General features: G+C 42.3%; 2 protein-coding genes across 2 annotated transcripts in view; both read left to right on the top strand.

The window, feature by feature from the left end:
- Positions 1-40,084: 40,084 nt before the first annotated feature.
- On the top strand, positions 40,085-63,709 carry LOC311492788 (sialoadhesin-like; the record flags this gene model as incomplete). The annotated part of the gene is made up of 7 exons (XM_084551198.1): positions 40,085-40,139; positions 44,926-45,136; positions 46,726-46,796; positions 46,876-47,121; positions 47,207-47,377; positions 47,479-47,565; positions 63,666-63,709. The coding sequence occupies 7 exons, from the start codon at positions 40,085-40,087 to the stop codon at positions 63,707-63,709; spliced, it is 885 nt and encodes a 294-aa protein (XP_084407324.1).
- Positions 63,710-71,372: 7,663 nt separating this feature from the next.
- The window catches only part of LOC311487359 (high affinity immunoglobulin gamma Fc receptor I-like), a gene marked incomplete at its 5' end in the record, with an annotated part of 1,891 nt that continues 1,174 nt past the window's right edge, over positions 71,373-72,089 (top strand). Inside the window, 3 exons of the mRNA XM_084543614.1 lie at positions 71,373-71,403; positions 71,842-71,877; positions 72,072-72,089. The exon at positions 72,072-72,089 is cut by the window's right edge and continues 243 nt beyond it. Of these exons, the coding sequence (XP_084399740.1) occupies positions 71,373-71,403; positions 71,842-71,877; positions 72,072-72,089 (85 nt within the window). The remainder of the gene's footprint in view (positions 71,404-71,841; positions 71,878-72,071) is intronic.

Below are 72,089 nucleotides of genomic sequence, written 5' to 3'. Positions count from 1 at the left end.
TTGAATTTTTTGAGGTTGAATTTTTTTTTTTTTTTTTTTTAGGTTGAATTGATTTTTAAGTTTGAATTTTTTGAGGTTGATTTTTTTTTTTGGTTGAATTTTTTGAGGTTGAATTTTTTTTAACATTGAAAAAAAAACTCAGGGCTACAAATTTGACGATTTTTTATTATTTTCATGCTGAAAAAATTCAACCTCAGAAATTTATGTTCAACCTCAGATGGCACAGAAATACTTCCATGTATTTGGAGGATTACACAGCAGAGATTCCAAGGACTACCAAGTACAGATGGAAAGTAAAAGTAAGTAACAGATAATGAATTAAGACTGTTATGATTTCATAATGTCTAAGATCAGAACACACACACCTAGGCTTTTGGATACACAATGACACAGTTTGTCCAAGTTATTACAGACATCCAATCTTGAAATATGTCAGCCCTTAGCAAAAAGAAGTTTATTCAAGTGTACTAGAAGTATACTTATTTTATACTAAAATTGAGGTAGTATACTTGAAGTTTACTTTTTATATACTTTATTTCATATACTTAAGAATAGTATACTGAAGTATACTTGGCTTATATTGAAAAGTATAAAGAAAAGTGTAAGACTAAGTATATATATACTAAGACTTACACTTATACTTTAAGACTAAAGCTTATACTTGTACTTTGGTATACTTTTTACTACTTTCTGCTACAAAGTACTAATACTTACTATATCTTAGTCCAAGTACAGAATAAGATCAAGTCATTGACTTGTGCATATATTTAATTTAGCAGAATAAAAATGTTTTTCCACTACACAATTTATTTGTGGTATTACCCCTTTTAGAAACTTACATGTTTAAGATCATACAGTGCTGGACTTCAGAAGTTTACAGTAAATGGTATGTGTGTTCACTAACATTATCTTTATGTACCTTAAACACATACACAACAACAGAAACATTGACTTGACTTTGGCAATGGTGTTAAGTACACAGCATCATCCGTTTCAACAAGAACACATTTAGTTTTAATCATGTCAGGCCACACAGCATTAACAGTTTTGTTTTGTTTTATTCTCATATATAAAGTACTTTGTTCTGTGAATCTTTACATACACAGGCCTGTCTGATTCAGTAAGTACCTCAACTAAAACACAACATAGTTTGCCACATGAACAAAAAGCAGAAATTTGATGTTAACACATGTGTTTAAAAATAACCAAGTCATTAATTAAACTTAATGTATCATCTTTCAAGCATAAGGTACTGTTGTATCTCTTCTTTAGTCTGAAATGTCCACATCCAGTTTGCTTGTGGTAGGGTTCTCAGTGTTGACTTCATCATCATCATCTTCTTCACTGTTGGAAGTGTTACTCCAGTGTTCTTCTGTGTTGATTTGGTTATCTTTATCATTCTACATGTGAACCAAGCAAAGAGAATGAAAAATGTAGTTAATAAAACGATTAACTGAAATTGTGCAGGTGGTTTACTGTAGCCTTTGCTTTGTACTGACAATGTTGTCATTCGTCTACACTTAGACCAGAGGATAGGTCAAAATGTACCACAATTAAGATAAACTGTCTGTTAGATGGTATAAATGCACTCAACTATTACAGCAAACCTCTAACTACATGTACAGTAAACTACATGTGTGCACTGCTGACACTTTTTGAGGGTGTCACTGGAAGCCCTCTGATGAATATTATATAAATCAGTGACGTGGCATATGACATGTGGTAATGATTATAGCTACTTGGGGAGCTGACAGCACAGTTTAGGGAAGATTCTTAAAATTCAATCAAGCAGGATAAGAAAGTTACCCAGATACATGGGGGAATGTATCCTGGCAACAGAAGATGTCCTGACATATTTCAAGATTGGATGTGTGTAATAACTAGGACAAACTGTGTCATTGTGTATTTACCTGTTGAAAGGCAGTATCCAAAAGCCTAGGTGTGGAGGAGCTCCTACTGTTGAACCATCTCTAACTTCTCTGTGGGAAACAATAGGTCGACTCATGTCATCTTGTGTGTTGTCCTGTAGTTCTGTCCTGCCCTGGAAAGGTGGGGTGTTCAAATATGAATGTCAATTATTACTCATGTCATTTCATTCCCCATGGGTATACTGAGTTCATTTTTAACATAAAATAATCCCAACATTTTTTGGGAAGATGCCTCCAAATGAGACTGTACATAGTGCATGGGTAGCAATTACCTTTGAAAATAAAACCAGATTCAACATTTCGCCTTAAATTGTAAATATTTGTACAATATATATATATTTTCAAAACTAGGCTACAAATTGATGAATTCAATCAAAGTTGCTCAACTAAATGTATTACAAATTAATGCAACTAGTAATTTATATACAGTAGTCCCCAAATAAACTAAAATAAAACATTACATTTTAGTCTGACCTTTTCAACTGATGATGATTTTTCTTACATATCAAACCAGTTCAACATATGCAACTGGAAAGCCTCTTTTCCCTTCTCGCCTCCGAGACCTGTTGGTAAGAGCCGGCTCTAGGTAAGAGCTTGTTTATTCGATCCACTTAACGTAATTCGTTACCTGCGTGGTACGGGTGCATTTTTGCCCCCGAGGATTGGAGTGGATAGCGTGTGTCATAAGCTAAGCTAACTTTTGTTTGCAGCTTAGGTTTATTCTTGTTACATTTGCGCTAGATCCAAATTGTTTTGTGATTGATTACAGTGCCTTTACGGCTGTTCGCAGCCGTGGGCTTCGTGTGAGCCCACTAGGTGCGTTCGCGCGCTGGTGTGGGCCGCCGTGCTGTCTTCTGTGTGTTACTGTTGCAGCCGAAGTTTTTTTCGTAAGTCTGCCGGCTATCTTTTGTGTTTACTGCATTGTGCAGCCGGACATTTTGTTAGCCTGTCAGTCTGTTACTGCAGGCCATCTAGCGCTGGTGGTGTAGTGGTTAGGATTCGGCGCTCTCACCGCCGCAGCCCGGGTTCGACTCCCGATCGGGAATTACCTTCTAAAAAAAAAAAAAAAAAAAAAATATATATTATTTCCGTTGTTGAAATCTGTTGTGTTCCTCTAACCTGCTTGTAGCAGTGAGCGATTTATTGTTTGTTATATTGTTACACGGTAAGTACTTCCATTACTGACATTTTTGTGTTTCTCTAGCCTGCTTGTGGCAGTGAGAGATTTATTGTTTGTTATATTGTTACACGGTAAGTACTTCCGTTACTGACATTTTTTGTGTTTCTCTAGCCTGCTTGTGGCAGTGAGAGATTTATTGTATTATTGCAAGGTAAGTAATTCCATTACTGTAATCCTTTGTGTTTCTCTAGCCTGCTGTGGCAGTGAGAGATTTATTGTTTGGTTGTTACTTGGTTTCATTTCTGAAGTGCATTCGTGCTGTTGTAGGTGCTGTGGTGCTCCTCTGTGTCGCCTCCCCCGCCACGCCCTATACCCCTGTCCGCAGCTGGTGGGGCTAGTGTGCGCCTGCTAGGTGCATTCGTGCGCTGGTGCGGGCCACCTCCGTGGATCTGTGGCACCCTAGACCGCTGTTCGCAGTCGGTGGGGCTAGTGTGCGCCTGCTAGGTGCATTCGTGCGCTGGTGCGGGCCACCGTAATACCTTGGTGGACAAGTCGAGGAGGGCTCCAGGCCTCAGCGCCACCTAGGCTTCTTGGGCCTGTGATGGCTTCCCACTACTGCAGGATCTGCAGCGCCTCCATGAGTGCCAGTGATGGGCACAGAGAGTGCCCCATGTGTCTTGGGGCTGCACACGTCCTGGAGGACGTCGACAACCCCTGCAGCGCTGCCTGTGACCTCTCCAGGGGTGAAAGACAACACCGGGCCGCCCTGATACGCGGCCGCGAGGGCCGGAGAGAGAGGCGACATTCCCCTGTCGAGCCACCCCCCTCCTGTGAGCATGGCCGTAAGCGGAGTCACAAGCGGGGCCGGCAACGTGGGTCCCCCCACAGGCCGTCCCATAGAGCAGGACACACAGTCCGGCTGAGCGTCCGGTGGCACCTGCTGTGACCGAGGAGGGTAGCGCGGAGTCGCTCCAGATCCTCTCGGTTCTCCAGGCTCTGGCACAGAAGATGGACAGACTGGTAGATCGCCAGGGCTCTTCTACAGACACCCTGCCACCTGGCCAGGAGGGTGCCCCCTCATCCAGGCCTGAGAGCCATGGTGAGGAGGAGGAAAGGGGCGATGCAGATGTGCTATCCCTCTACGCTTCCCAATCAGATGCAGACCACACAGGAGGCGGGGACGACCTCATGGGAGATCTGCAGACAGGCTCTGCAGTGCCAGCTGACGGCTCCATGGGGGCTGAAGAGGTCCCCGTCAGCTCCCTGATGTCACGGGTGCTGAGCGCTGCCAACATCCTGGGCCTTGAGGCACCAACACCTGCTCCGGCTCCCATGGGGGGTATCTGGGAGGGCATCCCGTGTGCTACCCCACCACCCCCTGTGCCGGTACCGCCTGACTACACGGCAATGCTGAGGTCATCTTGGGGTAAGATGACGCAGCGCCCGCAGTTCAATGCAGGCTGCCGCCAGCTAGCAACAGCTACTTACCCTGTGGAGACTGGACTTGGAGACATGCCACCGGTCGAGCCATCAATGGCCGCACTGACGTCTCTGGGCCTTACCGGTGTGTCACCCAACCCACGCTGCCCCCGTAAGGAGTGCGCTAAGACAGACCGCCTGGCCACTCGTACTTGTAATGCAGCAGCACGAGCAGCCCGGATGGGGAACGCCCTGGCCATTACTCTGGCGTCGCTTCGCAGGACGCTGAGTCGGGACGACCACGACGCCAGGGCCCTGCTGGATGCAGCTCTGTCATCCCACGCCCAGCTGACACGAGATGTGGGAGACGCTATAGGTTCCGCGGTGTTGTGCCGCAGACAGGTTTGGCTGGCACAGACCTCCTTGCCAGAAAACATCAAGCAGGAGCTGCTGAATCTACCGGTAGCCCCGGGGCATGTTTTCCACCCCGGATCCCAGGATGTGCTCGACCGCGCTGAGCGTGCTGCAGTGTCGAGGGACGCTGTCCAGCGGGTCTGCCGGCAGCCTGCCTCCACGGTCAGCAGGACGCCTGTAGGCAGATATAGGCAGCGGCTGCCGACCCGGCCTCCGTCGAGGGGAAACATCCCACAGGCCTCTGGTGACCGGCGATTTCGTCCGCCCGACCAGAGATCAGCCCCACTCTCCCGCTCCAGAGGTAGAGGTGGTTGACAGCGGGGCACAGGCAGGGGTGCGGGCCGCGGTAGCGGTCACGCATAGCGATCTGGGGGCGCCCGTCGATTGTCCTTCCCAACTGTCACGGACCTCCTGGGAAAGGATTGTCCCAGACCCTTGGGTCGTGGCCACGGTGGCTCGTGGCTACCGCTTGCAATTTCGACGGCGGCCCCCTCCATTTTCAGGGGTCAACGTAACGTCTGTACAAGACCCGGTTTTAATGTCCGTACTTGCAAAAGAGGTTCAGGAGTTGCTTCTGAAAGGGGCCATCTCAGAAGTGCCGCCCAGCGCACAGCTCGCTGGGTTCTACAGCAAGTATTTTATAGTTCCCAAGAAGGACGGCGGTCTTCGGCCCATTCTCGACCTCAGGCCCTTGAATCGGTTTATCAAGGTGCTGCCCTTCAAGATGGTCCACACAAGGGTGGTGATGCAGTCCATCCGGCAGGGGGAGTGGTTCACATCCTTGGACTTAAAGGACGCCTATTTCCACGTCCCGATTTGCCCAGAACACAGGCCCTTCCTTCGCTTTGCCTTCCAGGGCAGGGCGTTCCAGTTCCAGGTCCTCCCTTTCGGCCTTTCACTCTCCCCCAGGGTTTTTACTCGCGTGGTGTCAGCCGCTTTGTCCCCCCTCCAGGCTCGCGGTCTGAAGATACTACCGTATTTGGACGACTGGCTCATTTGCGCCCCCTCCCGACAGCAGGTTGTACGCGACACGGACACAGTTCTGGCTCACATTCAATTCTTGGGCTTTACGGTCAACCACAAGAAGAGCAACCTACAACCCCGCCAACAGGCGGAATTCCTCGGTGTCCTCCTCGACTCAGTCGGCATGACCGCGTCTCTCACTCCACGGAGAGCGGACAGCTTGCTCGGCATGCTGGGTCATTTCTGCATGGGCGGTCTCGTGACCGCTCACAGAGTCCAGAAGCTGCTGGGTTTGATGTCTGCAGCGGCAGCAGTAGTTCCTCTTGGCCTGCTGAGGGCACGCCCCCTGCAGTGCTGGTTCAACGCCTTCCGTCTTCACCCGAAGAGCGACAGGCTGGTGAGGCTGCGTGTGTCCCGGGCTTGCATCCGAGCCCTGCGCCCTTGGAGGGACTGGGAGTTCCTGCTCCGAGGTGTCCCACTGGGGGGTCTTCCCCACAGGAGACGGGTCATTTCGACGGACGCGTCCCTGACAGGCTGGGGAGCTGTCTGGGAAGGACGGACCGCGAGGGGCATGTGGCAACCCCCGTGGACGTTGGAGCACATAAACGTCCTCGAACTGAAGGCCATCCACCTTGCCTTGCGGAGATTCCTGCCGGTGTTGCAACACCAACACGTTCTCGTGAGGACGGACAGTACTGTGGCAATGTACTACGTCAATCACCAAGGGGGAACAAGGTCCCAGCGGTGCCTCCAGGTGGCGGAGAGGTTACTGACTTGGGCTTGGCCGCGGCTGTCTTCGCTGAGGGCAGTGCACATCCCGAGCGAGGAGAACAGGGCAGCCGACATTCTCTCCAGGACGGGGCCACTCCCTGGAGAATGGAGATTGAGCATGGAGGTCGTCAGCCAGATCTGGATGCGGTACGGGGTCGCACAGGTGGACCTCTTTGCATCGGCAGAGACGACGCACTGCCCGGAGTGGTACTCTCTCACAGGGCAGGGGGTCAGCTTGGGCCTGGATGCTCTGTCACAAGAATGGCCGACAGGCTTGTTGTATGCTTTTCCTCCACTCCCGCTCATAGCGCAGGTTCTCCGGAGGATCCAGGAGAGCCACCACTCAGTCCTGCTGGTGGCTCCACGTTGGCCAGCGAGGCCTTGGTTCCCGGACCTGCTCCAGCTGCTGCAGGGTCATCCATGGCAGTTGCCGGGCAGGGCAGATCTTCTGTCACAGGCAGACGGACGGATCTGGCATCCGAACCCAGGGGCCCTCCGTTTGTGGGTCTGGCCCCTGCAGGGCCCGTTGCTGAGCAGTTAGACGTGTCTGTTCGGGACACGCTGGATAACGCCAGGGCTCCATCCACTAGAGCTTGCTATGCACTCCGGTGGAGGATCTTTTCAGTTTGGTGTGCCAACATAGGCCTCGAGCCAGCAGCTTGCCCTGTGCCACACGTGTTGCGTTTCTTGCAGTCCGAATTGGATCAGGGCAAGGCGGCCAGTACCGTGAAGGTCTATGCTTCAGCCATTTCAGCTTTTCACCAGGGTGTGGACAGTCGTCCCCTTGGTAGGCATCCCTTGGTTTGCCAGTTCTTGAAGGGAGCCCGCCGGTTGCGTCCAGGTCGCACTTTGCGGGCACCGGGCTGGGATCTGCCCACAGTTTTAACGTCACTCACTGAAGGCCCGTATGAGCCTATTTTAGGCGCAGATTTGCGTTCCTTGTCGCTTAAGACTGCTTTTCTCTTGGCACTCTGTTCTGCGAAACGTGTCAGTGAGCTGTGTGCTCTCTCCGTTAGCGAAGACTGCCTTAGGTGGCAGGCAGGAGGTGCTAGCGTGTCGCTTTGGCCAAATCCAGCTTTCCTGCCAAAGGTTCTTCATCCACAGTCCCTTAACCAGGTTCTGGAGGTGACTCAATTCCAGCCTTCTTCCACCTCACAGGCGGAGCAAGACAAGTTGCTGACCCTGTGCCCGGTCAGGGCCTTGAGGGCCTATCTGGCCCGTACACAGTCTTTGAGGAAAGCACACTCTCAGCTTTTCATCTGCTATGGGGCAGCAAAGCAGGGGCTTCCGCTCTCCAAGCAGAGACTCTCGCATTGGCTAGTGGAGGTCATTTCCCATGCTTACAGAGCGCAGGGAATACCGGCTCCCTCAGGTACGAGGGCTCACTCTACTAGAAGTGTAGCCACGTCTTGGGCTGCCCTTAGGGGTGTAGCAGCAGACGACATCTGTGCAGCGGCTTCATGGTCGACGCCATGCACTTTTACCCGTTTTTACAGGGTGGATGTAACTCGCCCACCTCCAGTCGGTGACGCCGCCCTCATGTCCGTGACCGAGCAAGGTTTTATCAGTTGATTCTGGGTTCCTCGCGACCCTTTTGGTATGTGTCATCCCTTTTTAGACCGTAGTGACGGTCAGAGTGAGGTCGAAACAGATCGTAGGTTACGAATGTAACCATGGATCTGTGAGACCGAGGGATGACCGTCACTATCCTTGTCGCTCGGACCATCCTGAGGCGTTCAGGGATAGGAGGCTGAACCGGAAGCATTCTCTGCTATTTATAGCACAAGCCGTTCCGCTTCCGGAGGTCATGGACATGACTATTTTGACATATGGTCTCGGTGATAGGCAGAACGAAGGTGATCATTCCTTTTTAGACCGTAGTGACGGTCATCCCTCGGTCTCACAGATCCATGGTTACATTCGTAACCTACGTTCTCCATGTTAGCTCTAATGAGCTAATTCAGAAGCTTCTCCAGCTCTCGCTGTCACAGTGTCGTGCACATAAACTGTACGGTCGCGCGTTGCACTTCCGGTCCATGTTCCCGCCTCCCTACCTGGCAGCCAATGGGAGCCTAGTTTCAAACTGGCGTCCACCGCTGCAGGTAATGATCTTGTTCTCCAAAGAAAAAACAACGGTCCCGTTCTCAACAAGGAAAGAAGGAGAAAACGACATGGAGGTGAAGTGGAATATTAAAGGCAGAGAAAAGTCAGACGGTCCAGCCTTTTTCCCAGCAAAGGTTTTAATGTTTGGTGGTAAGTTGTTGCATTTTATTTCTTCCCAGTTACCATAGCATTGATTTAATCTGTCACTTTGTCATAGCCCAGTTGTTTGCACGTGACGTCACCGCCGGCATGCTGCCCATTGTTTTCCATCAGTTACCACTCTGTCATATTCAGTCTAGATCAGGGATGGACAACTGGCGGCCCGGGGACCGCACACGGCCCGCGACCTCACTCGAAGTGGCCTTTAGATTAATTTTTGATAATTATAAAAATGTGTCCTCTGCGGCACTGAATCAGTTGTAATGACACAGTTGGCCACTAGATGGCGCCTCTAATGCAGACGCCGCCTCGTGCTTCCACCGGGTCTTCTCTACCAGTGAAGAAGAGACGTTGAGCCGTGGCTAAGAGCGGAGAAAATCGTGTGTGTTTCAGGTGAAATGGGAAGAAGATTATCTGTTCACAGAATGTAAAAGCAAACCTATGTGCTTCTGCTTAGAGACGTTATCTGCCATGAAAGATTTCAATTTAAGTTGCCGCTACACAAAGTTAAATACGAGAAGTATACTGAAGCTGCAAGGGCTGCTGTTGTAGCGGACCTTAAATCAAAAGTACACAAACAACAGCGACTTTTTACCAGTGCCCACTACTGATAGTGGTGAGGTAGAGTGGGTATACAGGGAAAATGTTCAACTCTTTCTTAGTGTAAAAAATCACAAATAAGTTCTTGCAATTAATGTTTGATGTTCTGCAGGTTTCTGCCATCCTTGAAGAGGATGGTAATTTGTATGTTTTATTTTCATGAGCCCTTTGCACTAAAAAAATAACTAAGTGGTTATTTTTGTTTGCTTCAATAAACACATGTGTGCGTGTATACACACACACACATACATACATACATACATACATACATACATAAATACACAAACATATTTAAAATGGCAGTTTTATCATTTATCATATATATACATCATCGAGAGATCAGACTGGTCTACACTGTTGAAGCTACTCACTAGCCTAATAGACAGTGGAAAAACTTACTGCACTGCTGTTGAAGACTCGCTGCCTGCTAGTGTCTCTCTCCCTTTCCATCCTGTCTGTGCTGGGTTTCTAGTCGGTTGACTGTCCAGCTGGGAGATTGAGGCTTTGTGCTAGCTAGGCTACCCTTAGCAGAAAGTAGTATACTTGAAGTTCATTTTATTAAGTATACTTGAGTATAAGTATAAGTATAGTAAGTATACTACAGACCATGTACTTGTAATGTACGAGAAAGTATACTAATTTAATACTTCTTCCGGCTAAATTGGAACGTTTTAAGTATATAAAAGTATACTTTAAGTTTACTTATAAAAGTATACTTTAAGTATACTTTTATAAACTAAAATGTGGACTAGAAGTATATACCTAGTACAGTAGTAGCATATTGAAGAGTGTATTTGTGGTATATGTTGAGACCTAGATATAACATGTATTATTTAATTTACATTTTTATATTTTACATTTTTATCATTTAGATGCCAGTGAGTTGTAGAACTGAGAAAGTAAAACGAAGCCAACTGTATTTTCATTTTGTTTATATTTTATATTTTTCGGACTGAGGTCATAGGTGACGTGATGTCGTCAGCCGGCGCGCAGCAGAGTTTTTTTTTTGTTTTGTTTACATCAGAGAGTGTGTGCTTCCCTGCGTCTGTGTATGCTCGTTAACAGAAAAAAGTGAAACGAACCGGGACGAATAAAGTTGCCAAACGTGAGATGGAGTCATGTCTGCTTGAGAGTGCAACATAAACTTGGTGTTTCCGCCCGGTTGGAGGTTTTTCTTCAGCGCGAAGCAAGACGAATGACGAGCAACAAACACGGACATTGTACGAGCTAATGCTAGCTGCTAACCAAGCCTACAGGCATCTAAAGCCACATACAGTGACGGTAAAAGTTTTCTATCATGTCGAAGATGAAACAGATGTCGCCAGACTGGGAAAGTGCTGTGGCAGAGATAGAAGAAAAGTTACTGACACTGAAAGCACCGGATTTGAATGATGTGTGTGCAGCACTTGGTCTTACAGTGGAGGAACGTGATAAAGACTTACCTCGCAAGTTGAGAAGGCTTGTTCTTCAGTGTATAGAAGGAGAAAATATCATCTCACTGGAGGATGAAGGAATGTCTGTTTTGCTGAAATTAAATGACAAAATTGATGAAATAAAAGCGAAAGTTGAGGATAGCCACGGACTCCTGCCTCAAAATGCATCACAAGAGCACCACCTTGTGGACAGAAATGGAACTGCATCTACAGACGGACAAAGGGAAAATGGGTTAAACCTGAATGCAACAGCTGCTGTAAGTAGTCAAAATGTGTCTTTTGTCCATCCACTGTACAGGAGAGAGTTAAAAATAATTGGACAAATTGGAGAACCAAATCAAAAGGACAAATTGACCTACTCAAGTTTGGAGAGACAGATTCAAAGAGCACTAAAAAAGGGATATGAGGAAGGAGAAGTTGTCGAGGCTGTTATTCAAGCAATAGCTCCAGGAACAAAACTGAAGAGTTATTTGGAGAGCAGGATAGATCTGACACTGCAGGCCCTCAGACAAATTCTACGGACTCATTACATTGAAAAAGACGCTACAGAGCTGTATCACTCCCTCACACGTGCAGTTCAGGAGCCCAAAGAGACGCCCATACAGTTTTTGATGCGAGCCATGGACTTGAGACAACAAATTGTCCTCGCTTCAGATAGAGTCAAGTCTGGTTTGAAGTACAGTGCAGAACTAATTCAAAATCAGTTCCTTCAAACAGTAATGACTGGTCTTCACGATGACACCATTCGAACGGACATAAAGCCATACTTACAAAACCCTAAAGTCACAGATGAAGTCCTTCTGGAAAAAATGACAGCTGCATACAGCCTGGAGATGGAAAGAAAGAACAAGTTGTCAACCACATCAAAAGCAAAAACGATCAGAGTGGCGGCAATTAGTGAAGAAAATGAACAAACTGAACATGTGCCAGAACCAAACAAGAAAAAAAGTGGTGAAACAAACAAACGTGATACACTCATGGAAAAGGTTGATCAAGGTAACAAAGCCATATGTGAAGCTATTCAGAACCTCACCACACACATCGCGAGTCTTCAACATGTCCCTCAGTCTCATGTTCAACAAAGGAGAGTCAGTGAAGACCCAAGTCGAAAATACAACGCACGACCCAGGACTGTTAACAGCAGACAATGTCGGAAATGCCAACAATCAAAACCTGGAGAAAAATGTGATCATTGTTACAAGTGCGGCAGCACAGAACACTGGGCATCAGGATGCCGAATGAAAAACATTACAGCCAGCACAAACAAAATTGAAATCCTGCACTGTCCACCAGAAAACGCAGAGAAAGCAGAACTTTTCAGTCTAAGAGCACCTCTCACTGGTAAACAGCTGCAAACGGCGAAGCTGGTTGGAAAAAGATGTCTGGTTCGAGCTTCTCTAGGAGGAGTTGACACCACAGTACTGTGGGACACTGGTTCACAGGTATCAATTGTGGGAGCCAACTGGAAAACCGAGCACCTACCAGATGTTGAAGTGAGACCAGTGACTGAACTGCTTGAAGAGGGACCATTGGAGCTTTCAGCTGCGAACGGAACTGAGATTCCATATAAGGGATGGATGGAAATTGAAGTCACCTTATCCAAAGATGCTGTAGCTGGAATGAGCGACAAACCTGTCCTGGTACCCATCCTTGTGGCCAACAGTGACATGGAACGCCCCATCATTGGCTTTAATGTAATCGAGGAACTTGCCCTGACAAATGACACAACTGAAGACTGTATTTCATCGGGTCAGATGGTTAAGAGACTGTGCACAGCCCTGGAGGTAGGCCACAGAACTGCAAGAGCTGTTTTATCTGTTTTGAAAAAGCAAAAGCCTGAAAACCAGCCCCACTTAGCCAGAGTAGGCAGACAATCAGTGACCATTCCAAGAAACAAAGTGATGGTTGTACAGTGTGGTCGGCTAAACAAGAGGGTGGTAAGGGCATCACATGTAGTGTTAGAGCCAAACCCTGAGACACCATGGCCATCCGGCCTAGCCATCAGAGAACAAGTGATTGAGCTTCCTTCAGAAGATAATGGTAAAATTGAAGTAACTGTGGAAAATATGACTGATAATGATATTGTGCTTTGCAGTCGCACCACAATTGGCCTGCTGCACAGTGTTGTTGCCATCTACCCATTGCAGACAAAGTCGGCTGAGGAACAAACACCACAAGCGCCAGACAGCAGTGCTGCTCCGCCTGCACAGCAGTCGAGTGGAGAATCACGAGGCGAGCCCTGGGATCCGCCTGTGGACCTGAGTCATCTGTCAGAAGACCAGCAACGACAGGTAAAACAAATGCTCAGGGAAGAATGTGATGTTTTTGCAAAGGACGACTGGGATACAGGGTGCATCAAAGATTTGGAGATGGAGATACAGCTAAAAGACAATGTGCCTGTACAACGAACATACAATGCAATCCCTAAACATCTCTATCAGGAAGTAAAAGCACACATACAGGACTTACTCAACCGAGGCTGGATCCAGGAGTCCTGCTCCTCATACTCCTCACCTGTAGTATGCGTCAGGAAGAAAGATGGGAGTCTGCGGCTTTGTATAGACTACAGGCTACTGAATGGGAAGACACTGCCTGATCGTCATCCCATCCCGAGGATTCAAGAGATCCTTGACAACCTTGGTGGCAATTCCTGGTTCACGGTGCTGGACCAGGGAAAAGCATACCACCAGGGCTTCGTGAGTGAGAAAAGCAGACCCTGCACCGCGTTCATAACACCATGGGGACTTTATGAATGGGTGAGGATTCCATTCGGGCTGACCAACGCCCCTGCCTGCTTTCAACGCTACATGGAGGGATGTCTGAGAGACCTCAGAGACGAGGTATGTGTCCCATATTTGGATGACGTATTGGTTTTTAGCTCCAGCTTCAATCAACACATCCAAAATGTGAGACAGGTGCTCAGACGACAGCAGGAGTGTGGCATAAAACTGAGACCGAAAAAATGTGACCTTTTCAAAAGTGAGGTCTGTTATGTAGGTCGTGTCATCTCTGCAGAAGGATACAAGATGAATCCTAAAGAAGCAGAGGCGGTTCAAGCACTGAAACATGAAACACCGACTACTGTGCGAGAGGTGAGAAAACTAATGGGTTTCCTTAGTTATTACCGATCTTACATACCAGACTTTTCTAGGACAGCCAAGCCCCTTTATGAACTCTTAGCAAAGCCCAAGTCTGAGGTGAAGCAAAGTCAAAAGAAAAAGGAGCTTAGCCGCAAATCTGCTCAGTTGCCACCTTCTCATCCAGTTCAGTGGACAGCACTCCACAAAGAAATACTAAACAAAATCGTGGACCAGTTGACAAACCCACCAGTCATGGCGTACCCGGATCTGGAGAAACCCTTTGTGCTACATGTGGATGCCTCTGAAGAAGGTCTAGGTGCAGTTTTGTACCAGCGTCAAGAGGGAGTTCTCAGAGTGATAGCCTATGGATCAAGAACCCTAACAGCAGCAGAGAGGAACTACAGGTTACACTCTGGCAAACTAGAATTCCTGGCGCTGAAATGGGCCATAACAGAGCGGTTTCGGGACTATCTTTTCCATGCGCCCCACTTTACAGTTTACAGTGACAATAATCCCCTGACGTATGTCACAAAGTCAGCAAAACTGAATGCATCCGGACACCGCTGGGTGGCAGAGTTAGCGGATTATAGGTTCACATTGAAATACAGACCTGGAACGGCAAATAGGGATGCAGACTTTCTGTCACGCCGACCAGAATCCATTGAGGATGTCATCCAAGAATGTACTGAGGAGTGTCAACAGGAAACCGTCAAATGCATCAGGAAAGCCCTGGACATAGACAAGACAGGAGAAGTGAATTGGATCTCTGCTGTTACTTGTAATGAAGATGCGCTGCCAGAAGGATGCAACATCTCAGAGCCAATTCAGCCTCTTGCAGCAAACGACATAAGGGCAGCTCAAAATGCAGACCTAGTCATAAACAGAGTAGTGACTTTGAAAAAAACATATGTCCACCTGAAACATAAAGACAAGCTGAGAGAGAATGAAAGCGTCAGACAGCTTCTCAGGGAGTGGTCCCGTCTGCAGATAGATGGTGATGGTATCCTCCGAAGAGAAACTGCAACCAGGAAGCAGCTAGTTGTTCCTGAGTCTCTGAAACCAGTTGTGTACAAACAACTACATGAAGAAATGGGACACTTAGGTGCAGATAGAATGGTGGCTCTAGCAAGAGAACGCTTCTTTTGGCCTAAAATGAGACAGGAGATGGAACATTATGTTACTAAAGTGTGTCGCTGCATCAAGAGGAAGAAACCGAACCGAGTAACCAGAACAGCTATACAGAGTATAGAGACTTCTGCGCCATTTGAGATGATCTCCATTGATTACTTACATCTGGACAAATGTAAGGGAGGTGAGGAATACATACTTGTAGTTGTTGATCATTTTACTAAATATGCGCAGGCATATGCAACAAGAGACAAGTCTGGGAAGACAGCAGCCAGAAAACTTTTTGATGACTTTATCATGCGTTTTGGTTTCCCATCCAAGATACACCATGACCAGGGAAAAGAGTTTGAAAACACCCTGTTCCACAAGCTCCAAGACTACTGTGGTATTCGTCACTCCCGCACGTCTCCCTATCATCCTCAAGCAAACCCTGCAGAGCGCTTCAATAGAACACTGCTTGGAATGCTGCGAACACTGGAGGAGTCTCAGAAGTCAAGGTGGAAGGAGCACCTTAACAAAGTGGTCCACGCCTATAACTCAACTGTGAATGAGGCAACAGGATTTTCTCCATTCTTCCTTCTCTTCGGCCGTGAACCAACACTACCAGTGGACCTGATGTTCCCCAGGAGAGGAGAGGAGAGAAACCAGTCACGGACTGGCTATGCAGAAAAATGGAGAGAAGTCATGCAAGAAGCCTATGCCATTGCAAGGCAGAATATGAAGAAAAGTGCTAAAAGAGGACAGAAGAATTACAATCAGCGTGCATGGAGCTCAACACTTGAGTCAGGTGACCATGTCCTGGTGAGAAACCTCACACCCAGAGGTGGCACGGGAAAACTGCGCAGCTACTGGGAAGATGTGATTTATGTTGTCAAGGGAAGGAAAGGCCCTGATAGTCCAGTCTATGTGGTTGAGCCATTGCAAGGAACTGGGAGAAGACGTGTATTACACAGAAACCTACTCCTGCCGTGTCCTTACCTGGTTGAAGAGCCAGAGGTGGATGAATCCAACCTGAAAGAGAAAAACAGTGGAAACAAATCAAAGCAGAGAACAGGAAGACAACATACTCACAAGCACAACACTTACCCAGCTGACACAGACAGTTCCAGTGAAGAGGAGTGTCACTTGTGGACAGCAGCGAGACAAGCAGATCTGCCCCTCAATGCAGAAGCAAGAGAGTTCTGCCCCAGGAGTGACACGCCCAGAAACAGACCTGAGGTGACGTTTATACCTGAGGAACACTCAGAAGAGGAACATGTGGAGGACAGACATGGCGTGGAGGAAAAGAGTGACGCTCCAGCTGTGGAATCCGAGGATGAGCAGAGTGATGCTGAAACACAGAGAGAAAGGCCTAAGAGAGTTCGACAGCCCAGGCGTGTCTACACCTATGACCAGCTAGGCCAGCCAACCTTCCAGCAGCTGAAAACCTGCCCTGTCGGTGTGAGAGAGCCCTCTGAGACCAGCCATGACCTGCCGACGAGATCATCATCCATGTATCCTTTTTGTCATGAATAGAGATTCATACACACACAAGACAATTCAATAAGTTAGTTTATTATTGATATGTTATAGAAGTTATAGTCTAATGTGGTAAATGACACACATTACAGAATATAAAGAAAAACAGGTTATCTGAACATTTATTTCAATAACAACTACAGGAAATGTGGGGTTGTCATTCTAGTATTTTGTAGTCAAGACAGTAGTGTGGTACATACTGTAAAGTAGGAATTAGTTGTGTGTACAGAATAGACTTAACATATGGCTGTGAAATGTGTTAACACACAGTTATGGATGTAAATGGTAGTTTCCTTGTCCCATTTGTGAAGATTTGGGGGGCCCACCAATGCTTCAATGGACTATGCATCCTTCAATACTTATGGACTATATTATTTGGTTCCGTATTGTGGCCATGAGAGACTTTTGCAAAGAAAACAAAGAATGGACTATCAAGAGAGTACAATCTCATCATCCTGTAAAAGAAGATGTGCCGTGTGTCATACATAACTGTTTACTTACCTTTTCACAAAGTGTTCACTAGTTAAGAGATTAAGAAAATGTTTGGCAACATTTTATTTAGTGGGGGAGGGTGTTGAGACCTAGATATAACATGTATTATTTAATTTACATTTTTATATTTTACATTTTTATCATTTAGATGCCAGTGAGTTGTAGAACTGAGAAAGTAAAACGAAGCCAACTGTATTTTCATTTTGTTTATATTTTATATTTTTCGGACTGAGGTCATAGGTGACGTGATGTCGTCAGCCGGCGCGCAGCAGAGTTTTTTTTTTGTTTTGTTTACATCAGAGAGTGTGTGCTTCCCTGCGTCTGTGTATGCTCGTTAACAGAAAAAAGTGAAACGAACCGGGACGAATAAAGTTGCCAAACGTGAGATGGAGTCATGTCTGCTTGAGAGTGCAACATATACTTAAAGTATACTTTTATAAACTAAATACATACATACATACACAAACATATTTAAAATGGCAGTTTTATCATATATGGTTAAGTGTGCGGTCCAATGTGGCCCTCTGGTAGTGTTGATGAAAAATTGTGGCCCCCTCCATCATTTAAGTTGCCCATCCCTGGTCTAGCTGATTTAGGTGTGATGTATGTGCATTCCCTCTATAGAGTTTTTCTTCCTGATTGCATTTAAGTTCAGAAATGTACCTGATAAACCATCCTTCATGCCTCTTTAACAAGTGTGTTAATTGTGGATGGTGAATAAAAATAACACTGAAGTAATGTTTTGTGTTTTTTCCCTCACAGTCCATGTCCAGGCCAAGTTCCCCGACACCATCATGCACGATGTGAGACCAATCAGAAGAAGAAATGCAACAATATAAGCTATGCCAAGCAAGTAGCTGAAGAGAAGTTATAAAAGTAACGTTTTCGTTTCTGTCAAGGTATTTATTATTTTTGGTTCCAAAGTGTACGTCTTTGGAACCAAAAATAATAAATAACACTTTTACCTTTTTCTTTTGACAAGGAAGGACTTCAGTTCTAAGTGGGAGACATTTTGTTTACATATTTTTACATGTAAATGTGAACAGCAAAGAAGGACTTGATTTCATAGAAGCTCTTTGTTTTTGAAATGCGCATATTTAAGCAGGTATTTGTAAATACACTGTATGGTATGTTCTATAAATATATAACTTGTTCTCAACATTCTGTCTTGTGATTTTGTAAATACATTGCAGTCTAGTGTACACACAGTATGGGTAAACTTTAAGAATACTTTAAGAAGTATATTTCAAGTATATAAATAGTATGCTACAAGTATACTTGTAGTATAACGACAAGTAAACTAGTAAAATGCCAAAAAATTCTGTTTTAGTAATTCTAAGTTCATACTTACCCTTAGTAAAAAGTAGTATGCTTGAAGTTCATTTTATTAAGTATGCTTGAGTATAAGTATAGGTATAGGAAGTATACTACAGACCATGTACTTGTAGTGTACTAGAAAGTATACTAATTTAATACTTCTACGGACTAAATGGGAACATTTTTAAGTTTATAAAAGTATACTTTAGGTATACTTTATAAGGTAATTTTAAGTTTACAAAAGTACTCTTTCAAGTATACCACAAGTACACTCATCTATATACTACTAGTGTACTAGGTATATACTTCTAGTCCACATTTTAGTTTATAAAAGTATACTTAAAGTATACTTAAAACGTTCCAATTTAGCCGGAAGAAGTATTAAATTAGTATACTTTCTAGTACACTACAAGTACACTCGCCTATATACTGCTAGTGTACTAGGTATGTACTTCTAGTCTACATTTTAGTTTATAAAAGTATACTTAAAGTATACTTTTATAAGTAAACTTAACGTATACTTTTATATACTTAAAACGTTCCAATTTAGCCGGAAGAAGTATTAAATAAGTATACTTTCTAGTACACTACAAGTACATGGTCTGTAGTATACTTACTATACTTATACTTATACTCAAGTATACTTAATAAAATAAACTTCAAGTATACTACTTTTTCCTAAGGGAGGACATCTTCTGTTGCCAGGATACATTCCCCCATGTATCTGGGCAACTTTCTTATCCTGCTTGATTGAATTTTAAGAATCTTCCCTAAACTGTGCTGTCAGCTCCTCTGGTAGGTATAATCATTACCACATGTCATATGCCACGTCACTGATTTATATAATATTCATCAGAGGGCTTCCAGTGACACCCTCAAAAAGTGTCAACAGTGCACACATGTAGTTTACTGTACATGTAGTTAGAGGTTTGCTGTAATAGTTGAGTGCATTCATACCATCTAACGGACAGTTTATCTTAATTGTGGTACATTTTGACCTATCCTCTAGTCTAACCCAAGTGTAGACGAATGACAACATTGTCAGCACAAAGCAAAAGCTACAGTAAACCACCTGCACAATTTCAGTCATCGTTTTATTAACTACATTTTTCATTCTCCTTCCTTTGTTCACATGTAGAATGATAATAAAGATAACCTAATCAACACAGAAGAACACTGGAGTTACACTTCCAACAGTGAAGAAGATGGTGATGAAGTCAACACTGAGAACCCTACCACAAGTAAATTCGATGTGGACATTTCAGACTAAAGAAGAGATACAACAGTGCTGTATGCTTGAAAGATGATACATTTAGTTTAATTAATGACTTGGTTATTTTTAAACAAACGTGTTGACATCAAATTTCTGCTGTTTGTTCATGTGCCAAACTATGTTGTGTTTTAGTTGAGGTACTTACTGAATCAGACAGGCCTGTATGTAAATCACAGTACAAAGTACTTAAAAAAAAAAAAACTGTTAATGCTGTGTGGCCTGACATGATTTAAACTAAATGTGTTCTTGTTGAAACAGATGATGATGTGTACTTAACACCATTGTCAAACTCTTATGAAAGGAACTAGAACTTGATCAATAAAGTCAAGTCAATGTTTCTGTTGTTGTGTATGTTTTTAAGGTATAAAGCTTTATTGTAGACACAGGTCCATATCATACATATCATACACATACATAATAAATAGTATAAAAAGGAGATACAAAACACATAGGTACATAAAGATAATGCTAGTAAGCACACATACCATCTTGAACATGTAAGTTTCTAACGGGTAATACCACAAACAAATTGTGTAGTGGAAAAACATTTTTATTCTGCTAAATTAAATATATGCACAAGTCAATGACTTGATCTTATTCTATACTTGGACTAAGATATACTAAGTATTAGTACTTTGTGGCAGAAAGTAGTAAAAAGTATACCAAAGTACAAGTATGCTGTGTACATACATCTACTGATGCCTAGTCTGGACACATCCTCAGTGATGTACCTGGATTCACTGGGCGTTTCGGGTCTTTCAACTATCATACGCCCTCCTCCAGGTGACCCAGCCGGGGTTGATCAAGTCCCGGCTTGTGTCCAGACGGCTAACTAGCTACCATGACTCCATGGATCTCCTCTTTTAAGCCACAGCCATCTTGAGGCCCTTTCTGCCGCTTCCGTGGTACTGCGGATGGCTCTCCTCCTCCTCTCTCCATCGATGCCTAAGCTGCTAAAGGCTCTGGCCAAGGAACGGGCTGCAAATCCTCTGCAACCAACCTCCACAGGGAAACACCTTGCTCTCCAACCCGCCAGCTGGCAGTCGCTGACCAGTCCTGCATACTTGGAGAGCTTCCTCTCAAAGGCTTCTTCCAAGCGCTCTTCCCACGGGACTGTCAGCTCCAGTAGCACTGCTTGTTTGGTGGACTCAGACACGAGGACAATGTCTGGTCGCAGGGTGGTAACTGCAATATGACTGGGGAACTTCAGCTGTCTTTGAAGGTCCACCAACAACTGCCAGTCTCTTGCAGACGACAGGATGCCTGCAGATGAAGATCTTCTGGCCGGGGTAGGCTTATCCCCGGCTCTGACAAAGGCAATGGTTTTATTGGAGGGGCGGAACTGTTTAGCCCATGCCAGTCCTGCGGCAATGGCTTCCGCGATGGTCTTAAGGACTTGATCATGCCTCCACCTGTACCGACCCTCTCCAAGTGCCCTTGTACAGCAACTGAGGATATGTTCCAGGGTTCCTCGCTTGGAGCACAGTGGGCATGCTGGTGTCTCTGCTATGCCCCATGTGTGCAGATTTGACGGGCTTGGAAGCACATCATAAACTGCCTGGATGAGGAATTTGATGCGTTGAGGCTCAGCTTTCCAAAGCTCTGCCCAGGTCACTTTCCTCTCAACTGCATTTTCCCATCTTGTCCAAGCTCCCTGTTGCTTCATGCCCACAGCCTTGCAGGTTCTCGTCTCCTCCACTGCTGCTCTCACCTCGTCCTGAACAAGATGTCGCCCTTCCTTCCCCTTGGTGTTCAGTTGGGGAGATGGAAAAGATCCTAGCCCAGCTCGGCCTCGTGTGACCACTCCAACCAAGCTCCTGTGCCGGAGCCTAGCATCTGCCTCTTCAACCGCTTCCTCTGCCCTCCATTTCCTGCCAGTCCTCACTTGGATCCCTGCCTTAGCCACCTTCGGATCACTTGAGTCCCTGTACTGAACCACTTCTCTGGCTCTGGTGACCTTGAATTCCTCCTCCAAGGATTTGAAGGGCATTTGCAGTTTGTTGCTGTTGCCGTAGAGAGCAATGCTGCTCAGACTCTTTGGTAGTCCAAGCCATCTCCGAAGGTAGTTGCTGACCTTCCTCTCCAAGGTCTCAACTGTTGAGATGGGGACGGAATAGACCAGGAGGGGCCACAGAATCCTGGGAAGGATGCCGTGCTGGTATACCCAGGCTTTAAACTTCCCAGGTAGGCCTGACTTGTCCACGGATTTCAGCCAGCCTTCCAACTCAGTGCATAACGACTGGATAGATGTTGTGTCTCTCAGAGAGCAGTCGAAAACCTTGCCTAAGCTCTTGACAGGCTTCTCTGAGATAGATGGAATGGCTGTGCCTGCGATGGTGAACCGGAACTTGTCTTCCACCTTCCCTTTCCTCAGCACCATAGATCTTGATTTGGCGGGTTTGAAACGCATCCGGGCCCACTCCGCCAGCTTTTCAAGTCCCTTCAGAATCCAACGGCAGCCCGGGACTGATTCTGTCGTGACTGTGAGGTCATCCATGAATGCCCTGATGGGTGGTTGCCGTTGTCCGGAGTTCGTGCGGGGCCCTCTGCACTCTGGCTCAGCAGATTTTGTGAGCATGTTCATGGCTAGTGAGAACAGTGTCACAGAAATAGTACACCCTGTGATGATACCGATCTCCACCTTGTGCCAACTGGATGTAATTGCTCCTGAAGAGACTCTCATCCTGAAATTGCTGTAATAATCAGCAATGAGGTCTCTGCATCTGCTGGGTACATGATGTTTCGTCAGAGTGAGCTGGACGAGCTTGTGTGGAATGGAGCCGAATGCATTTGCCAGGTCAAGCCACAGCACTGAAAGGTTACCCTTCTTCTCTCTGGCCTCCCGAATAAGCTGTGTCACCACACCGGTGTGTTCCATACATCCTGAAATTCCTGGAATGCCACCTTTCTGGACAGATGTATCGATGTAGGAGTTCTTTGCCAGGTAGATACACAGCCGCTTGGAAACAGCACTGAAGAAAACCTTTGCCTCAACACACAGCAGGGAGATGATGCGGAACTGGTCTAGCTGAGTGGAGTTTTCTTCCTTTGGGATCCATACCCCTTCAGCCACTCTCCATTGTTCAGGGATCCTTCCCCTTCTCCAGAAGACTCGCAGGATTGACCACAGACGCAGCAGGAGTTTGGGACAGTTCTTGTACACTTTGTATGACGTGCCACTCGGTCCTGGAGCAGAGCTTGCCCTTGCTCTGCGGACAACCTCCCTGACTTCCTTTAGCTGCAGCTCCGACATGTCGAACTGCACTTCTGGTTCAGGGGGGTCTATGAGGATGTTGCACCCTCCCAGCTCCTGCTCTCTTGCGGGGTCGCTGTACGTCTGCTTCAGATGTTGGTCTATGATTTCCTGCGAGGAGGCCAGTTTGCCACTCCGCTTCTGCCCCAGCAAATCCTTCATGAACTTGAAGGGGTTAGCGATAAAAGCAGCACGCTTGCGTGCCCTCTCGCGTCGCCGCCTCCGATGCCACTCTGCACGGCGGAGAACTCTGATCTTTTTTCGAAGGAAGCACATTAGCTGGGCCAGGCCAGTGCGTTCCTCTTGTCCTGCCGCCTTGTACTGGAACTTCAGCGCTTTCATCTCCTGCCTGATGTTGTGGATCCTTACAGCTCTTTGATTCTTTGAGTAAGTTGTTCCGGAGCTTTTCTTCTCCTCCTCGCCAAACCTTTCTGCTGCAATGCTGACAATGACTGCTGTCATTGCTTGTAGCTTCCCGTCGGCCTCTCCCTTCGCCATTGCCTCCAGAATTTGGTCGACATCGTCGTCAAATTGCTTCCAGAGTGAGGTCATGCTAGCTGCAGGCCATTTGATCCGCCTCCTGTCAGACTTGATGCTCGCGGGATTAGTTTGCAACACATGGAGGTTCCGGGCACTGTGGGGTGACTCCGGGCCTGGCACCTCCTGCGTCTCACCAGGTGTAACACCTGTGCGTTGTGTTGATTCTGCTCCCAACGGGCACTTCATCCTCGCTCGGTGGATCTTCAAGCCATGGATGTTCTTGCAGACCTTGCCGCATGTACACGTCTTGCTCATAGTCGATTGTCCGTTGCCTGGGTTTGTAACCGCTGTGTCCGTCCGACTGGGGTGCTCATCCTCCCCCCCTCTCGGGCACCCCTGGGGGTATTTTTCCATTAAGTTCATCGTAGCTTGGTTGGGTTCCTCCTCTCAGAGGATGCAGATTGGGTTGCCGACCTGTTCTGCCCCGGTTGCCGTCTCTCCGGGCTGTCACTGACTCTCCAGTAGTCACCACAAGCTTTAGTCTTAAAGTATAAGTGTAAGTCTTAGTATATATATACTTAGTCTTAGACTTTTCTTTATACTTTTCAGTATAAGCTAAGTATACGTCACTATACTATTCTTAAGTATATGAAATATAGTATATAAAAAGTAAACTTCAAGTATACTACCTCAATTTTAGTATAAAATAAGTATACTTGTAGTACACTTGAATAAACTTCTTTTTGCTAAAGGATATAATCTGTACATTGATCGAATGAAAATGTTTCCTGTTGACATTTACAAATTCATGCAATGGTGCTTTTATAGTAATGTGTGTGCCGTCCATAGCTCTGATTGCATTCAGAAAACTGTCTTTCGCTGCAAATTGCTCTTTAATGTTGACCTGTTCAGATGCATTGTGGGAATTTGATATACCTGGCTGACGTGCGGATAATTCCGTCTCACATGGCTGGCATGGCTCTGCTCAGGGTCGACCGGCACAGTCCCGATCGGTCGAAATAATTCGAGTAGTGAACCTTTTTTTGAATCACGATTGCCCATCACTAATGACCGGTAAGTCACGTAGGTAATTCACACACAAACAATATCTTTACTCACAGACTTATATCTCTTCTAGGTACAGCGAGAAGAAAATAAACCGTGAGTGGAGATAACAGCTTCATTGACTGACTGAAAAGGAAGTACCGTAAACTTGCAGGGACAAACAGTGCAGCAACCTAAACAATCCCCCTCACTCTTAAAGGGGCCGACAATACTGCTTTCATCAGTTTGAGAATGAATTCAAAATGCCTCTTTTGTTCCATCGTGTGGCGTAGATTGTTAAAGTTGGACTATATGTAAGGATGAATATGGGTGTCTCCCCGGTGTGTCGATCAGAACACAGGAAACTGGATTTATGCAAACCAATGTTTACTTGAAGCAAGGGTACATTACAGCACAGCAAAAGGGCAAGTTTCCAATGAAATGTCCATTCAACTCAAATATCTCCGTGTATATGTGTGGTCTGAATTAAAACAAAAGATACACCATATTTACATTAGTATCAACATACAAAACTATACAGTCATAACACTGATTGTGTTCATACTACTTAAACTATACAGGTGAAACGAAGTTCTTCTATATAACCCCTATCATGTTACAATGGTGCCACCTAGTGGCCATATGCATCATTGGAAAGGGGAACGCACTGTCTAATTATCCAGCGACGAGACGGTTTAAATTGGCATATGTTCTGCGATATCTCTAACATGTAATACTGAAACAGAATCGACTGGAATGATGTAAACCAATATTCTAACTGATTGCTAACTTCCCCCTGACACAAATCACGTAACATTCACACCAAACAGCAGCAGGAATCTAAAACATGAAATGAAACTTAACGGCAGAAAGTCCTTTGAAGTTAGCTCTATAAGCTACATGCAAACGGTTTTACAGGCGATCTCTGGTAAATTATACATCAATCACTTCAATACTACAGTAAAAACAGACTTAACACTTAGTTATTGTACAGGGTTACTTACTTATTTTGGGCAATTACGCACACAAGGCACACACAGGTTTTCTCTACCGAGTCACTGCTGCATCTACCGTCTAAGGTAAACTAAGAAACGGGAATGTTCTAACTGGCGCATGCGCACAGGGGTGGCCTTTCTAACATCTTTTTTATAAAAATCTATCAGAGAGACCATACAGCTTCCGTTAGTTTGAGAACAATTTGCAAACAACTCAATTTAAGAGCTGTGTGTAGGATGGACTACACTTTTAAAATGTCTCGTTAGGGCACCACTTCCTGTTATCATAGGAAGAACACGGTTTAAATCAATTTATAAATCTCAGTTAAATGATTTGCATATCTGAAGGAGTGAATCCTTTTCTACAGTTTGTACCATTTGTACAATTTGTTCATTCACTGCCGTAAAACAACATCACAAAGAACTTCTTAAAGGGGAACTCCGGCGCAAAATGAACCTGGGGTTAATAACACATGTGTACCGAGTTCGACCGTTCTCTGGTATTTGTTTTCATGCATTTGTTTTGTTTTGTTTTGACCAGTTTTCTTGCAAACCGCTATCTTGGGGAAAACTGTCTGTTGCCGGAAGAAAGCACTGAGAGCATAGGAAAGAGAGTTCAGTTGTCCCCAAGATGGCGCCCGCCTGGATATGCGAGCCCGACGCGAACGGTACTGTATTCCTTTTTTAATAAACTGCCTGTATACTTGCAAAGTTCTCAATGCTTCGGTTTACATGTAGAGACCCTAGTTATGCTACCGTGTAAGTGTGGTGATATTGTGAGCCTTGTTAGTGGTATAGAAATAGCGATTTCTTTTCATGTGTCGGTGTGCCCCGAAGGCTAGCGTTATACGCTCAATAGCGGTTTGCAAGAAAACTGGTCACATTTGACTAACAAAACAAATGCATGAAAACAAATACTAAAGAACGGTCGAACTCGGTACACATGTGTTATTAACCCCAGGTTCATTTTGCGCCGGAGTTCCCCTTTAAGCGGTAGGAACAATTCAGCCTACTTTTGTAGAGTCTTCTCGGCACGGTGATGGCGGAGCGTCGGTGTGACGAGGTGGTGACGAAACGGCACAGCTGATGCAGGTCTCTCTTGGACCGGTAGACGGGACGGGTTGTTTGATCTGCAACTCCAACACCCAGCGTCTTGAGAGCGTTGTAGGTGTTCAGTCAAAGGCAGTAGAAGACACTTTGCAATGTCTTTGTGTTTGAAGAAGGAAGCCGGATCGCCACGTCTTCTCGGTGTCGTTGCTATGGCAACAGCTTTTTGGTTTCTTGATCCGTCGAAGAGATTGGGTATTTCTCTGATATCCCAGCTGACTACGCTGCAGGGGTGGAAAGAGTGCCAAACAAATCTACTCAAGTAAAAGTACTGTTACCTTGATGAAATTTTTCTCAAGTAAAAGTAAAAGTACTGGTGTAAAAATTTACTCAAGTAAAAGTAAAAAGTATCTCATTTAAAATGTACTCAGAGTAAAAGTTACATAGTTACTTCTTAGGCGGGGTGTATAATCTCTCCCCATGCAATAAAGAAGTGCAAAAATATACACAAACTCAAACTCACTTTTTTATTAAAGATGAACACAGATCACAGATAGAGCCAGATTACAGATCCTCTTTAAAGTTCCTCTCTTCTTTAAAAGCAGGTTGTTCAACCACAGAAAATGGATGAAGGCCTTCACAAATTAAGTTAATCAGAACCGTGTTAACTTTTGCTTGCGGCACACGTTTGGTTCCATCCACTGCCACCATGTCAGATATTTTTGCTTGTTTGGGTTTTTTTCTGGTTCCAGGTTACGCTTCCGTGCTGCCACAAGGTCAGTGTAGACTTTCACCTGTGACAGATGTTTCCTGTGAATAAAAACAAACATCATCATATATATTCTCAATACCATGTTTTCATTAAACATACAGTTAAAATATTTTTTATATTAATTAATTCATATTTTTCAAAGTGACATGTAGAAAGAGTAGACTATATCATGGATAGGTCACTGGCAGACTTTACGTGTGGTCCCAGATCACCTGGTTTTATCCTGCATATAAGATTACTGAACGAAAAACATTCACCAATATATCAATCAATCAATCTTTATTTATATGGCGCCAAATCACAACAACAGTCATCTCAAGGCACTTTACACATAGAGCAGGTCTAGACCATACTCTTTAATTTAATTTTAAAGAGACACAATACCCTCTACTGCACACATTTTGATGGTACATGCTAAAAATGATTCAATGTCATTTACTGATTCATTTTGGACCATTTTATTGTAAAAACATTTTTTTTTATATTTCAGAGCCCCCCACTTCAAGATATTTTTTCGTTGCCTATGGGCAACGTTGTGCCGCAATGGTACAAAACAACAGAGGAAATCTTTAATTCATACATTATAAGGCAACTTTTAGAGAGCAATAAAAACATCAGAAAATCTTCCAAAAATGTCAACAAATCATGAAACAAAGAATTTAAAACACATTAAACATATTTACATATCTAACCCAGTACAAGCTTAGCTTCGTATAGTCCATCCTCATGTCATGTTTATTCTCATGTTAGACATTGCTGTCACTCAGTGTGAATCTTCAAAAAGCATTTATTCTGTGCTATGAAAAAGAGGTGCACATTACACTTTTTACACATCACTTTTGGTGTTCCTGTGCAACCAGGAACCCTGCATCTTCCGTTGTTGTCACACATTGTCGGCCAGTGTGATGTGTTGTCCAATTGGACATCCTGATTTGAAGTGGGTCCTCCATTTTTCTGTCAAAATGTGTTAAAAGAAGTCAAATTCAGTATAAATACAATATTATTGCATTTACAGACAGTTTTGTGCAAAAATATATGAAATAATATATGATCACATTCAAAAATACCATTAGCAAAATCTCCCTCAAGAAGTACCCCTTATCGCACAACGTTGCCCTGAGGCAACGAAAAGAAAAACTGAATTTCTGAACATGCAAAATAAAAAAAACTTCATAAAACCTGACAATAACCTTCTCTACAACTTCATACACACAAATATATTTTTTATTTACAGTTTATGTAATGTTAAATATGATTATTAGGGTAAATATTCTTACCTTGTTCTCACACCATGTCCTCCTGTGACCATGTGTCAGAAAAGGATGTCCCGCCTTCAAATCATGCTTCATAGTGAATCCCACATTTTATTGGACTGAAATTTGATACTTTTTACATCAATCTCATTGGTTGGCATCATTTAAATTCACATGTACTGGGCATGGGGCTTAAAAAAACTTTCTGTTGCCTAAAGGCAACGCTGTGCTGTAGAGGGTTAGAACAACACTAGAAGATTTTAGCCAAAACTTAATAACTTTTTGGTGCATTTTTCAATGTGTTAATACAATCATAAGCAATTTTCAACCCATTTCACAGCAATAGTACCATAATTTTATGTGAAATTAAGGCATGAGTCAAATTTGATTGTTTAAAATGAAGCTTACTAGTTTAGCAAGTTAGCTAACGTTAACTAGCACTATAAAGCTGGCTGCTAACACTGACGTTAGCATACCATGATTGATGAAGTTAATGAAGTTATTAATTGCATGTATCCATGATTAATTGCATGTAACGTTATTTAGCTTCACGTGAGGTTATCTTACCTGTACATGCTTGTGCAGGTTGGAAACAGAGTTTTTGTAGGTGGATAGCTGCGTCTCATTGTCATTCGCGGACTTGAACTCAAAGAAGTCCCTTAAGTATGGCCAGGGACTGGCCTCACGTTCTCCGTGCGTGTCTCTATGTCCCAAATTCGACCCTTCTCCATCAATACACTTGTCTCCATCATCTTTTAGCTAGCTCCTCTGTGTCGCCAACGTCTCGACGTTTCTGACCTTCTGGCGCTGCGGTTGTCCAGAGCCAATCAAGATGGACAGTTTAGCACGCAGATGCAGTGCAATTTCATCTTTTTTTTTTGTTTGTTTTTTACTTTGTAACGGAAGCTATTTAAAATGTAGTGAAGTAAATTATTTCTAATAATATGTACTTAAGTAAAAGTAAAACTACTGATTTTAAAAAGTACTCAATAAAGTACAAGTAGGCTACACAAAAAAACTACTCAATTACAGTAACGAGAGTAAATGTAACTCGTTACTTTCCACCCCTGCTACGCTGGCTAACTTATAAACGATGTTGGTTAGTACTTCGGTTCGTAGAGTATAAAAATGAATAAAACTATTTTAGTCACTATAAAAATTGTACGTCGCGAAAAACGTCCGACGAGAAACAGACAGAGCTTCAAATTGGCTTTGGAACAATATTCAAGTTGTTCTTAAAGTTACTAAGTATAAACATGACTAAGTACGTAAAGAAGAAGACTAAAATAAAAGTAAAACGGAAAATGGAAAGAAGTAGCCTACAGTGCGGAGAAAGTTAAAGAAAGTGAAACTCTCTGGTTTTATGTGTTAATTATTCAGGGCATGTTTGGATCGGGTTTCCAAATTCTTCGCGCGGAAAGAGCGCCTACTTCTTTGTCTCGAGATGTCTTATTGCCTGATCTTCTTAACCTACTTTATATTACTAAATTTAACCATTCCATCACTCATCATGGCTTGTTTGCAATGTTTTCCTATGCGGCAACACTCAACATTACAAGATGGCGTATCAGAATGACCACATCAAAATAACTCATAAGCATCAGTAATAAATAAAATCAGGTTTTCTTTACAGTGACATTTTGCTAATAACAAAAGGTTGGGGTTTCTAAAATAACAATTCCAATAGTTATGATTTCAACTAATAGCTACTATTAGTATAAGAACATTTCTAAGGTTCTACATGCTTTAACTTCAACAATGATGAAAAGAAAGAAAATACTTTTAAAGATAGCCACTTGATGGCAATGTTGATCCATCCTTACTGTGACAAATTATGTGAATTTGGGCTAGCTTTATCGTACAAGGATCAAAATCGTCTTATTGTAATCCTTAGCACCTGAACAACAATATATAACTTACCAGGTTATTACATTTTCGATAGTCATATTATCAAACTTCGGTTCTTTTTCAGAGGAATGCACATCGGAGTCTGGTTCTGGAGAAAGAAAGTTATTTACGACTTGCTTATCTGTGTCTCACTCCCTGGTCACCCTCGGAGAGGGGGGTGCAAGAAGGTGTTTGGTATGTTTGCATGTATGTGTCTCTGAAAAGGAAGAATTAAGGAACCACAAACTTAAAACATAATTGAACATAACATTAAGGTTTCTAGATTTTGTACATAGGAAGTATGAGAGTCAATTCTCATTCTTTGTATTTCCTGATATCGTGTTGATGTTCTTTCGAATCAGAACTAATTAGTCCAGAAACAAGAGTGGGACATTCCACAGAAGTGTAAATCTGTCCTTTTTGGCTCGGATGACGTCCTCAGCATCAGGGAGATCTGATAGCGTGGGTCTGTTCAGTGTTTGGACATGGCACCTGTGTGGCTAAGGTGTAAAAGGTTGATCTGTTAGAAGAATTCTTCTGCAAAACAACTTCGTAAATTTAAATTCCAGAGAGGGGGAGAATAGAGAGGATGACAGGACCCCCTACATGTGTTAGACTTCAAGAGAGACCATACAGCTGTCAACAGTGTAAGATAGCAAAGCACTACAACAACAGAAAATCAAGAGAGCCTGTACAGCTGCCACCAGTGAAACAATGTCAAAATGTTTGTCCAGTATAAAATCTATCAGAGACCACACAACTGTCATAAGTTTGCCAAAGATTTCCTAACTGCGCATCAATTTAAGAGCTGACATAGGATTCAAGAGAGACTATACAGCTGTCAACAGTGTAATATTTCAAAGCACTACAACATCACAAAATCAAGAGAGTGTATAGCTGCCATCAGCATGAGAATGAATTTAAAATGCCTCTTTAAATCTATCAGAGAAACCATACAGCTGCCACTAGTTTGACAAATATGTCCAAACCGCTCATCAGTTTTAGAGCTGTCACATGTTTCAAGAGAAACCATACAGCTGTCAACAGGGTAAGATTTCACAGCTCCACAAGAACAGAAAATCAAGAGAGACTGTATAACTGTAATCTATGTGAGAACAATTTTAAAGCTGCTCAGCAACATGAAATCAATCAGAGAGAAGATAAAGCTACTATTAGTTTGAAAACAATTTCCAAACAACTCATCAATTTAAGAGCTGTGTGAGTCTTCAAGAGAGACTATACAGCTGTCAGTAATGTACAATTTCAAAGCACCACAACAACAGAAAATCAAGAGAGACTGTTTAGCTGCCATCACTTGGAGAATATTGTCAAAATGCCTCTTCAGTATCAAATCTCTCAGAGACCATACAGCTGTCAATAGTTTGTCAAATATTTCCTTACCAATCATCATTTATTACAACTTCTTACCTCTGTATATTGTGAATACTTGTGCAATACTGTTTCTTTTAATTTAAATGCATCTTACTTATTTTTATATATTTATGTATTACTTTTATTCTGTTGTATTTGCTGTGTCACCTTGCAACTGTCACTTTAAGGGAGCAACAGTAACAAAACAATTTCCTTGAAGGATTAATAAAGTATTCTGATTCTGATTCTGATCAGTTTAGAGCTGAGTGTCATTATAAATGACACATCTCCATCTTATTGTCCACTAGATGTCCTACACGAGCACTGTGTGTGAAGTGATGATGACATTCGAACTCTCACTCAGACAGTGTGATCCCAAACTGCTTTAAGAAGTTCATAATAGTCCCCTGTTCCAAAGAAACCACACCCCAGCAGTCCCAACGACCTCAGGCCCATAGCCCTCACAACTGTGGTGATGAAATGATCAAACTGAGCCTGAACTGGACTTCAAGTATCACTGTATTACTGGACCTGACACTTTATTGACACAGCTGCAATATTGTTGTAGGAGCCATGTTTCATTTATAAACATTGTATTGCCAAACCACTAGGCGGCAGTATGGGACTTTTGTGTTCTGACCTGAACCGGATGTTGGTGGGGTGTCAGGCAGGTCATTTAGCTTGCTCAGTGTTGAGACGAGGTGTTGCTGATGAATGAAGGAGCAAACAGTTTTTGACGGTGCTTGAAGATGTTTGAGCGTTTTTTTTTTTTTATATATATATATATATATGACAAGTGGCTTCATCAAGAAATTAAATGAATATTATTATTTTAAACACAAAAAAGTTTTCGTTGGTTTATTGTCTGTTCGAGTACCAGTCAAAAGCAATCAGCAACCAGTAGTGGCTACAGGACGAGTCATTACAATTAGATCAAAAACTGCTTCGTTTGGGCAAGAAACCCGGACTCTTGCATTGTGAGGCACTCACTCGGCTGCTGGCGCTGCCGGGACACCGCGCGTCGGAGCAGCTACTGGAGCCACCAGGGCACCGCGCGTCGGACATCTGGACGTCAGATCATCAATGCCGGCCAACGCACCCTTGGGGTATGTGGTGCAGCGCTGATCTCTATTAATGGCCATTGTAAAATTGTGTGTGCACACATAACGGTACAATATGCGTAAATCCAATGCGTTGGTAGCGGACTCGCAACTGCCTTGAATAAACTTTGTGTGTCATGGTGTGTGTTTTGTGCTGATACAAAGTACTAATTTTGTGTGCTAATAAATAAAGCATTGACTTTTGGCCAACATGGCAGAAGAGGCTTTCATTAATACACAGGGTTAGATGTTACAGTCCCTTGTGCCAAAATCAGGCAAAACACATTTAGATTGTTAGAGAATAATTTCTCTTCCCTATAGATAGTTTGTGTAGTTAATGTTAGATTACTGCTGGCGTCAGTTATCTGCCCTATTTTCTCTCTGAGGAACATGCCAAGGCCATGGTCCCACTTTGGCGTCTTCAATCTCACTCTCTGGCTGTCTACAGACACAGCTGTAAAGTTAGATGACAACGTCCTCCGTCCCTGGAAGACAATTTGTATTTCCTAGCTGGTGTGAATCCTTATCTTCATGTTTATGAACTATAGCCAATTGGATGTTAACACATCTCCCCTTTGTTGCCTCGGCCCACCTTTCCAGTATAAGAATCTGAGCTTTACTGTTTGTCCTTTAGAACTGAGGTGGACTCATGCACTATATTGTGATGACGAAGCTTCTGTTCTCCTTGTATACGGGCCTAAATAAACTCCTTCAGCATAAGACATACAGGACTCTGGTGCTTCTTCTTCTTCATCGGCATCACCACAAATTCCTCCCTAACAATTGGCGTCACGAACAGGATCTCAATAGAACAACGACTCGGTAAGTGCAAATGTATAATGTCTTGTTATATATTGTGCCTTGCCCTGTCTGCGTTTGACGAGATCACGAACTAAAAATGTAAAATGGGAGATAAACTTTTGATAAAGAACTCATATTAATAGTGATACATCATTATTAATTCTGAGAAGAGAAATGTTTTAACTTAGAGTGAATTATAGGAAAGGGATTTCGGGGTGGATTGAAAAAGGATCTGCTTCACCAGAGATCAAGATTGGGGATCACTCCTCTGTGTCCATCGGGAAACCGTTCTGGGTGCATTGAAAGTCCATGCTCATCACAGAAGGACCCACCTGAGACCTCTGGTCATAGGAAAGGGATTTCGGGGTGGATTGAAAAAGGGTCTGCTTCACCAGAGATCAAGATCGGGGACCACCCATCTGTGTCCGTCGGGAACAAAACTAAATGTGTATACACTGAGACTTAACGTCTACCTTCACACATACAGCACTGAAAATTTATGTAAGACCAGAAAACCTGTATGCTGCTGAAGTTGTTTTTGTATGTTTATTGAGTGTCCTGTTTGTTTGAATTTATACATTGGGGTGCGGGAATTGTCAGATTTTTGATCCTTCTTGTTTCTGTTATTGTTCTCCTAGCTGTTTTGTGTGCCTGTCTCAGAGTGGTGACTAAGGTGTGCACAAGAGTTGCCGGTGTGGTGACGCAGGCCCCTAAACTTTCGACTCGGAATGCAGGTATTTCTGCTCTTGATGCACAGGTTGACCCTCCTGAGCTGTTTGGGGACTGGATGCAGCTTTACTGTATGTATGACGATGAAGCTGCTGATGGCACCGAGGTATGCTCTGACACTCTGATTTAGGCATGGCAGGAGAGAGAGCAGCAGTAAGAAAGTTATCAAAATGAGTTTACTTATTTGATACACTACATATACTATATTCTCATTTAATTACATTTAAGTTCAAATCACATAGTAATTATAAAGTAAAAAAGTAGTTGAAATGATTTACACTTTCTTCTCATTAGAATATCCTTGCGATCGTTACAATATGTGTTGTTATTGTTGTTTGAAGTCCTCATCACTCATTGAGGATAATAAATCATTGATGCATATGTCTGCTTGACATATGAGGAGAAGCTGAAGATGAAAGAGATGGATTCCATACCACCATGCATCGTATGTGCTAGTAACCTCTCCATGGTGGTGACCCTCTACTGTGCGCTCAGCACATGGGTTGAAGATCATTCCTCCTGTCAACTGTTATGATTGTTTTGTCTTGTTTACTGTAATTCCACTTCCACAAGGTTTCATATTTACCTTCATACATTTAGTCTGACACTGATTGCCTATAATCGTCACATTGAATTGTTATGTAATCTTCATGTATTACTGTTACTGATTCATGTGTTGTACCAAGTGATTACACACCCTTATGACATCATCTGGATGAGACTGGACTTTGGGTTTTCCTCCATGACGTTGAGGTTTTTTCCCGTAGGTCTGACTCCATGGTTAGAATAGTTAGCGCAGGGGTCTTTTTATTGAGCGAGATATGTCGCAATATTATTCGTATACGCAAACACCGAAATCCACACGTATGATAGAATTCACAAGCGCAAAGTCCAGATTCGTGACTTGTAAATTGGTATTTGCACAAAGGTGTAATGATTTATTCAAATGTTTGGAAACTTGCAAATTAAATCATACCAATTTGTACAAATATATCACTTCTCGCACTCGCATCTGTCTTGAAATTTCATTTGCGACTCTTACTTTCCATTTGTGAAGTGTTATGCCCAGCACGTTGGAGAGCACAACCAAACGGACAGAACACTCAGCGACCACTTAATTTAATCAAAAATTTATTAAACAAAAGAGTCAACAGAACACAACCAAACCAAATAAACAAATCTACGCTGAGGTGCCTGGATGCACCAGCCATCCAGGAAGGAGAGACCGCCATCTTGGAAGGGCCATACCTTTATAGATGGCCACAGGTGAGATGGATCTCCCTAACGAGATGGGAGGTAGCAGGCAGAGAACCTGGGAAGGGAGGAGCACAGAAGCCAGCAAAACACAAAATGGCCCAGGGCCATCACAGAAGTGTTGAATCTGCGTTTGTGGATCATCCAATGCGCGCATTCATCCCTGCTTCCGTTTATGTAATTTTGAGACATTCCTTTCGCATTTTTCCAATCCGATCCGTACGCAAAGGTCTCAACCCAATGCAAGAGTCAACCCCCCCCCCCCCCCCCCAAAAAATAAAATAAAAAATAATATTCCAGTAGGTGGCGGTGTTGATCCTGCTTTACTGATGTACATTCGTTCCCCACTCTGTGAAGTGCTGATGGCTGCCCAAGCACTCCGGTGAGACAGATAACAAAGACGCGGTGAGTGAAATGCACCAGTTTTATGTTTACGATAACGTTTGTTTTTGAGACAATGCGTTGGCAGTTGGCACACAAAGACAAGAGTCTAGAGTCTAGAGTCTAGCCTGAATGTTAACAAGGGGCTCTAACGTTTAGCTATGTGGCTAATGATTAGCGTTAGCCTAAAATGCGGCTCAGGAAATGATGGACTGCTCTGTGCTGTTAAACTTCCTTATTAATTTTGAGTAAGTGATATAGACGAACCTATGAAGTAGATGTAGGGGGAAACACTTGAGGTCTGACGCAGAATATTGTCATCAGGAATAGTTTTAATAGAATTACAGTACCCATATTACCTAATCACACAAAAATGTTAATCTCCAATCATTTGTGCTTTGTGTGTGTATGTTTCAGCTGCTGTAAGGCGTAACTGTCTAACATCTGGGACCACAGACCAGGAAATAGACTGGACCATCAAAAGGTGGTTCCATCTCTCTCCAGGTAGAGATGGTGGCAGACTGAAAAGGATGAAGAGAAAGCAGGAAATGAACAGCACCATATCTTAAACTCGTGCTGAGAGTGGGGAGAATCCAATTTATCCAGTTTATGGACATGTGTAGAATCATAAATGTACAGTTTTTAAATTTGTTAAATGTTTGTTAAATGTGCAGGTGTGTGTACAGTGTGGACATGACTAAAAAAAAAAAACTAAACATTTGCTTATTCAAGATTTCTTTATTGTCAATTTCTCAATACGTTCACAACATGGAAAAATCGGGGGAAAAAAACGTTTCTCTCATAATAAAAGAAAACTTAAATAGACGAAAGTGAATGAAGTTGGCAGTGAAACAGTTACTAAGTAAACAGTTATAATACTCTTAATATCTGTCGAATTGCTTATTAATGTCACAAACTGCGGGTATGACAGCATAGTGATTAGTGATCATGCAGCCGTTTCAATGGAAATGTGCCTTGGCACATTTGTTCAACACCCTCAGAGATGGAGGTTCCAGGTATATTGGTTACAAGATCCATCCTTTCTTAAATTCATAGGAACATGCATAGACAACTATTTCTTGCTAAACACGGACGAAACAACCGCTAGCGTAAGATGGGAAGCGTTTAAAGCGTACATAAGGGGAGAAATAATTAAATACACAAGCTCAAAGACTAAACAGAACAAAAAAGAAATACAAATATTAGAAAGACAGATTAAAACACTAGAATTAGATCTTTATGAAAATAATGACGAGGACAAACAACAACAACTAGCAGTAATGAGAGCTGAATACAATAAACTAACAACTGATAAGTTTGCTAAAACTCTCTTATGGACCAAGCAAGCATATTATGACCAGGGCGAAAAGCCAGGCAAATTATTGGCTTGGCGGGTTAAGAAAATGCAAGCCGAAAGAACAATTAACATTATAAAGATGATGTCAGGCGAGTTAACAACAGACCCAGTGAAAATTAATACTACCTTCAGAAATTTTTATGAACTATTATACAAATCAGAATATGCAGGAACTACACAACAACAGGCATTTCTTGACCAACTGCAGTTCCAGAGCCTATCTGAAGGTGGAAAAGAGTTACTAGACAGGGCATTAACAGTTGAGGATCTTTATGACGCCATAAACAGTATGAACAGCGGGAAAGCACCCGGCCCTGACGGGATACCTATAGAATTTTATAAGAAGTTCAAGCAGAAACTCGCGCAACCTTTACTAGACATGTTTAACGAATCATATACAACAGGAAATCTTCCACCATCGTTAAGATTAGCTATGATAACTGTGATATTGAAACCTGACAAATCGCCAACCGACTGTTCATCGTTCAGGCCCATCAGTTTAATGGGATGCGATACAAAAATATTATGCAAAGCTCTTTCTAGAAGACTGGAACAATATCTTCCTCAATTGGTCAGTAATGATCAAAATGGTTTCGTGTTACAACGGCAAGGCTTCCATAACATCAGGAGAGTTTTGAATATACTGTTTGAGAAAAATAATGCCAGAGATACTGCAATGTTGTCTATTGATGCTAGCCAAGCATTCGATAGAATAGAATGGAAATACCTTTTTGATCTGCTGCCTAGATATGGTCTAGGAGAAACGTTTATCAAATGGGTCAAATTATTGTACACAAACCCTACTGCAGAAATATTAACCAATAATACAATTTCTAAACCTTTCAGTCTACGTCGAAAACTGTTTGCTTCCCAAATCAGCAACACCTGTGTCTGGGTTTCTTCTATGTTAAATGGCCTACCTTGCTGACCGCAGGCCAGCTGAGCCACAAAGCACATACAGCCCCCTAGTGGCACAGGACAAAATTACATGACATAATACAAAATGAATATGGCTCATAAGGGTTATTCCACCAAATATTGATTTCTGAACTCTTCCTAAGTTAAAACATTAGTATTGTGTTGTTTTAAAATGAATATAATCTTGTTTTCTTCGCATTATTTGAGGTCTGAAAACATTGCATCTTTTTTGTTATTTTGACCATTTGTCATTTTCTGCAAATAAATGCTCTAAATGACAATATTTTTATTTGGAATTTGGGAGATATGTTGTCAGTAGTTTATAGAATGAAACAAAAATGTTCATTTTACTCAAACACATACCTATAAGTAGTAAAATCAGAGTAACTGATAATTTTGCAGTGGTCTCTTAATTTTTTCCAGAGCTGTATATTGTAAAGCTTCATTGTTAAACACTTCACTTATGTATATGAATTTCTTTGAATTTGTATTGAATTGCAATTCTGCTTCCTTTAATTCAAATTCGAATTGTAATTCTAGATCCTGTTTTTGACATCAATTCAAATTCAATTCAAATTCAAGAATTGAATTCTCAATTCAATTCTGAATTGTGCACAAGCCTGTCTTGAGTATAGGGGTGACACTGAGGCCGATTTGAGAGACAAAGGGACAAGACCAGAGGTGAGAGAGGAATGAACAAAGGCAGTTATAGGAGGGGTGCGAGAGTGTATGGAAGCTGTTACAATACCAGTTGGCGGGGGGGGGGGGGGGGCAGATGAGACTTTCCATTTCTTGCAGTGAATTACCGCGATAACCCCCCCCCCCCGTCCAATGGCACGGGGTTGACTGTGAGGAGATGCTTCATTCAGCTGGGAAAAGTCATTTGGGTGTTGCCATGTCTCTGTTAGGCATAAGACATCATACCTGTGGTCACTGATGAAATCCTGTAGAAGTTATCCTTTACTGGAGGGAGAGCCGATATTAAAAAGTCCAAATTTGAGTACGGTTTGGCCAGGAGTGGGAGGAGGCTGTGCAGTAGTGAGATCATAGTCTAAGGGTGGGTTGGTGTGACATTTAATATTAACAAGATTGTTGGGGTTAACAGAAGATCGTCTAAATGAAGACAAAACTGGCCTGCTGGAGGATACAATGGTGCAGATGGGGAATGTACAGCACGAACATGGCCTAGCTAGTGAGATCAGTAGTAACTGCTGACTCACACAGAGAGGAGGGCGAGGAAGAGTAGTCAGGAAAAAATGGAGGATGGGTAGTTTGAACATCCTTCCGCGCGAGGGCTTCAGTACTAATTGAAGGTGCTGGATTGTATTGGTTGGGCAGAGGTGGAGGCGCTGAGAGGCCAGGTGATAATGATGTTAGTGGTCACGCACAGAGGGACAGCTGACATAATACGGCATGCTGTATGTTAGCTGCAAGGAAGCGACTACCGGACTTGTTTAGATGGAGGCCGTCAGGTGAAAAAAGAGAGGGGCGGGACCAAAAAGTTATGGATAAAGTAAATCTTGAATGAGCCACACATTGACTGCAGCCAGGTGTGAAGATAAAAAAGGCGACTGAAACGCTCAGCGCTGCGACCAGACATGGTGATAGGGCTGGAGATGAAAATGATCTCCCTGTTGCTGAGAAGATCAAACAGACCAATAAAATTTGCTTTTGTAAACTCAGTGTGCCGGCGACTGGTGTCACATGTGCCAATATGGACCGTTATGGAGGATGGTGCAGAGGACAAGTCGGCGAGCTGTAAAACCATCAACCTACTGGGTAAGGTGTATTTTTTCCACCTCTGGGCCACACCTCCCACTTGCACTCGGCCCATATGCCTGAAAGAATTCCGGCCCTTATGTGGCCCACATCCGGCAACCAACATGTGTGCCACATAAGGGCCACATCTCAGCCACACTGCAACCAGAGCTGGCCCTAATCTGGCCCTAATGTGGGCCAAACCATTTTCAGAAGTGGTTCCTGATGTCAGCCTTAACTCAGCCATTATATTTATGTGCCATATTTATATATATATATATATATATATATATATATATATAAACAAGTACAGTATTATAAGCAAATGTTTTTTTTTTAGTCACATTTTTAGTGCACATTTAACAAACATTTAACAAATTTAAAAACTGTACATTTATGATTCTAGACATGTCCATAAAGGTTTAAGATTGTATTTGTCACATACACCGTTATATATAGTACAATGCACAGTGAAATGTATTCTTGTACCTGCAGCCAGTAGTAAAAAAACAAATGAGTACTACAGTAAAACAGTAGTAATTGCAAATTCCTTAACACACAAGGTAAACAATACAAGTGTAAATGTACACCGATAAAAATAGAATAAAATATAGACTGTAAAATAAAATATAGACTGCAATATAGAATAAAATATAGATGGTAAAACTCAAGTGTAAACTTGGGGGGGGGGGGGGGGTTGTATATATACACACATTTACGGTATTGAGCAGCTATGTGGGTAAAGTGCAGTGGTATAAGTCTGGTTAAGGCTCAGAGTTGAGCAGGCGGATGGCATGTGGATAGAAACCGTTCTTCAGCCTTTCAGTCTTTGTCCTCAGACATCAGAAACACCGACCTGATGGCAGTGGAGAGAAAACTGGATTCTCCCCACTCTCAGTTTGAGTTTGAGTTTGAGTTTAAGTTTAATCACCATACCACTTAAAGGGGAACTCCGGCGCAAAATGAACCTGGGGTTAATAACACATGTGTACCGAGTTCGACCGTTCTCTGGTATTTGTTTTCATGTATTTGTTTTGTTAGTCAAATGTGACCAGTTTTCTTGCAAACCGCTATTTAGCGTATAGCGCTAGCCTTCGGGGCACACCGACACATAAAAAGAAATCGCTATTTCTATACCACTAACAAGGCTCACAATATCACCACACTTACACGGTAGCATAACTAGGGTCTCTACATGTAAACCGAAGCATTGAGAACTTTGCAAGTATACAGGCAGTTTATTAAAAAAGCAACACAGTACCGTTCGCGTCTGGCTCGACTATCCAGGCGGGCGCCATCTTGGGGAAACTGAACTGTCTGTTGCCGGAAGAAAGCACTGAGAGCACTGAAGGAAGAGAGTTGTTTCCCCAAGATGGCAACTCTATCTTCCCACGGGACAATCAGCTCTATGAAATAGACTACTTTCTCTGGCTCAGACCACAACAGCAGATCTGGCCATAGTCGAGTGCTAACTATCTCAGCTGGAATAACCAGTTGTCCATTTAAATCCGCTCTCATCTCCCAGGCTCCTCCTACTCTTAGCTGTCCCGTGTTATGCCTAATGCCTGCTGGTCTAGCCTTTTCTCCCTCCCGTACAAACTTAATACATCTATTCTCTCTGTTAACGGCCATGGAAGTTACATTCACCCGTTTTTCCTCAATTACAGCTGCTAAACATTTCAGTACCTGATTGTGACGCCAGGTATAACGTCCTTGGGACAGACTAACCTTACAACCTGTCAGAATATGTCTAAGCGTGCAGACACAAGTGCACAGTGGACAGGCATTATCCTCACCTACCCACTGGTTTAGATTCTGGGGAGTTGGCAGCACATCATAAGTAGCCCCTAACATAAATCTAATTCTGCTAGCCTCCATGCTCCAAAGCTCTCTCCACTTCAACTTCCTTTTCTCCACACTCTCCCAGTTCACCCATTGACCCTGCTTAGCCTGCGACACTGCCTTCGAGCATCTAACTGCTTCTTCTTGTTTCTGTACTTCTTCCACTACCATCTTTCTCCTTTCTACTGCTGATGCCTTGCTCCACAGAGGTTTCCCTGCACACAGCCCTAAGCCTCCACCCCATTGCTGTACATTGCCTATGATATCCCTATGCCTAAGAGCTGCCTGTGCTTGCTGTACTGCCTCTTTTGGGTTCCACTTCCTCCCTGTCTTAACAGTAGGCGCTACACTCCTAACCACTGGATCCTTTGACTTCAAGAACTGTTCCATTGTGTTCTTGATGCTTTTCCACCAGTTAATGATCTGATCATTACCTCCCTCCTGACTCTACTACAAACCAGTCTGAGAACCAGACTGAAGAGCTGCTGGCTTTTGATTTCAATGTTCATTTACATCCTCTGCCTCCATCAGACAGAAGAAAGCTGCTGCCCTACTAACTGATGACCATCACATGTTGACTCTTTTACTGCATATCAGTCCTGAAGCAGCACACAGGGCTGCTGCTGCTGCTGCTGCTGCTGCTGCTGCTGCTGCTGCTGCTCCACCTCCATGATGTCCTGTCACTCAGTATATGTGGCAGCAGGTTGCTGGGTCCAACCTTGGATAGTCCTCAGGTCCTGCAGATGTAACCTCTGTGTCCCCTCAGAAGGCTACTAATGTCTCTGAGACACTCTGATGGACATGATGTTGGAAAGCAAACATCTCCCTCTACTGGTCACATGGAGACACTGCAGGGATGGTGTCAGGTCAGACTGTTGTACGCATTAGTTGATTGAAAACACTCAAGTGAGGCCTCATTGTTCACAAAGACTGAAGCAGTAAAGTGACCTTAGAGAAAAGATCAAGAGAAGATCTCAGTCCAGCTCTAATCATGTTCAAACTATGCTCATACATACATTTGATAGATTATTCCATCATGGACTTTTCATGTTTAGCTCCTTTTATTCCTTCATTAGTTGAAGAGTTTTCTAGGAGACATAAAGGCTCTGTGGTGTTTGGAGTCTGATTTGTTTGAACGTAGATTTACTTCAAGTTCTTTATCTGTGACTGAGTTTGAACCAATAGAAGAAAGAAGCCAGTCAGAGGAAGAGGGCGGGCTTTACTTGGTGTCACTGAGAAAAGATGAAAAAAGGTCAGACGAGTGAGAAGGACAATGAAGGAAACGTCTCTACAGCGTCTGCTCTGTAAGTCCACAATCTTTGACTGTTGATAACTGATGAAGGAGACATGAAAACTAGTCAGGATCAAGTCAGCATGAGGACGAGCTGCAGGTCTAAAGAGGAACTGGAATCATTTAAAGAGGAAACTGGTCAGAAAGGAACAGGTCAGCTTCAGTCAGTGATTCTATCAGTGGAACTGTCAAGTCAACACACACCTGTCTTTATGCTCTGAGCTACAAGTGGTGTGTTTGTTGAATATTCCTGCAGCACAGTCACTGTTCATAGTCAGGAGAACCATGAGGAAGCTTCAACTTCTGCTTTTAGATTCAAACTAGAGCGTTAAACTTCAAGACACAACATCAGAACAGAGTCAGTTCACTTCCATCAGAGTTCCAGCTGCAGCAGTAGAGCTGTGAACTGAACTGATAGATGGGTTTATCTGGAAATAACCAACATCTACCAAGAGACAGAATATTACAGCCACCACTCACTACAGCCTGAATAATAAATAGAAAGGATAATTATGACCTCTATGGTGAAAATGTAAAAGTTGAGAATATGGCAAAGTTGTTGTTTCTTACAAAATGATCAAAGCTTGTGTGAAATAGTTCCCACCTGTCTTCACCTACAGTGACTCTGAACTGTCTCCAAATTTTGTTCTTTATATTTATATATTCTGACATATTTTAGATTTCATGCTACTACTACCAGAGTCACAAAGACGAATTAACGTGATCTCAGTATTGAAAGCTATCGCTCAGGTGAGGTCTACAAAATATTTTCCAGCGTTAGATACACCATGAAATACAGTGAAGACAGTTATCAACAAGTGGAGAAGATATGGACACAACATGGACATTCCTCCAACATTGATGAAAACACATCTAAGGCTAAAGTTTGTAAAAGCTTTGATCCACTTCCCCAAAACCAAGTAGGAAGTGTTTTATCAGAACAAGACTGAACCTTGTTCTGTTGAGGGTGGACCCAGCGTTATTCTCTGTTTCTGATTTTAATATTGTTTCTCTAAAGTGTGTTGCATTAGTTTTCAGTGTAACAGAAATCACTTTTAAAATAAAGCCACAAACGTATTATATAAAAGAATAAAAGCTTTGTCTCGTCATTTAAACCTTCTGTTCTAACAGAGATGTCTTTGATCCACTGTGTTCTTTCATGGTGGAAATATCAGATTATGGAAGAACCACTGTTGTGTTCTAACGTTTCATTTATTACTTCAAGTTATTTAGAGAGAACTGAAGCAGAAGTCAAAGCCTCCTCTGTCTCTGTCCTTCACATGGACACACAGCTGCTCTGTCTGAGTCTTTAACAGATGAAGACTTTCAGAATCCCAGCAGTTGACATAAAGTCTGTCTGGAGTTAGTGTTGAATGATTCTTTAACATCACTGAGTCCTCAGCAGTGGATCCACCAGAGATCTTAGAGGAACCAGAGATGAATGAAACTCTTCTTGATGATTTAGTTGAACTCAAACTAACCTGAGTGTCATTTCTCTTTAGTTCTGAGCTCTCTGCTGTTCAGCACAACAAACCAAGGTTAGTCAACGTCTTCATTCACTTTAAACCTGTTCAATCCTCATCATTATTACTCAGTAGAGTCAAAGCTTTCAGTCAACATCTCTCAGAGAAAAGACATTAAATGAATCATATTGTTTCATCTGAACCCTCCCAGCTCGTCTGACTGTGAGTCCCAGCAGCTCTCAGTTCTTTAAAGGAGACTCTGTGTCTCTGAGCTGTGAGGAGGACGACAGCTCTGCTGGATGGACTCTGAGGAGAAACACCACCACAGGACAGAGGACTCAGTGTGGAGCTGACTGGGGAGAACCAGCTGGTTCTTCCTGTAACATCAGCTACACTCTCTCATCAGACAGTGGAGTTTACTGGTGTGAGTCCAGAGAGGGAGCAACCAGTAACAGCATCAAGATCACTGTCTCTGGTAAGCTCAGACTGTGGAGTTAGTATTGATGAAGCTTCCTTATGCACCGTAATCTCTGGTAATAAATAAAGACATTGGTAAAAGAGGATTCATGTAGCTTAATCACACACAGCTCCTCATACAACAACATGACCACATCAATAATCAACCACATGCTGAGACGTTATTTAATGACAGAATCACATTAAATACTTTCATTTGTTATTTTCTACTAAATCTATTATTTTGTTAGTTAACAGCTACAAACACAGACTCTTTTAAAAGGCTCTCATTACTAATGAACAGACATCACTTACAGTGCTGATCATTTATCATAGTGGTCATGTGTTCTCTCTGAATGAATGAGTTCAACTCCTCTGACAGAGCAGCCCTGTTGACTATAGGAGGTCTTTAATGGGACTCAGGACTCACTGTGTTCATGTAAGGTCTGAACAGGCCCTAGATCCTAGACATAAGGATGTACTGAGTAATCATTAGAAAAGAAAAAACAGGCTATCACTGATTTTAGTTTCCACATTTATGTATAAAATAAAAACGTCTCTGTGAATAGCTTTGTATTTTACATGAATACATCAACGTGTATTATTTGAATACCTTAGTACTGAATGTACAATAGCAAGGCATGTTTGTCCTGTGTGGGCGCGTCTCCTGGAGGAGAGGGGCGGGGTTACAGGACAGGGGTAGTGGTCAAAACGGTTCCCTTGAACAGGCCTGTTTAACACAGACACTGAGAATTTAACAGAGATTCTATCAAGTCATGAAAGAAACATATCAACTTGAAGAAATGGACATCTGATGTCCCCTTTAAAGCTTTCAGTAAGTTAGTGTCGTGCTTTTCAGGGAGAGGTAGGACCCAAATGCTGGACACTATACGATGAGGCTGGAGTAGACAAAAACTGAATTTAATGAAACAAAAGGAAACACGAAGCACTGCTGAGATGGCAGGAGAACCAAACAATAAAAAATAAATAAAAAATCAAAACTTTCAAAAAGACAAAAACCTAACATCACAAGAATAGAGACAGAAAACAATAGAAACACAGAGAAACAGTAGAAAACAGTATGACACGACAGAGGACAAAGGGAAAAGTAGGACTATATATACACACAGACAAGAGCAGAGGAGACAATCACAAAGGCAGGAAGAGACCCAAGACAGGAAACCAAGAACTTAACAAAATAAAACAGGAAACTGAAAAACATGAAACATGAACCAAACTCAAAACATGAACACAGGAATAAAAAAAACAGAACATGACAGTTAGAGATGAATAGATAGTTTCATGTTTTTATTAGTTTTGACAACAATAGAATTAATCACTGTTGTTTCATCTGAACCCTCCCAGCTCGTCTGACTGTGAGTCCCAGCAGCTCTCAGGTCTTTAAAGGACAATCTTTGTCTCTGAGCTGTGAGGAGGACGACAGCTCTGCTGGATGGACTCTGAGGAGAAACACCACCACAGGACAGAGGACTCAGTGTAAGGACTGGGGAAAACCAGCTGGTTCTTCCTGTACCATGAGTGGTGCTTCCACTAGGGACAGTGGAGTTTACTGGTGTGAGTCCAGAGAGGGAGCAACCAGTAACAGCATCAACCTCACTGTCTCTGGTAAGCTCAGACTGTGGAGTTAGTATTGATGAAGCTGTGTGGAAATGGATGAAATGCTGTAGTTTGTCTCTGTGTTGAGGTGGACCAGTGATCCTGCAGAGTCCTGTCCTCCGTGTGATGGAGGGAGATGACGTCACTCTGCTCTGTAAAACAAAGACCACTCCCTCCATCCTCTCAGCTGCTTTCTATAAGGATGGCTCCTTCATCAGGGCTGAGTCTACAGGTCACATGACCATCCACCATGTTACCAGGTCTGATGAAGGCCTCTACAAGTGTAACATCAGGGGTCATGGAGAGTCTCCATCCAGCTGGATCACTGTCACAGGTGAGGAGGTCAGAGATGATTCTTCAGCAGCTTTCAACATTCACAATGAGACAATCAGTTCATTATTAGCTTTGCTTCATTCTAGGGAAACCCACCACCACACCTCCTCCTACATCCACACCTCCTCCTACATCCACACCTCCTGGTTCCTCTCCACTCCTCCCTGTGTTGTTGTCTCTTTCTTCTCTCTGTTCTCTGGTTCTTCTGGTTCTTCTGGTTCTCCTGGTGAGACGATGTGTTCGTAGGAAACCTGAAGGTGAGACACAGACTTCCACATTTCTTTTTTATCTTTCATTAAATGTTCATTAAGATTAATTTCCATTAAATTCTATTGTTGTTCATTTTGGTTCATTTCAGCTGTTGGAGGAAACGTCCCAGAAGACATCACGTACAGTGACGTCAAAATATCACGGAACAAGAAACAGCCAATGAGACGGAGCAAAGGTAGAGTTGTTATTATTCTGTTTTTTTGGCTTGTGAAGATCTGAAGTAACAAAGCACTCACTCATTTGATGAGATCAGATACGACATGAGTTTCCTCCCGGGTCATTATTTTAAAACTAGCTTTAGCCTGGCAGCAACACAACTGCCCTTTTTATTATTTTGAACTATCCAGTTATTAAAAAAAAAGATTTTAGCCTGAAACGTGTCTTTAAATTCAGTTTAATCTCAATTAATTCCCATTTAAACCTGGATTATTGTAGGATCAAATGTGGTTACAAGCAATAATTACAATTAGAATGATTAATCTCTTAATAATTACAGGACACCACTGTAGTTACAGCAGTACTTCTCAAATAGTGGGGCGCGCCTGAAGTGTTAGGGGGGCATGAGAGGCAGGGGGGACTTTCATTGTTAGAGTCTTTTATTCATGCTTGAACAATAAACAAGCCTCCAGTCACTAGGTTGGGTACTTACCTATCGTTGAGGGGGGGGGACTGTTTTGTCCCTGTCCTCTTTCACTATGAATGGTGGGACAAAACAGGGACAAAACTCTACAAGTCCAGCTGCCTTTTTTAAAACGTTTTTTTTGTTGTTTTATATCACATGATATCCCAGTGAATCAATAGCACTTTTTTTCTGTTTTGAGAATCACACAGACTGAACAGTCCTGTTTAAAAGTTACGAACTGAGTTAATAAACTGACCTTGGAAATCGTTTCAAGTTGTTGCAGATGTTATCTCAGCTCATTTTATTCATCTATTTTGATAATAACGTGATTTTATGCAGAATGTTGGTGCCAGATAAATAAATATTATCACGTTCTCAATAGTATTTCAATGAAAAAAATGTGTGGCATGACAGAAAATAATTGAGAACCACTGTAGTTACAGGGACCGATAGGGAAATATTCATTTGAAAATCCGGTTAATAGTTAAATTAGAATCAAAATTACAGATCAGTGGTGAAGTTGAAGGATTTATAGTTCTAAATGAACTTTATTGTCACTGCACTGTAATGAAGCGCAGTTCGTTACTTGTAAATAATGCACATGGGTAACGGTATTTCCTTGCACAACAACTTGAGCTACTGAAATAATTGCACATTGCACTTTAGTCACGATAGCACTTTATTTACATTTTGCACATTGCTTATTTGCATATTTTTACAGATATTTAAATAGATTTATTTATTGAATAATTAATGAGCTTTTAAGGAACCTCGTGACCACGGTTGATTGCATGCCGTCGGGCAGGTGCGGGAGCAGAAAGAAAAAGATATAAGACAAAACCAGGGGAAGCACCTGTTTGCTTTGTTTCCGAAAAGGTGAAACAAGTTTACTTGTTGTGTAACTGCATCCAATTAATGTTAACGTTGTCGTAGTCCAGACAGCATGCAGTTTGTCAGTTGCCGATGTTTGTATGCTAAAGTTTGCCAACCAGGCTGCATGCTGTTACAAGTAAAGACCATTATGGGCCAGCTAACGTTAGTTGTCAACATTAACCAGTTTCAGAAATCTTATCAGTGACTTTGCAACAAAAAGACCTGTCAATGGGCATTTACTGGGATGTAAATTACATCTTACATCTCGTGTAAGTCTTTAGCAAGGCTAAAGGCTAAAGGCTCTTTTTCTGCAAGCTGAAGAACAATTTTATTGAAAGATTAGATAATTTATTTGAGTTGATTCTCTGTGTACAGTTGCTCCTGTTCAAGAATAAATGTTTTTAAATCAAAATGTGTCATGGATCAAAACACTGATGTAGCCTAATGTTTATGGGTGTTTGAGCACAAGTAGGCCAAATGCATCAATTCAGGTGGTGAATGAAAGAACCAGTCATCAATATAATCTGATCTGATTTTAGCTTAAAACACTACTTATGCTTGTTTATTCATAAATATTTTTATTTTTTTGCTTGTGCGCTTCATGCACTGACATTAAGAGTGTACTGGGCCCAGAATTTGGTGCTACGCCCTTGGACCTGTCTACTGGTGGTTACATTGTCTATGTATGCTATCACAGAGGAGGTGTAGGCCTCAATGTCTGGTTGTTCAAAGAGCTCCCACACAGTGTCCTCAAAACAGTCTTACAAAGACAAAGTAGCCTCCTCAGTCCAACACCACACTGTCCTGTATTGTGGTTTTGATCTGCAGATGAGGGCTGAGAAGCTGGTGTTAAGAACAGGGATAGATGGTCTGAATGTCCAAGGTGTGGGGAGGGTCAGGCTTGCTGGTGTAGACTTGGTCAAGTGTTCTGCCTTTCCTTGGATTGATGTCTACATTTTTATAAAGTCTGAGAAGCACCGTCTTCAGACTGGTGTGATTGAAGTGACCAGCTACAATAAAGAAGACATCAGGGTGTTTGTCTTGTTGTCTGCTGATGCTAATATATAGCCTGTTTATTGCTATGTTAGCATTAGCTCTCTGGTGAACAACAGTGACAAACACAGCGGTGGTTTCCCTGTTCAGATGGAAAGGCCTGCACACTGAAATTCTAGGTCTGGACAACAGTGTCTGTACATCAGCTGTTGCTGATGTAGGCACACCCCCCCTCCTCTTTTCCTACCGGAGTCTGATGCACAGTTGAGTCTGGGATGTTTTCATGCAGACAGATCTCTGTTATCACTCTTATGCAGCTGTCCATCTGGTGGTTGACAATCCGTAATTTGGTTTCGTCCATTTTATTAACCGGGAGCGGGCGTTGGTGGGAAAAACACTGGAGGAGTGAGGAGCCGCGGCCAGCTTGGCTCAGATGCCGGATTTTCGATGTCGTTCCGTTTCAGTTTGTCTTTGTCGACATATTATATTGGGAATGAATCGAACCCTTCCAGAGTCATTTTGTTATGAGTTCGTCTCTAGAGTAAACTGTTCTCATCATACAGCTGCTGACTAAAGGAGAGCACTGGGCCACTGCGACTACTGGCGCCTCCATCACCTACACAGTAGAGGAAAGTTCACTCTGTCCATCATTAAACACAGCAGCTTATTCATTCAGAAACATTCATTTACAAGATAATAAATGAAAACACAACATATAGAGAGTGAGTGAGAGAGACATGCAGGACGTGGACTGATGATCCAGGACAAAGCAGCTTCAGTGGGACGTGAAACTCACTCATCAACTAAGTGGCTCAGCTTCTTCCTCAGAACTTAACTAGAAACAATAATCTTTAATGTCTTAATAATCTCCTAACCCAGGAGGTCATCATAGGTTAGAACAGGAAAAAAGAAAACAGTTTATGATGACAGAGTTCTGTTTGACCTGATTATGAATTAGAGTCAATTAATAAGACTTTATAGACTCATTAGAGCCTCATGTGACACAATGATAGAAATGGTTGTCATAGAAACAATATAGACTGTCAACAGCATATCTACGTCTCAGAATATAAACATCTGATGTATCTGACCAACTAAAGCTCTGACTGATTTAAATGAAGATCAACCAGAGTCCAGCTGCTGTTGATGGACTTTAATGCAGGTCAGTGTGTGATGGACTCAGTGTCACATTGTGATGAACTGATGTGTAGTTAGTGTTTAACTCTGAGCTCTGGTCCACACTCAGTAGTTGTTAGTAGGATCCATTCATCACTGGTTTGTTGTGAGGATGGAATTAGACTTTGTGAAACCATGAGAGAATAAAGAGACAGACTGATGAGAACAGAGATCCTCTGCTGGGAGTTTTCAGCCTCTCAAACTGTCTCTTGATCCAATTATTAATGTAGAACTTTAGAACTCTGCATGTAAAACCACAGCAGCAACTTCCTCCTGCTGACTGCACTGACCTGTAGTCTGATCAGATGGTGTGATAGTGGCACTTCTCAGTATAGTGTGGTCTCCTTTGGCTGCTCTTAGTGTGTACATTGTGTGAGTTTTGTGTCTTGTTGTGAGATGTGTCAGCTTTTACAAATAGCAGCAAACTGTTTGTGGTCGTCCACTTCTCTGTTTCTCAAACATTTCCACCAGAGGTGTTAAGAAGAGAAAAAACTGTAAAAAGCTGCTGCTGTAAATATGCTGACAGTAATGATGCAGTTTAATAAAGAAAGAGGAACAAATGAACACTAAGAGTTTAGAGCTAAGAATTTGTTGGTGATTAGACTCTGATGATGAGAATCAACTTCTCAGAGCAATGTCCCAAATGGAGGAAGGAGTCTAGACGTCAGTGGTGGAGCAGAGTTAATAGATCTCTGGAAAGATCTCAGATGAATCTGAAGGAAAGAGTTTGGTTCCTGAATCTTCCTGGTCTCTGTTTCTAGTCCCAGTAATATTGACCAATCATGTTTGAGCAGGCTTTGGTTCCATGCAGGTAAACAGATGATACCTGATGTGTTCCCAGACACCAGATCACTGGTGGAAACTACAGCTGAGACTCTCTGGACATCCAGAAGGATGAGGTGGTGATGGAGAGGATTCAAACATATTTAATGAACAGAGAGACAGAAAGATCATTGGACAGTTTAGAGATGATGAGACTGATTTTAACAGCGTGAGACAAAGAAGATAGAGAAGCAGGAAAAGCACACATTCAATAAAGTCCCAACACCAGGAACACATCATCCTGACTGAACACAGAAGGTTCATTAATGGAACTCTTGTGTGTTTTATTTTCCAGACAGTGATCCAGCTGCAAAGAACGTCACTTATGGACAAAGAGCCACCAGACCAAAAAGGACCAGAGGTACAGCTGATCTTTACTTTCAACTGTGGACACAGCTTCTAAGCTAAGCTAAGCTAAGCTAAGCTAAGCTAAGCTAAGCTAAGCATGTCCTGATGTGAAATATAATGATCTAATCTTTACCACAATGAAAGAGAACAAAAAATCATCACTTTTTGTGAAAGTGATGATTCATTCATTTAAAGAGATCAAAGTGGAATGATGTCAGGATGTTCAAATCTATTTGAGTCTCATCTTGACGTGATGTCTAATGATACAACTCTGTTATCAATCTCCTTATCATTAAATATACTGTATCTGTCTTGTTTTATCATTACATTTACATCTAATTTATAAATTATAATTTGAAACATAGAGAGACAGACAACCATTCACACTCACACTATGGCCTGTGTTAGCCCTGAGATAGACTGGAGACCTGTCCAGGGTGGACCCCACCTCTAGACCAATGATAGCTGGGATAGGCGAGATCGCCAGAAAAATAAATACTCAAGTAAAGTACAGATACCTGAAAAATCTACTTAAGTAGTAAGTAGATTCACGAAGTATTTGTACTTTGTTACTTCCCACCTTTGGAATATTATGAGTTTCTTTGTAGAGTAGGAAGGTACAACGAGATGAAGTACTGTATTTCTAAGAGCTGAACAGTGTAATACCACTGAAGGACACTAGGGGTCGCCTCTAATAGACTCATTAAAAATAATAAAACCAATATAAAGTTTTTTTTTCTACAAGTCAGGGGCTCACAGAGAGTTACAGCAGGTCTGGGGTGTCCTTGTCTTGATTGTCGTGTAACTTCTGGCTCCAAAAATACCAAACTTGAGTCTTCTAACCCAGTGGTGGACATCACCATGGTGACGCCAGCTTTTATTCACAATATTTGCTTCAGGCAATACTTTTCATGGAAATATACCTAGATTATTTTGAATCCATTGATGCCTGAATTGATTTACAATCATATAAAATAAAATAATTATTTTAATTATAATTTTAATTATAATTATTAATAATTATTATCCATGATGGGCGGCACAGTGGCGAGGTGGTTAGCACTGATGCCTCACAGCAAGAAGGTCACCGGTTCGAGTCCATGGGCCGGCTGGTCTTTCTGTGTGTAGTCTGCATGTTCTCCCTGTGTCTGCGTGGGTTCTCTCCAGGTTCTCCAGCTTCCTCCCACCATCCAAAGACATGCTGGTTAGGTTCATTGGTGATTCTAAATTGGCCGTAGGTGTGAGTGTCTCTCTGTGTTAGCCCTGTGATAGACTGGAGACCTGTCCAGGGTGTACCCCGCTCGATGACAGGCTCCAGCAGACCCCTGTGACCCTTAACAGGACTAAACGGGTATAGAAGATGAATGAATGAATATTATCCATAATTATTAGTTTTTCTTTCAAGCTGGTGCTAAATTAAGTGGAGATTGTTAATTTGTCTATAGTACATAGTATGGATATAAGTTACGATGCAAATCACCAACAAAACCTTATGCTACGTATTCGTTAGCTTCCATTATCTTGATGTAATCCCCACTCCCACGAGCCAGCTCTGAGAGCTGATGCTTGGTAGTGATACAGAAGAGCTGATTCCCATCAGTGAGAGCTGACTCCCCAATATTGTTTTTCTTTCACTTGTCCAATGGCCAATCACATGTGAGGACTTAAGATCATACCATTATGTGAAAGCAGAGAGGGGGGCGGATGCTGTGGCTGAGTAAGACAGCAGACAGCAGTGAACAGGACAGATATGGAGAGAAGAGCTGAGACATCTGATTTTTTCATTAATTCATTCATTCATTCATCGTTGGTACACGCTTATTCCTGCTAAGGGTCGCGGCGGTCTGCTGGAGCCTATCCCAGCTGTCCATCTGATTTTTATTAATGTCAATATGAACTGAGGACATTTATACTGTTTGTTACTGAGCTTGGTTCTGCTTTGTTTCTGCGTGTGTGGATTTGATTGGAGTGTTTTGTTCATTTGTTTGAACAATTAAAGTTTTATTGAAATGTGCTTTTGTAACAAAATAACTTCACAAAATGAGAAAAACTATTAGGCTTCTCATAAAAAACACTGAAGACCAAAGGGATCATCAACACACAAACCATATGTATTTGCTGAAGATCAACCAGAGTCCAGCTGCTGTTGATGGACTTTAATACAGGTCAGTGTGTGTTGGACTCAGTGTCACATTGTGATGAACTGATGTGTAGTTAGTGTTTAACTCTGAGCTCTGGTCCACACTCAGTAGTTGTTAGTAGGATCCATTCATCACTGGTTTGTTGTGAGGATGGAATTAGACTTTGTGAAACCATGAGAGAATAAAGAGACAGACTGATGAGAACAGAGATCCTCTGCTGGGAGTTTTCAGCCTCTCAAACTGTCTCTTGATCCAATTATTAATGTAGAACTTTAGAACTCTGCATGTAAAACCACAGCAGCAACTTCCTCCTGCTGACTGCACTGAACTGTAGTCTGATCAGATGGTGTGATAGTGGCACTTCTCAGTATAGTGTGGTCTCCTTTGGCTGCTCTTAGTGTGTACATTGTGTGAGTTTTGTGTCTTGTTGTGAGATGTGTCAGCTTTTACAAATAGCAGCAAACTGTTTGTGGTCGTCCACTTCTCTGTTTCTCAAACATTTCCACCAGAGGTGTTAAGAAGAGAAAAAAACTGTAAAAAGCTGCTGCTGTAAATATGCTGACAGTAATGATGCAGTTTAATAAAGAAAGAGGAACAAATGAACACAATAAGAGTTTAGAGCTAAGAATTTGTTGGTGATTAGACTCTGATGATGAGAATCAACTTCTCAGAGCAATGTCCCAAATGGAGAAAGGAGTCTAGACGTCAGTGGTGGAGCAGAGTTAATAGATCTCTGGAAAGATCTCAGATGAATCTGAGCTTTGGTTCCATGCAGGTAAACAGATGATACCTGATGTGTTCCCAGACACCAGATCACTGGTGGAAACTACAGCTGAGACTCTCTGGACATCCAGAAGGATGAGGTGGTGATGGAGAGGATTCAAACAGATTTAATGAACAGAGAGACAGAAAGATCATTGGACAGTTTAGAGATGATGAGACTGATTTTAACAGCGTGAGACAAAGAAGATAGAGAAGCAGGAACAGCACACATTCAATAAAGTCCCAACACCAGGAACACATCATCCTGACTGAACACAGAAGGTTCATTGATGGAACTCTTGTGTGTTTTATTTTCCAGACAGTGATCCAGCTGCAAAGAATGTCACTTATGGACAAATAGCCACCAGACCAAAAAGGACCAGAGGTACAGCTGATCTTTACTTTCAACTGTGGACACAGCTTCTAAGCTAAGCTAAGCTAAGCTAAGAATGTCCTGATGTGAAATATAATGATCTAATCTTTACCACAATGAAAGAGAACAAAAAATCATCACTTTTTGTGAAAGTGATGATTCATTCATTTAAAGAGATCAAAGTGGAATGATGTCAGGATGTTCAAATCTATTTGAGTCTCATCTTGACGTGATGTCTAATGATGCAACTCTGTTATCAATCTCCTTATCATTAAATATACTGTATCTGTCTTGTTTTATCATTACATTTACATCTAATTTATAAATTATAATTTGAAACATAGAGAGACAGACAACCATTCACACTCACACTATGGCCTGTGTTAGCCCTGAGATAGACTGGAGACCTGTCCAGGGTGGACCCCACCTCTAGACCAATGACAGCTGGGATAGGCGAGATCGCCAGAAAAATAAATACTCAAGTAAAGTACAGATACCTGAAAAATCTACTTAAGTAGTCAGTAGATTCACGAAGTATTTGTACTTTGTTACTTCCCACCTTTGGAATATTACGATTTTCTTTGTAGAGTAGGAAGGTACAACGAGATGAAGTACTGTATTTCTAAGAGCTGAACAGTGTAATACCACTGAAGGACACTAGTGGTCGCCTCTAATAGACTCATTAAAAATAATAAAACCAAAGAGGAACTCTGGCGGCGCGGAGCAAGATGGCAGCATAGAGCAGAGCTCCCGAGTCGATTATACAATATTTTCCCCCAAACTACGAAAATATCGAGAACACGAATTCCAAACTGATAAATAATGAGTGGGGGACGAGGACAGAGAAGTTTGAGGAAAAAAACAATGTCCAAAGACCAAGAAGAACACGAGTTTGAAGACGAGGCGGCAAGCGGGGAAAATGACGACTACACACAGGCCCACACGTTACTCGAGGGACTCGCTGATATTACGAGAGTTACGCGACCTAAAAAGGGAGATGAAACAAGATCTCGCAACATTCAAAGACGAATTTAAAGAAGAGGTGAGGTGAGAGTTTTCCCGGCTTTAAGGATGAAACTAACCGAAAATTGGCACAAAATGTCGCGGAAATACAAGAGCAGCGGAAGGACATCACTGAGGCACAGGAACGAGTGGCGGAGTTGGAGGAGTGGAACATCGAGGCGAAGGAAGCCATCCTCACTCTATTGAAACAGCAAACAAAACTTCAAGAGAAGTTGACCGAAGTGGCGGGACACGGAAGACGTTGTAATTTGAGGATTTACAGTGTGGCTGAACGGGACAATGAGTCTGTGACAGAACTGGTGGAGGGACTACTCTGCCGAGAACTCGCGTTACCGGTGGGAACTGAGCTCCATATTCAACGCGCGCACAGAAGTCTCGGTAAGAAACCGCCACCGGGAGCATCCCCGAGGTCCACTGTGGTCAATTTTCTTAAATATGAGACTAAAGAGAGCATTCTTGCTAAAGCCTGGAAAGAGAAAATAATAGTCGAGGGGAGGCAGATATTTTTCGACCACGACTACCCCACCAAGGTGTTGAAAAAACGTAAATCCTACTCCGAAATTAAAAAGACTCTGAAAGACAAAAATATACGCTTCCAGACACCTCTGAGTAGGATAAGGATTCACTGGTCAGACGGGCCCAAGATCTACAACAACGCTGAAGACGCAGCGCGGGACATGCGGGAAAGGGGTCTGGAGATGGGTGAGCAGCATGTCAACGAACCCTCACTGGAGGAACGGCTCCAGAGAGCTTCACCATGGCAACGCGTCGGAGAGAGGCAGGTGATAAACCAAGGGCCCGGTGCAACTGAGGATGCCGGTCATGACGCGGCGAACCGAGCGAGAACAAAGCTGCAAGAATTTAGAAGATGAGGAGACAATGAAGACGGAGAATGAGAGAGGGGGGAGGTAACCCAGACGAGTTAAATGCCTCCTGTTTTTAAGTTAAAGACTTCACGTTGGCTGGGTAAGCAAATAGAGCCAGAAAAATTGTAGGCTATAGATAATAAGTGCCCCATCCTCCTTTGTTTTTTCTATTTTTTGTTTTGTTTGGTTGTTTGTTTTGATGGGCAAACTGGAGTTTTTTTTTATTTTTGTTAGGCTACAACAGGAAGGGTACCACTAAGGAAGACTTGAATTGAGTAATTTTAGGGTCACCCCCTCCCCCCTACAAATGAGACTTCTCTAATGTTTATGTTTACATGTGAATCGACGGAGAGAGCTATTAAGTTAGTGACTGTTGAACTTATCTAGTAGTATGGGAAGGCCTATCTTAGGTACACCCCAGGCCACTAGGGGGGCCTTCTGTTCAGAAAAAGTTACCCCCCATTCCCACCAACAGGGAGACAGGGCCCATGGGGAGTGAGGTCCTTTTTTGCTGGGGAGTTCAGTTTTTGTGTTTGTTCATACTTTGTTCATAAGAAAACGTTGGTTGACAACTTTACAGTGGAGGGACCAGGCACTATTCCAAAGGATATAAACAATGCAACATAATGATATAATGGTGGTGTCACTGAATATTAACGGCTTAAACAATATCAAAAAAAGAAATAAAACTTTATCTAAATTTAGGAGAGAGAAAATGCAGGTTATCTTTCTTCAAGAAACTCACCTATCACAGGAGGAACATGTAAAGTTTAAAAAGTTGGGCTACAGGAACTCATTCTCCAGTTCCTTTGGGCATAATCACAAGAGGGGCGTGATGATACTGATCTCTAACACAGTAAACTTTGAACTGATCAAAGAAATCAGTGACAAGAAAGGAAGATATATCATGATAAAGGGTAAATTAGAAAATCAATTGGTGACACTGCTCAATGTGTATGCTCCTCCAGACAGTGGAAAAGCATTTTATGAATGAATGAGTTTTTGATCTTATAAATTTGGAAACAGATGGGACATTAGTGTGTGGTGGGGATTTTAATGTGGTACTGAATTATGGGTTAGACACTACAAGTATGAGGAGAAACAAAAAACAAATTATTAGGTACATGAATACAATGATGCCAGAAATGGATATACAGGATGTATGGCGAGAACTTCACCCACTTGACCGGGATTATACCCACTATTCAGCGCCACATGCCATGTACTCCAGAATTGATTATTTCTTAATGAGTAAAGGAGATATACACAAAGTGAGGGAATGTAAAATAGGAGTGGCCGATGTGTCAGACCACAGTGCAATTTATTTAAAAATTAATTTGAATGACAAGAGGAAAAATACAGTATGGAGACTCAACGAAGGCATACTGAACAATGAGAGATTAGTTAAAGAAATAAAAGGGGAAATAATTAGATACCGGGAGGAAAATGACAATGGGGAAGTTGATCCGGCAATCTTATGGGATGCCCTGAAGGCAGTGATTAGAGGGAGGCTGATTTCTCACACAGCATTATTAAAGAAGGTCAGACTAGAAACATATCAGAAAGAAATTGAAAAATTAAAGGAACTGGAACAGTACCACAAGCAATCAAAAGATTCAGACATACTGAATCAGATTAAAGAAGTTAGGAAAAAAATAGATGATATATTGTTGGAAGAGGTGGAAAGGAAAGCAAGGTTTACAAAACAGACTTACTATGAGGGAGGATCTAAAGCCACTAAAGTCATGGCTAGACGCATTAGGAAACAACAAGCAATAACTAATGTACATAAAATAAGGGACGTTGCGACTAATAAAATTCTGTATGAACCAGAAGAAATAGAAAAGGTATTTGAGAAATATTACTATAACTTATATTCACAACCCACTTCTGTAGGTGAAGAACATCCGACAGAGATTCTAGACAACTTGGATTTGCCAACAATAGGCACAAAACAGAATGCAATATTGACTTCAGAGATTACAGTAGAAGAGATTAAAGAGGCAATTAGTCGGGCAAAATCAGGGAAGTCACCAGGAGCTGATGGAATGGGAGCTTCCTTCTATAAAACATTCAAGGAAGAGTTAATCCCACTACTCCAGGACTCATTTAATTATAGTCTCAGATCAGGCAAGATTCCTCCCTCATGGAAGGAAGCCATTATTTCCATTATTACAAAGGTAGGTAAAGACAAAGAATATTGCTGTAACTACAGACCCATATCGCTTTTAAATGTGGATTATAAACTTTACACCTCAATTATAGCTAAAAGATTGGAGACATTTATGCATGATTTGATTGACGAGGACCAGACTGGTTTTGTTAAAGAAAGACAAACACAAGATAACATAAGAAGGAGTTTACATGTTATAGAAAATATACAGAGCAAGGGGGAAAGTGCAGTTTTGGTAAGCATAGATGCCGAAAAGGCTTTCGATAGTGTGAGTTGGGTATTTCTATACAAGGTATTGGAAAAATTTGGTTTTAATAAGGAATCTGTGAATTGCATTAAGTCGTTGTATCAGGAACCTACGGCAAGGATTAGAATAAATGGTAGTTTGACAAAAAGTTTCAATCTGGAAAGGGGGACAAGACGAGTCTATTCGCGTTATTTATTGAACCGCTAGCCCAAATGATCAGGCAGGAGGAAGAAATTAAAGGGGTGAAAATAGGAAGGGAGGAACATAAAATAGGATTATTTGCGGATGACATATTGATTTTTTTAAAGCAACCCAATGAAAGTTTCCCAAAACTCATTAGGCTACTGGAGAATTATGGAAAATATTCGGGTTACAAGATCAATGTTACAAAAACACAGATCTTGTCAATAAACTACTCCCCGGCCCAAGAGATAAAGGATACATATAAACTCAATTGGAATGCCAAATCAATAAAGTACTTGGGAGTAAACGTTACAAAAGGAATAGACAAGCTATATGATGCAAATTACACTAAAATAAATCAAGAAATTCGGAGAGACTTGGAGAGATGGTCTGCTATTTTTTTTTTTACTTCAGCTCAAGGATAGAAATAATTAAGATAAATGTCTTACCGAGACTCTTATACTTATTTCAGTCTCTGCCAGTAAAGATTCCACCGAAGCAGTTTACTGAATGGGACAGGTGGATATTGTAGTGGACACTATGGACACAATTCACCTCGTTACGTGTTTTAGGGACGCTGTCTCTTTAAGAACACGCTGCTGGTTTGTTGTTGTTATGGGCAACGCTTTGTTGGTTTGGAATTTATATAGTTAGGATGAATAAACGACACGCCGTTGCGTTGTCAACGTGAGACTCTTTCTCTACCTCATTTATCACATCCTACAATATCAAGGTTTATATGGGGAGGAAAGAAACCTAGGACCAGGTACAAAACTCTGCAGCTCCCCAAAGATAAGGGAGGACTGGCTCTGCCAAACCTCGAGGAGTACTTCTATGCCGCACAAATCAGACCCTTGATATGTTGGTGTAACAATGAGTATTTTTCAAGATGGAAAAGTATAGAAATAGAGCAGGCGGGCGTTGAAGTACGAAACTTGATAGCATATAAAGGCCTACTGGGAAAAATAGGTAACCAATTGAATGTAATAACCAAAAATACAATTGAAATATGGAATACCGTTGTTGAAAGGTATAAACTAGAGAAAGAGGTAAAGAATTTGAGCTGGTTTGCATTTGACGATAGGTTTATGCCTGGGATAAATGACAAAGGGTTTAAACAATGGGCAAAAAAAGGGATCACAGCAATATGTACAATGGTTGAACGGGGTAAGCTGCAGAGTTTTGAGAAGTTGAGGGATAGATTTGGATTAGATGAACATGAACAATATCGCTACCTGAAAATAAAGGATTATTATGAGAAAGAGATAAAAACTGATACTGATAATGAGGTTGTTGAGGTATTTCGGAGAGCTTATGAAGGTCTGAGGATCTCAGTCCTTTATAAAAGTTTGATGTCATGTAGAAAGTCTTCCTCCCTTTATATCAAAGAAAAATGGGAAAAGGAATTAAAAGAACAAATAACACAGGAAAAAACACTGAAGACCAAAGGGATCATCAACACACAAACCATATGTATTTGCTGTGTTAGGCTAAAATATCAGGCTATAAACGATACTAGATAAAGAGCTGGTTGGGAGCTGAAAGAGTCAGATACTCTTTAGGAGCTGTGGCAAATGACTCGACTCTCAGAAAAGAGCCGAACTCCCCATCACTAGAAACTAGTGAACTTACAAAAGGTTCCTAAGTACGAACTGAATGTGCTCAGACCAGCATTGAAGGAATATGTTATCTCAGCTGCAGTCTGAGTGGAAGCAGTGTGTTGCAAATTTGTTTCCTCATGGTGACAAGTGCTCAGTTGGTCAACTGTCTTCAGAGTTGAGGTCTGTGCTGGTTCCTGTTTTTAGGTCTCACTGCTGAGTTCTCAGGGAAAGTTCCTGTCAGGATGCTGGAGTCTCTGATTGTCAGACCGCATGTGGAAACTGCTGACTCTCTAGTTATTTATTAGATTAGATTCAACTTTATTGTCATTACATATATTGCGATTGCTATTTAATATGCAATTTTTTATTTATTTTTTATTTTATCCTCTTTTTTTCTCAACAAAACACAATGAATGATTTAAATATGAACAACACAATATTAGATACATAGTGTAAATTGTTCTTTCCCATAGACTGGGCCCTTTTTGTTAGAATTAAATTAAACCATGTATGACTTGAAATAAATTACATTTTTATTTAACTGCTCATTACAGAAACATCTGTTTTTTTACAACTTGGACCTTATTTCTAGCATAAAATGTCATTGCTTACTCACCAATATCACTTTTGTTTCATTTGCACTTGTTCAGGAGATAATTAGATCAGCGTATATCCATATAGAGGGAGTGGTCAGGGCATCAACACAGCCTCTAAATAACATTATCTGCAGCGAAACTCGTTCATTCCACCAATACTTATGATACACTAGTGCCATTCCCTGTTGAGTCCGGAGTTACGTGTTAACATCATCCAGGGTCTGTAGATTGACCTACAGATCCTGGATGATGTCTTCTGACCTCTGAGCGGCGCGTGCACCCGCGACGGTCGGCTTGTTCACCTGTAATTTTCTACTGCTATGGTCCACAACCTCAGAGTCGGACAAATATTCAGCCATGTTGCAAAAAACTAGCAGCAGCAGATTACAGGTAAACAAGCCAACGGTAGCGGGTGCACGCGCCGCTGAGAGACATCGTCCAGGTCAGAAGCTTATCATCCGCGTTGCTTGCTTCATGTGACCACCTTGTAATCACGCAAGTTGCGGTAAGAAAATCGCGTTTTATCATATCGCGATATTATCGCAAATGCAATTAATCGTTCAGCCCTAATCAAAACCTATGTACAGGTGAGACCATATGGTGAATGAGATTGAATAAGGTACAAAGACGTAGTAACGCTGCTAACTGGTACAGAGTTACTATGTCTTTGTGTCAGAGTCTCCGTTAACATATTTTAGTATTTAGTTCTCTAATACTTGTGTCTTGAGCTTTTATTGGTCAACCGTATGAACTTCAGAGCGCCGCGCTGCTGTAGCGATACCTGAGCGGTTGTCAAGGAAACCATGAGACTCTGATGAGTTTGTCAATAAAGTTGGGAGGAGGAGCTAATTGACGTACCTGTCTGACGCACGTAAAACACCTGCGGGTCAGTTCTGATAGATATAAAATATTATCTACCCTGATACAGTTATGGTTTTTCAGTTTGACATGTGTGGTTTATGAATGATCATTTATTTAATATACAGTAGTATTAGACAATATAAATATTATATATGGTCATTTAAAAAAACAAATCATACTAATAGATTAACAGTTAATAAATAAACTTGTTTATGTTTTTAAAGTTCATTGGTACAGATTTCATTAAAGATTTAATTAACTGCACTTTATAAGAGAATGTGTTCATTGTGTTCAATAAAACATAGCACTACTGCGGCCCATAGTGAAGTGGTGATGGGAGGGTCCACACTGGACTGTATTTATGAACACACGTCTCCTGTGACATGTGGGGGTGTTGTCCTAAACCTGCAACAGTTCTTTTCATTAGTGATTACTGCCATATAAAGCAGCACATGATCAAGCAGCTATTTATTTCAGCTCTTCCAGGTTGTGTCTTATTTCTTCATTTTCTTGGACAGTTCAAAACACAACTAAAGTGCAGAGAGTGTCTTCATGGAAGCATCAGGATTGTAAACCCTGTGATCTAACAACAGTGTTTGATTTGTCTGTGTTCAGAGGTTCCACCAGAGCCAGAGGCCGTCTACTCTTCACTGAAGTAGTCCACCAGTCCACCCACTGATGTCCAGCTGCTGGTCTCTGACTGGTCCCCTCAGCCCCTCAGACCACAGTACGCCTGTTTGAAAAAGATCTGGATGTGTTTCAAGTCTTTCTAAAACTGGACTCTCTCTAAATGAGTCTTTTAATGGTAGTGTGAAATTCATCTGACTCTGGTCCTATCTGTTTGGAGAAGCTACTGATATTCTGCTTCAGAGGTACATGTGTCATTTTCATCAAGTGAGGCAGATAGACGTAGATAAGACCTCTGACTGTCTGTGATCCTCTGATCCATCTAATGAATGATTTGATTTGATTAATGACTGGGAGACTGTTTATTGCATTGCTGTCACTGCTTTGTGTTTATTGGCAGTCATTTCCTGTTTTATTTTGAAAGGTTACTAAACCTTTAAAACAATCCCATTTAGTTTCTTCCTAATAATCCTGGTGATCCTGAGTATTACAGCTGAGACAATGCTGTGCTGTCTTCTTAACTAAAGGTTTATTTCTAATCTTTCTGTGCTGGCTAACCTCGTTCATTGATCTTTGGATCACGTCCTGTTGAAGCAGCTGCTTTAATAATAACTGTATCCATCATGTAGGACTGTGTAAAGGTAGTGTGCTGCTTACTGCTGTTAATGGAGAACCTCTAGGATCTGAGCTTGGTCCACTTTCATTCTCTCTTTATAGAAATGATTTAGTTAGTTGAGTTATTGAACACAGAACTTATACTCATTGTATTCTGGCTTGTGAAACAAAAATAAACAATACTACAATGAATGTTAGTTCTTTATTGTCATTATTTCAGAGGCAGCTTCTTAGATTCAATGAAACTCTTAATCTTCTCACATGGAATTAATGAATCACCTTAAAGTCTTCCCTCTTCCCTTGTTAACTTTAATGGAGCTTGATCTCATAGACGTATTACATCATAGATATTCAGAAGTGTCACTGGTCTTTGACCAAAACATACAGTGTTTCTTTTCTTTGTCTTTTACAGATATAGGATATGAACACATGAATACGTACAAATGTTTTTCATAGACTACAACTCAGCATTCAACACAATCACCCTCAGCTTTTGATTGAACACCTGATCCTCAACTCCTCCCACTGCAACTGGATCCTGGACTTGTTTAGGAGACCTCAGTTAGCCCAGGACCATCACACTGAACAGCCCCTCAGGGCTGCATGCTTAGACAACTGCTGCTTATTGTGCTGACTCACAGCTAGCACCACACTGTTCCAGTCCCATTGTAATGAGAAAGAAGCAGCACTGGATATAAGAAACAACAACAACATGTAAAGACAAACGGGTCCATGCATCTGTTCTGTAGGAAATCAAACGTAAATCAAATGACTTCACCATCACAGAGTAACTGACTAAGAGCTGCTGGCTTTTGATTTCACTGTTCATTTACATCCTCTGCCTCCATCAGACAGAAGAAAGCTGCTGTCCTACTAACTGATGACCATCACATGTTGACTCTTTTACTGCATATCAGTCCTGAAGCAGCACACAGGGCTGCTGCTGCTGCTGCTGCTGCTGCTGCTCCACCTCCATGATGTCCTGTCTCTCAGTATATGTGGCAGCAGGTTGCTGGATCCAACCTTGGACAGTCCTCAGGTCCTGCAGATGTAACCTCTGTGTCCCCTCAGAAGGCTGCTCATGTCTCTGAGACACTCTGATGGACATGATGTTGGAAAGCAAACATCTCCCTCTACTGGTCACATGGAGACACTGCAGGGATGGTGTCAGGTCAGACTGTTGTACACATTAGTTGATTGAAAACACTCAAGTGAGGCCTCATTGTTGACAAAGACTGAAGCAGTAAAGTGACCTTAGAGCAGGGGTGTCAAACTGATCCGTGAAAGGGCCGCTGTGGCTGCAGGTTTTCATTCCAACCATGCAGCACCCATGCAGTGGGTGTGGCTGGCAAGTTTTTGTTCCAATCAAGCAAGAGGACACCTGAAATGACTGCGAGAAGGCAGTTCAGTTGATTGATTGAGCCAAGTCAGGTGTGCTGCTGCATGGTTGGAATGAAAACCTGCAGCCACAGCGGCCCTTTCACGGATCAGTTTGACACCTGTGCCTTAGAGAAAAGTTCAAGAGAAGATCTCAGTCCAGCTCTAATCATCTTCAAACTATGCTCATACATGCTGGTTAGGTTCACTGGTGATTCTAAATTGGCCGTAGGTGTGAGTGTCTGTGTTCTTGCCTGTCACATTCACATCATCTGTCTCTGTCCAGGTTCTGTTCTAGTTCAAAATACCATCTGACCAAGTACAGTCCAAATACATGGATGTGTTCCTGCCTTGTCTGTTCTATCAGAAGGCAACTAGTGTGGAGCTGTAGTAATGTGATGTGTATCCATTATATTTTCCAGACAGTGATCCAGCTGCAGTCTACTCAGCAGTGAGGACACCACAAGACGTCACTTATGGACAAATATTCATCAGAGACAAGAAAGACAAGTCAAAGACCAGAGGTACAGCTGCTCTTCTTTGGTTCACTACTACAGCTTTACTCTCAGATATATGCTAATATGCCCAAAATGCTAACACCTAATGCTAACACCAAATGCTAACATGCTGATGATCTTCATCATGTTCACCCTCTTAGTAGCATGCTAGCATCTTCTAGCATGAGGCTGATGGAATGTCATGACATTTGAAAGTTGAATCTCATACTACATTCCAGAAAGCTGGGATGTCGGATTTATCCCACTTGGAGTGAACTAGATGCGACGTCAAAGCTTTCTAGGAGAACGAAGTAGAACATAAACAATAAACATGGCCGACTGCGATAGGATAATATTTGTAACTGACAATGTTTGAAATTGTGGTCTCCCAAACTCTTTTCCACCAGCAATAGGTGATATATTTCTCTCTGTGCTGAAAGCTAACGGTAGACACGCAACAAACCTCCTCTTTTTTGTCAGACTGGTTCGTGGTTGTTTTGTTACGTTAGGCTACACTTCATCTTCAACTTTATGCAGAGAGATTATAGGGACATATCTTCACGCAAAAGTCATGTTGTGTAATAGGACGGTATCTATAGTATGACCAAAAAAAAAAAAAAAGATGAATGCATTTTGTAGTCTAGTAAATTATGATTTAACATTCACAGTGTGCATGTCCGTGGGCACCACTACTGTTCCCTGACTTCATTAGTAGGACCTTTGACTTCAAGTGGCATTCCAGAGCACTTTTCCTAGTAGGAGATCAGAAATTTCCAACCTCCCAGTTTTCCAGAATGCAGCAATATTATTAGGATTGATCCCGAATCTGTTTCTGTTGTAACAATCCATCCAATAGTTACTGAGCTTTCAGTCTGGAGCTGATTTTAAAAACCATGAGAGAATAAAGAGACAGACTGATGACAACAGAGATCCTCTGCTGGGAGTTTTCAGCCTCTCAAACTGTCTCTTGGTCCAATTATTAATGTAGAACTTTAGAACTCTGCATGTAAAACCACAGCAGCAACTTCCTCCTGCTGACTGCACTGAACTGTAGTCTGATCAGATGGTGTGATAGTGGCACTTCTCAGTATAGTGTGGTCTCCTTTGGCTGCTCTCAGTGTGTACATTGTGTGAGTTTTGTGTCTTGTTGTGAGATGTGTCAGCTTTTACAAATAGCAGCAAACTGTTTGTGGTCGTCCACTTCTCTGTTTCTCAAATATTTCCACCAGAGGTGTTAAGAAGAGAAAAAAACTGTAAAAAGCTGCTGCTGTAAATATGCTGACAGTAATGATGCAGTTTAATAAAGAAAGAGGAACAAATGAACACAATAAGAGTGTGAAGGTCTGTCCAGCTGGAGGCTGGACCCCTAAGGAAGAGACAATACTGTGTGTTAAAGTCAAAGGACTTGAGTTTATTCACAAAACTCAGCAGGGACATAATTCCAGGAACATAAAACAAAAATGCAAAAAAGGCAAACAAAAGGCGCTGGAAACGAGAAGAGAAAACGAGTTTCACAAAGCGGCTGCCGGGGCAGGAATCTGGCTCTCTCTGGGAGGCACTGGAAAAGAGGGAAAAACACAAGAGATGAGTTCTAGGTTTGCAAAAGATAAATGCTCAAAGCCACAAGGCAAGGCCTGAGAGCTAGCACAAACCATAACATGTGGAATTATCTGGCACTGGAGGGAAGCCATGGCCAGCCTTTTAAAGAGTGTTGATTGAAAACTGGTCACAGCTGAGTCAGGTGCTCCTGCCAGATGCCTACCCAGGTGAGCCTAATGAGGGAAAAAAGAACAAAAACAGCACCAGCACTGGAATTTGTTGGTGATTAGACTCTGATGATGAGAATCAACTTCTCAGAGCAATGTCCCAAATGGAGGAAGGAGTCTAGACGTCAGTGGTGGAGCAGAGTAAATAGATCTCTGGAAAGCTCTCAGATGAATCTGAAGGAAAGAGTTTGGTTCCTGTTCCACAAGCATTTTCACCAGAGTTCACCAGAGTTGTTAAGAAGAGAAAAAATATGAAAGTTATAGAGTTAGCAGATCTGCAGACCATATAGACTGTCTGGGCACAAAAAAAGTCTCTACCTGGATTTAACTAAGCAAACAGGTAGGAGCCTCCTATTGGATAATTACTGCATGGGTGATTATCTTTCAGCTGACAACAAGTTATTTAAGCCCAACTGATCCAATGAGTAGCTTCTCATTTCTTCAACAACCATGTCTAAAGACACACCCTGTGGTTGACTTATATTTTGAGGGACCGCACATGACCGTCTCCTGCTCTGTGACCAATGAGCTGACAGCGGGAATCCCTCTCATCTCACTGGTCAAGGTACTGTTGCTTGCGAAGAAGACAACAACTTTTACTCGCACTTTTCTTATTGCACTTTTACAAGAGGAATGTTCTGCTTTCTATTGTTTTATATTAATTTGTACAGTTTTAAGTGAAGCAGGAAAGGTTTCTGTTAATTTGAATATTTCGTATTAAAAATAAATTGTTGTTTGTTTTGCACGTGTTCATATCACTCAAAAATATGAATCTAATTCAATTCAGGTTTGAGTCAAAAGTTCAAAACTTTTCACACACACAAAAAAAGCTAAAACTTTGTCACGCTGGGAAGGGTGAAGGCAACCGGGTCGATTGGCCCTGCCAATGAGGTGTCCCTTATTTATTTTTCAGGGAGTTGGCAACCCTTTGTGCATATGTTGTGCTGCATTTATAAAATAGAATATATTGACTCCTTCAGTATGTTGTTGTAATTTTCTTTATTTGTTACCGTGATTACTTTTATTCTCTGGCCCCTTAGTTTGCCTCATTTTCATGAGCTGGCCTCAATTCCCAATTAATTGAATAGCCCTGGCCTACGCCCATGAGTCTTTAGCTGCTTTAGATCAGCAGTATGGGGAACCCCACCATTTAGCACTCAAAGAAATAACCAAAAGTCCAACCTGGTGACGCTGAAGCATTTCATAACTTTGCAGTCAGAATCCAGTCTCTAGTGGGGATGTTACAGGCTATGGGGCAGAATGAGGGAGCAGCAGAGCTAGCATGTTCCTCACATATGCAACATCTCCTCAGTAAGCTGCTGTCTGATTCAGTTGCTAACTTCATCCGCTATATCCGTTCAGCCCGACCAGGAGTTTCCTACACCCTAGTAGATTTTGAAACGTATTCTGCTACCCACCAGGAGTGGCAAATGGACACAATCAGCCTAACAGTGTCAGACGTAGTAATGGTGATGGACCCACAGCTGCCTAGCGGACTCTGGGATATTTGGAAGGTAACCCGCCTTTCTCCCAGTGATGACGGGCATATCCGTAGAGTGGAGCTGAATATCAATGGGAAACCATACATCAGACCTTGCAAGGCTAATAACCCTCCCCTCAATAATGGATCCTGAGGCCACATAGTCAGTCATATGTTGCCATATTTGAGGGGTGGCTGTAGAAAATACTCCCGCCTGCCCAGGCCCAGGTAGGCGGGACTTACACTGATCAACCAAACAGACTTTACCTGAGGTGATAAGAAAGCTCAGCCAGGCTCTGCTTGGCCCGTTTTTCTTTGTCCACCAGAGCATGCTGCCTGGCTGTGGAGCTGCAAACTTTCCAGTTGATTGTTAACCTTGGATGCATTATCTGAGAGAGTTAATGTTGGTTCTTAATGCATTGAAGTAATATATGTTCTAATAGATTTATTCCTGTACCTTTGGTAACTTGGTTTCACTGTCATTTATTCTCAGCAAATGAATCATCTGTAGACAACAATCAACTTTGAACTGAGAAGAAAATAAAAGGTTGAAAGGCTCCCTTTTGGTCCTCATATTTTGACTGATATGCCAGTGTAGAAGCTATATATACAATCCACAAACAAGTTTTTTACAGTATCCTTCGCCGATGAGATCTCTCCAACTCAATCTTCACCCCCTTCATCCTCAAAGCCCAGCAATACCCGCAGTCATTCCTGACATTACAGACATTGGCTCAACTACTCTCCTCATCAGCTGACTCCCATTAGGCCTTCACAGCAAACTCTTCACATACCTCCATTGACTGACATCAGAGACCGGACTGGGGTGGCTCATCAGCATACCCTGTGAAGGAATCTCCTTCATCTTCTCTGACAATAAAGCAAAGTTATTCCAACTGTACTCACTGTCCACTTAACTAGAGTCAACTCCATGCGAAGAGCGGCACAGTCAAATCAAGAATGCTTTATTGTCATTATGTGAGAACATAATGAAATTTTGGGCAGTAGCTCCTGGCGTGGTGTGGTAGTTAGCACTGATGCCTCACAGCCAGAAGGTTCTGGGTTCTAATCCAGGCCGACTGGTTCCTTTCTGTGTGTAGTCTGCATGTTCTCCCTGTGTCTGCGTGGGTTCTCTCCAGGTTCTCCAGCTTCCTCCCACCGTCCAAAGACATGCTGGTTAGGTTCATTGGTGATTCTAAATTGGCCGTAGGTGTGAGTGTCTCTCTGTGATAGCCCTGAGATAGACTGGAGACCTGTCCAGGGTGGACCCCCCCTCTAGACCAATGACAGCTGGGATAGACTGGAGACCTGTCCAGGGTGGACCCCCCCCTCTAGACCAATGGCAGCTGGGATAGACTGGAGACCTGTCCAGGGTGGACCCCCCCCTCTAGACCAATGACAGCAACTCTTCACAGGACGAGCGGTTACAGAAGATGAATGAATGAACTTCATGCAAACTGTTATCAGGCCAACATGTATTCACCAGTTTCACACTCACTCCTTTGCCAGAGTGGTCTGCTGTGTGAGATTTTTCAGTGTTCCTGGTACTCACCATGTCTGTCTCCAACACACCTGCCTCCTGGTAAATCATCTTAGTCTTCTGTTCCGACAGTTCTGCCTTTGCCCTCCTGGTAAAAGTGTCAATATAAAGCTTTAATAAAAGCCCAGAAACTTATGATCAAAAGAACACTCTCAAGTTGTTCCCTCAAATCCATCAACGTTATCTTTTGTGTCACTGAACATAACTTTGACATATTCATGTTTTAATTTGCATTCTGTATTGTATTTGTGTCAACCTGTTAAAACATTATTTTAATTTCATCTTTACTGCAAACAAACAAACTTTTCTCAAAATAGTCAGGAGAGAAGAAACCACACCGCTAACAGTCACAGGAAGTAGGAGGGATTTACTTGATGTGACTATGAACTGAACACAGTGTAGATATGATGAGAAGACACGATGGAGGAAGCATCTCTACTGCTGCTGCTCTGTAAGTTTTCTCTGTGTGTTCATGTTTTGATGAAGAAACCTTTCATGTTATTTTAGATTAAAACACAAATCTGCTGCTGTTCTGTCGTCTAATGAAATTCATGTTCCTGTCTGTGTGTGCTTCCAGTGAAGTTCATGCAAATGTTTTTTCTGAAGTAATTTCTCACTGAATGAGAATATTACAGAAAACACCGTTCTATTCTTTGACTTGATTAACATTCACTAAATATATATATATATATTTTTTTTAATGAAATGTTTCCCTGTAACACTCTCAGAACATGTTGGGGACATTATTAGATGTTACAAAAAATATTTTCTGTTTGAAATTTATACCTGTAATGTTTGTCTATAACTTTAAAACAACATAAAAGAGAGAAGCTGGAGACAGCAGCTTAATGTGAAACCTCAAACTAACCTGAGTGTCATTTCTCTTCAGTTCTAACATCTCTGCTGTGCAGCACAACAAACCAAGGTTAGTCAACTTATTCTCACAGCGTGAAACTCACTGACTGTAGAAAACTGCTTCACAGGAGTAGAATGGTATGGCAGGTCTGCTGTTTTGTATTTTATAAGATTGTCTAATAATAACCACTCATTAAAAATGGCTTAAACCACTGATTATTAGAAAATGTAATACTGTGGTAAATCCTTCCCTCTTCGTTCCAGCTCGTCTGACTGTGAGTC

This window comes from Chelon labrosus (genome assembly GCF_963514085.1).
Source record: "Chelon labrosus genome assembly, chromosome: 1".
In the NCBI taxonomy this organism is placed as follows: domain Eukaryota; kingdom Metazoa; phylum Chordata; class Actinopteri; order Mugiliformes; family Mugilidae; genus Chelon; species Chelon labrosus.
The sequence above is the reverse complement of the archived record's forward strand: the minus strand, read 5'-3'. Positions and strand labels throughout refer to the sequence as shown.